This window comes from Crocodylus siamensis, chromosome 2, assembly GCF_052110815.1.
Source record: "Crocodylus siamensis isolate JL-2025a chromosome 2, ASM5211081v1, whole genome shotgun sequence".
Taxonomy (NCBI): Eukaryota; Metazoa; Chordata; order Crocodylia; family Crocodylidae; genus Crocodylus; species Crocodylus siamensis.
In genome coordinates this window covers 283,195,348-283,261,015 of record NC_143396.1, presented here as the reverse complement: position 1 = coordinate 283,261,015, position 65,668 = coordinate 283,195,348, and the positions used below count along the sequence as shown (strand labels likewise).

The 65,668-nt window shown below is 45.6% G+C and overlaps 2 protein-coding genes and 1 non-coding gene across 4 annotated transcripts in view; 2 read left to right on the top strand and 1 right to left on the bottom strand.

Moving 5' to 3' along the window:
• Positions 1–8,407: 8,407 nt before the first annotated feature.
• DLGAP5 (DLG associated protein 5) lies at positions 8,408–48,192 on the top strand. Of its 2 annotated transcripts, none has more exons than XM_090034233.1 (19): positions 8,408–8,540; positions 14,179–14,439; positions 17,402–17,610; positions 20,647–20,733; positions 22,345–22,444; positions 27,993–28,091; positions 30,044–30,114; positions 32,325–32,620; positions 33,427–33,566; positions 33,654–33,780; positions 34,398–34,483; positions 35,255–35,415; positions 36,706–36,798; positions 39,899–40,112; positions 41,462–41,681; positions 42,043–42,103; positions 43,076–43,310; positions 45,875–45,921; positions 47,725–48,192. In XM_090034233.1, the coding sequence occupies exons 2-19, from the start codon at positions 14,202–14,204 to the stop codon at positions 47,845–47,847; spliced, it is 2,607 nt and encodes an 868-aa protein (XP_089890359.1). In that variant the 5' UTR covers positions 8,408–8,540; positions 14,179–14,201; the 3' UTR covers positions 47,848–48,192. The 2 variants fall into 2 exon arrangements, with proteins under 2 accessions (XP_089890359.1, XP_089890358.1); XM_090034232.1 differs by having other exon boundaries at positions 39,896–40,112.
• On the top strand, positions 23,799–23,930 carry LOC149872310 (small Cajal body-specific RNA 14). The gene has a single exon (XR_016440904.1).
• A 9,763-nt stretch (positions 48,193–57,955) lies between the features above and the next one.
• LGALS3 (galectin 3) overlaps positions 57,956–65,668 on the bottom strand; it is a 15,557-nt gene continuing 7,844 nt past the window's right edge. The window contains exons 2-6 of the mRNA XM_090034231.1: positions 64,188–64,209; positions 61,836–62,270; positions 60,801–60,889; positions 59,636–59,804; positions 57,956–58,248 (exon numbers count right to left, since the gene is read on the bottom strand). Coding sequence (XP_089890357.1) covers positions 58,093–58,248; positions 59,636–59,804; positions 60,801–60,889; positions 61,836–62,270; positions 64,188–64,205 — 867 coding nt within the window. The 5' untranslated portion in view covers positions 64,206–64,209 and the 3' untranslated portion in view covers positions 57,956–58,092. The remainder of the gene's footprint in view (positions 58,249–59,635; positions 59,805–60,800; positions 60,890–61,835; positions 62,271–64,187; positions 64,210–65,668) is intronic.

The window sequence follows — 65,668 nt, the reverse complement described above, 5'->3', positions numbered from 1 at the left end:
ATCACTCAGCTAAATCTGAGCGGGCGCAAAGCTTTCTCTCATGCGTGGATGACCTCTACCTGACTCAAGAAGTCTGTGGGCCAACGAGAGGCAAAGCGCTGCTTGACCTGGTACTGTCTACGGGGGACGACCTAATCGGTGACCTAGTGATTGATGGGAAGTTGGGTGACAGCGACCACGAGCTGATCACCTTCACCATCCGCCATAAAGCTGGCAAGTCAGTCAGCAACACAGAAGTCCTTGACTTCAGAAAAGCCGACTTTGACAAGCTCAAGAGGCTAGTCGGTCAGGCCCTCAGGGACCATGACCCCAGGGAGATGGGAGTTCAAGAAGAGTGGTTGCTTCTCAAGGAAGCGATCCTCAGTGCACAAGCTAAATCTATTCCAACACGGAGGAAAGGCAGCAAGAAGACACAGCAGCCCTCCTGGCTCTCCAGAGACCTAGTGGACCTCCTGCTGCTAAAAAGGAAAGCCTACAAAGGATGGAGAACGGGATTCACCTCCAAGGAGGATTACTCCGCACTGGCCCGGTCCTGCAGGGACCAAGCCAGGAAAGCCAAGGCTGCAACTGAACTCCAACTAGTTTCAGGCATCAAGGACAACAAAAAGTCCTTTTTCAGATATGTGGGGAGCCAGAGGAAAAGCAAGGGCAATGTTGGACCCCTGCTAAACCAGATGGGGCAACTGACAACTGACGCCCAGGAAAAAGCCAACCTATTAAATAGGTACTTTGCGTCAGTCTTTCATCAGTCACACGGGATGCCCATGCCTGCTGTGGGACAGGGAAATCCGGGTGATGGGGATCCCCTACCCTCCATCAATGCTGACCTTGTGAAGGAACACCTTGAGAAGCTGGATACCTTCAAGTCAGCCGGCCCTGACAACCTGCACCCCAGGGTACTCAAGGAGCTGGCGAGTGTCATAGCCTGGCACGGGTCTTTGAAAACTCCTGGCGCTCTGGTGTAGTGCCCGAAGACTGGAAGAAAGCCAATGTGGTGCCGATCTTCAAGAAAGGGAGGAGAGTGGATCCGGCTAACTACAGGCCCATTAGCCTGACTTCTATCCTGGGGAAGATCTTAGAAAAGTTTATTAAGGAGGCCATCCTTGAGGGACTGGCCCAGGCTAGCATCCTAAGGGACAGCCAGCACGGGTTTGTTGTGGGTAGGTCTTGTTTGACCAATCTCATTTCCTTCTATGACCAGATGACCTATCAGCTGGACAAGGGAGAAGAGATTGATGTCATATATCTTGACTTCAAAAAAGCTTTTGATCTGGTATCCCATGATCACCTCTTGGCCAAACTGCCCAGTTGTGGCCTTGGGTCCACCATGATCCGCTGGCTGGGAAATTGGCTTCGTGGTTGGACCCAGAGGGTTGTGATTGATGGCAGTCACTCATCGTGGTGCCCTGTGACCAGTGGGGTCCCTCAAGGCTCTGTCCTGGGACCCATACTGTTCAACATCTTCATTAATGATGTGGACACTGGAGTCAGGAGCGGACTGGCCAAGTTCGCCGATGACACCAAACTTTGGGGCAAAGCATCCACGCCAGAGGACAGGCGGGTGATCCAGGGTGACCTGGACAAGCTCAGCAAATGGGCAGACGAGAACCTGATGGTGTTTAACACCGAAAAATGCAAGGTTCTCCACCTTGGGAGGAAAAACCTGTAGCACCCTTATAGGCTCGGCAGTGCTACATTGGTTAGCACTACAGAAGAAAAAGACTTGGGGGTCATCATTGACCACAAGATGAACATGAGCCTGCAATGCGATGCTGCGGCTAGTAAAGCGACCAAAATGCTGGCGTGCATCCATAGATGCTTCTCAAGCAAATCCCGGGATGTCGTTCTCCCCTTGTACTCCGCCTTGGTGAGGCCGCAGCTGGAGTAGTGTGTCCAGTTTTGGGCTCCACAATTCAAAAGGATGTGGAGAAGCTTGAGAGAGTCCAGAGGAGAGCCACGCGCATGATCAGAGGTCAGGAAAACAGATCTTACGATGACAGGCTGAGAGCCATGGGACTCTTTAGCCTGGAAAAGCGCAGGCTCAGGGGTGATGTGATGGCCACCTATGCGTTTATCAGGGGTGACCACCAGGATCTGGGGGAACGTCTGTTCACCAGAGCGCCCCAAGGGATGATGAGGTCGAATGGTCACAAACTCCTGCAAGACCGTTTGAGGCTGGACATCAGGAAGAATTTCTTTAATGTCCGAGCCCCCAAGGTCTGGAACAGTCTGCCAGCAGAGGTGGTTCAAGCACCTACATTGAACGCCTTCAAGAGCAAATTGGATGCTTATCTTGCTGGGATCCTATGACCCCAGCTGACTTCCTGCCCTTTGGGCAGGGGGCTGGACTTGATGATCTCCCGAGGTCCCTTCCAGCCCTAATGTCTATGAAATCTATGAATCTGTTCATATCAGTGAGGGTCCTAACAGTGATCTGGATGCTATGGGTATGTTTACACAACAGTTGAGAGTATTGTGGCTGTGGCAATACCAGTGACCATGCAGTGGTACCATCTGTACAATGGATGGTATAAAAGATGAAGGCAGTTGGGCAAAGCCAGAGAGGTTGGTGCAAACAAGAGGTGATGATGGGTAACAGAAGAGAGGATAGGAAGTAGGGTAACTGTGCAGTAGCCAGGGGACAGAGTTGAGACTGCCACTGGTGGATGGGAGATAAAATAGGGTTAGGGATACCGAAGTGAAACCAGGTAGAGTGTTGCTCAACAATCCAGAGCAAATTTGGTCATTTAATACCAACGCTATGGTAAATGAGCTAATGAATGGGTAATGAGTTCAATACATAGAAGTGATGTTGTAACTTGGGTTGATGGAGCTGATTGCCCGCTATTCTATGCTGATCACGCAGAGCTGGTGGTAGAGTTAGCCATGTTGATGGCTCCACTATCACATGTCAAGAGCTCAGCGTGGCTGGTTCCTCTGTGGGAACAGAGTCCAGTGGGAGGAAGGCACAGCAGCTGACCTCTCCATGAGAACAGGGTTCAGTCAGAAGGAAGCCACAATACAGGAAACCACAACACCAGAGTATGGACTCGTGCTAAGGTATGCTGAAGTCCCTGCTGAGTCTGAGATATCATCACTGCTGCTGTTACCCAAGTTATATAAATTAAAGCTAACATGGATGTGGAGAATCTTGAGAGGGTTCAGAGGAGGCCACTCATGTAGTCAGAGGCCTGCAGGCAAGGCCCTACGAGGAGAGATTGAGGGATCTGGATCTCTTCAGCCTTCACAAGAGAAGGCTGAGAGGTGATCTTGTGGATGACAGTCTGCTAGTAAATAGGGAAGTCATCAGTGAGCGGTGGATGATTGAGGAAGCTGATCTGAGATCCACATGTTCCACTGGAGACATGGCAAATTGTTCTGGGAGGAAGGGGTAGATCCTGGTCATGTCAGGTCACGGGTTTTCCTTTTGTCTCTCTCGTCTATCTGCCTCCACAATGAAGTGAGTTTGCTCAAAATAACTGATGCCTTGTTGTACATTGTAGCACCACTGGGGATGATTCAGTGTTTGAGTCTCCCAGGTACTGATGTTAATATCACATCTCTTCTGACTGGCCTTAAAAGTGTCCTTGAATTTCTTCTTTTGCCCATCTCCAGAGTGGTAATGATTGAGTTGGGAGTATAGGATCTGTTTGGGGAGCCAGTTGGCAGATATCCTTATGACATGTCCTGTCCAGCAGAGCTGGTGCTATATAAACATGGCTTCAGTGCTTGTAGTGTATGAGCCAGAACACTGGTGTTCATGCTGACTTTGGACATCTGATTTTGACTGGAGTGCTGCTTTTGGAAATCTCCAAAATGATGTCTGACAATTATGACATCAGAACCCAAGCCAAACTGCTCATCTTAAAGGTTGGTATCATCTCTACTCTGTTGCACAGGTGTGACACTTGGATGATGTATTGGAAACACTTGAAAGCTTCGGAACATTACCATCAGCAATGTCTTTGGAAAATCTTCTGTATTAATTGTAAGGACATAAAGTGGTCAGGTAAACAGTGATGTAAGGTGCAGAGGAAGTGTAAGTGGTCAATTGCCAAAACTTGTATCCATTTTCCAACTTTGGTGACACTGGTATGCACAGTGATGTCACTTCCGGTGTGGGAATCAAAGTTCTGCAGTGCGGTGGTGGTACAGTTCCCACCCTCAGCTCAGAATATTGCTGGTCGTGAGCATACATCCAAGGTCCTGACTTTGCAACACACTCTATACTCAGTGAATGTATGCATGGTGTTGAACGCTCTTGGCTTTCATTGCAGTGGGAAGGAAGAAGTACTCAGGACCTCTTGCATTTGGACTCCATGGCCATGTCTTTGTGCCACTGCTAGTTATCCCTGGGGAATGCCTGTTCCACACGCTCTCTGGCATGTGGCAGGTTACCCCAGGTGGGGTAGGGGAGTCTGGGGCAAGCACAGTTGCTGGCCCCAACAACCTTATCTGGGGGCTGGGGAAGCTGCAGCCACATTGGTCCTGCAGCTTGGAGCCTAGCCAGCAGCTGGAGCATAGCTCTGGCTGGCCAGGCTCTAGTTTTGGGCAGTGTGTGCTGTTCCCGCATGCAGTGCCCTGCTTTTTTTCTGCATGGGTTGTTTTTTTACCCCTGGATCTCCAGGGGTCAACACCCTCCCTGCCCCAATCCTTCAGGGTAGCAACACAGGAAATGCCTGTATGCGCCACTGCAGACAGGTCTGCAGCACCATGTACTGCACAGCCACTCTCATCTGGATCCAGCCTGTGGGTCAAATTCTCCACCAGCATGAACTGGCATAGCTCCATTTCTTTCACTGGATCTGTACCAGTTTGCACCTGATGGGAACTTGGCCTTGTGGTTGTCTATCAAAAGGCAGACAGGGCAAACTAACTTGTTCACTGTCATATGGTAAGTCACTGACTCTTCTTGGGTTAATCAGGATGTCCCTAGTTTCCAGGGCTTTGCTGTAACCACTAGTGGTTTATATGGCCATCTGTGCAGGTTGAAATGTTGTGGGATGCTACATTTTGAAATGAGGAAGACAAATCTAAAATGATTCAGCATAATCTTTTCTGTGGGAAATAGCTCTTTGCCTAAGTGCACCAACTCGTCTCTAATCCATTTATTGCGGTCCCCATTCACTGCACCCACATGCAGCTAAAAATGTCCTATTCCATTATAAAAACAAATAGTGTTTAGTATCCCCCAGAATTTCCTTCTGTTCCTGTGGCTTGAAAACTGGATTTATAAAACACCCTATTTGCTGTCCTATAAGAAACATTTTTACGCTGACTGCAATATATATCCAAATCCTTAGATGCAGGGGTCAAATGCTTAGATGTAGGGGTCAAATCCTCAGATGCAGGGGTAGCAGTGGAAATAGTCTTCCTGGACTTTCGGAAGACCTTTGACACTGACTCTCACCCCGTTCTCATTAAGAAACTGGGGGACTGTGGTGTCGGCACCCACACAGTCAAATGTGTCACCAACTGGCTGGAGGGCCGCACCCAGAGAGCGGTGGTGGATGGGTCATTCTTGACCTGGAGGGATGTGGGCAGTGGGGTCCCCCAGGGCTCGGTCCTCAGGCCCGCACTGTTCAACATCTTCATCAGTGACTTGGACGAGGGGGTAAAAAGCACCTGTTCAAATTCGCTGATGACACTAAGATGTGGGGGGATGTGGGCATGCTAGAAGGGAGGAACAGGCTGCAATCGGACCTAGACAGGTTACAGGGGTGGGCGGAGGAGAACAGGATGGGATTCAACACTGACAAGTGCAAAGTGATGCACCTGGGGAGGAAGAACCAGCACCATACCTACAGGCTGGGGAACTCCCTTCTTGTCAGTGCAGAGGCAGAAAAGGATCTTGGAGTCATCATTGATGGGGTACAGTCAGGAAGGCCAACCGCACCTTGTCATGCATCCACAGATGCATCTCGAGCAGGTCCAAGGAGGTGATCCTCCCTCTCTACACAGCACTGGTCAGGCCGCAGCTGCAGTACTGCGTCCAGTTCTGGGCGCCCCACGTCAGGAGGGATGTGGACAGCATGGAGAGGGTCCAGAGGAGGCCACTCATATGGTCAGGGGGCAGCAGGGCAGGCCCTATGAGGAGAGGCTACGGGACCTGAACCTGTTCAGCCTCCACAGGAGAAGGCTGAGGGGGGATCTCGTGGCCTGTTACAAACTAGTCAGGGGGGACCAGCAGGCACTGGGGGAGTCCCTGTTCCCCTGAGCACCGCCAGGAGTGACCAGGAATAACGATCACAAACTGGCAGAGGGGAGATTCAGATTAGACATCAGGAGGTGCGACTTCACGGTCAGGGCGGCTAGGGTCTGGAACCAACTTCCAAGTGAAGTGGTGCAGGCTCCTACCCTGGGGGTCTTTAAGAAGAGGCTAGACCATCACCTTGCTGGGGTCGTTTGACCCCAGTACTCTTTCCTGCCATGGCAGGGGGTCGGACTCGATGATCTGCTCAGGTCTCTTCCGACCCTAGAAACTATGAAACTATGGTGTGTCTCATATTATCCGTACGTTTTATGCTTTTCAGCTGCATCGTATTTTGCACTATTCCTTTTTTTCAATCCATTGTCTACACCTACATTTTTACAGTGCCACCAAGTGGCTGAGGTTTGCACTGATGCTTTTGGATTTTAATGTGTAGATCAGTGGTTTGCAACCTTTTTTGTACCGGGTCCCATTTGTAAACAACAATAGCCAGTCCCAAGCCAGTGCCCTTCACTCCCAATCTGCTGCCCCCAGGTCCCAGCCTCCCAGCATGTGGGGTACAGGGGAGGTGTATGTGGGGCACGAACTCAGGCAGGAACTCTGCCAGCCTGCAAGGGAAAAGCTGAATTTCCCCACATTTTTCTCCTTTAAAGGAGAATCCATGTTTAAAATTTGTTTGTGACCCTTTCGTATATTCTTGCGACCCACTTTTGGGTCATGACCCACAGGTTGGGAAACGCTGCTGTAGACTGTCTTTCTTTTCTTCAGATACTCTTTTCATGTATACAAACCATGTCAAGTACAAACCATGAACAATTAGTTTCTCCAGCATATAGCTGCAGAAATTAAGAAATGGGAGATGATATATAGGAGGGAAGTGAGAACAGGAATGCAGGACAGATGATAGGCTATGGGTAGGGTTTTTCCAATGAGGTTGGCGAAATTTAGGCTTCTACTGAGCACTTCCGAAAATCCTTTTATATAAAAATATGCCCTATTTACTTACAAGTTCAAGCACAGCTCTGTATTCTTGGCCTTATTCTATACAAAATGGCAAAAATCATAGTTTACAGATTATTTTCTCAGTTGTTGCTTGTGCTTATTTCTGTTAGCATCTATAAACCCTTGTCTTAGACTGAAACTTCACTGAACACACACACAAAAAATGAACATTTTCATTTCGGAAAGTTTATAGTTGATGTGCAACACAAGGGACAATTGATGAATACCCACCTTACCCAAGACAGCAACGAGATGCTGCGGGGCAGCTGCCAGGCAGTGGTTCAGCACACTATCGGCATAACTCTGATCCTGGTTTTGTGGACGTTGGAAGTAGGGGATGGTAAGGAAGGAAAATGCCTTTGTTTTGCAGAGATCTCCTAAGCGTGAGGCAGCACGCGGGCACTTGCTGAGGAACTGAACAAGCAGGCGATGGAAGTGGGTAACAGTGCGATTTGAAGGCTTATGGCAGCATCGAGCCGCTGTGGGACTCCTGTGCCCCTCTCTGCCCTTTCAACCCCTGCCTACCTAGGCAACAGCAGCCGCGGTGGCTGTAATTGCAAGAGTGGGAGGAAGCTGCCTTCAATTAGGCAGCACCATGCCGCTGCTCCGAGAGGCCCCATGATCTGGGAGGCACAGGGGGATTTTAAGATTTTGTGAGGCCGGTCCCCTTCCTCCCCTTGTTCCCTGGCACTTGGGAGCGGGATGCTGACCTCCGACTGAAACCGTAGATACTGCACTTCACGTACCAAGTGACGACGCTCCTTATACCCATTGTACAGGTGGCACAGAACGGGTCCTAACACTCTGTGAGGCCAGTCCCCTTCCTACCCTTGTTCTGGGGCACCCGGGAGGTGCCTCGACCCGCGACTGACACAATGGGTACAGATTACAAATGGCAAAACTCCTTACGCCCATTTCACAGACGGGAACCGAGTAACAAAGGAGTGGCCCAACCCAAGGGCGGACAGCCGCCCCCACGAGGGGTCAAAGAAAGACGCCCCCCCGGTCCCCCAGGGCGATCCGCGGGCGAGGACCACGGAACCCACGGCCGACCAATCACAGCGCTGCCCCCGCGGTCGTCATGCGCCCGCTGTTCCGTTACGGAGGCGGCGGGCGACCAATGAGAGCGCGGGGAGGCGCCTTGTCAGGAGTCGATAGGAAGGGCGGGGAGGGCTGGGCGCCCAATGAGCGGGCCCAACCCGCTCCCCGCGGGCCAATGAGCGGCCGCGGAGCCGGGTTGGCTCGGCCAATGCGCGGTTTCGGGGGAGATTTGAAAGCGAGGCGGAGCCGGCGGCTGTGGGGTTTTCGGGGGCTCTGGCCGCTGCGGGTGAGCGCGGGGCGGGCGCGCGGTGTGAAGGGGGAGCGGACGCGGAGGGGAAAGTAAGAGGGGGAGGGGGAGGAGTGGGGGAAGGGAGGGGGGGAGGAAAGGCGGGGAGGTGTAGAGGGGCAGTATATGGGACTGCCCCTGGCAGGGGGTCGGGGCTGTCCCAGAGGTGGCTCCGCTCTGCTCTGTTTCCTGCCCCTGAGGCCAGCCCGTCTGTGCCCCTCCCTCGGCTCCTTTGGAGGCCAAAGTGGCCAGGGCCTCCCCCCTGCCCCCCCGCAGCCTGACCCCTGAGGCTGAAGTGGCTCCTTGTTGCCAGTCTCTGGAAGTGGGTTTTTCCCCCTCATCCCGGCTCCTGTTTCAGGCCTGCATATTTGATGTGTGATGTGCTGTTACTTTCTCATTAGCAAACATAGTTTTTTGGATGAAATGCTGACTAGCGCCAGTCTACTTCATTGCGAGCAGCCCCCAGTTCCATGGAGACGAGCTCTGAAGAAGGAACTGGGAATAAGGCACGCAGGTTTAGGAGCCAGCTTGTGCCCCAGGTGGCAGCAGGAGGAGGGTGCGGGGGCCACGATGGCTTGGGCAGGACAGGGGAGGGAGGGATGTCCAAGGGCAGTAGCTTTCAGCCTGTGGTCTGCAGACCCCTTGACTGTGTCCAAGGCAAGGGTTGGCAATGTTTTTGGGCAGTGTCAACAACCCCTGCAGCCTCGATTTGTAAGATGTTGATGTGCCAGGGGAGGATGGTGGGGGAGCTGCGAGAGGCCTGATCCTTGTTGTGCGGGCGCAGCCCCAGCTTATTCCCCACTGTCCGCCCTGAAGCGAGTGTGCTAAGCAAAATGCCTTCATTTGCCAAGCTCTGGCACCTGTGCTGGGGGCTGCCTACCCCTAATCTACGGGGTCCACAAAAGATGACTATGATCAGTCAGAAGTATATGAATACACTTATGCTTCAAAGGGGTCTGCACCTCCATTTTTGGGGTCAGCAAATAAAAAAAGGTTGAAAACCACTGTCCCAGGTGATCAGAGTTTATTTTATCTTGTGCGCACTGTTAGTTACTTTGGTTTTTTTATTCTTTGATTGGACTAGCTGTGCAGTACAGTTAGGCCAGCTTTTGCATACAAGAGACCTGATGAAGGAAGCACATCTTGTGTTGGAAAGCTCCTACTATACAGTTGGTCCAATCAAAGCTATTTCCTTAAGACATCTTTGCCTCTTGTATCCTGAGTGTGGCTCACTACAACCTAACAAATGTTGTTGTTGATCTCCCTGCGCTCTGCAGGTTATAACTGTCCTCTCCTTTCTTGATGGTCTCTTCTGCTGGTTACCATCTTGCCCCTTCTCCTGACCTTTTGTTCACAGTCCTCCTCCATCTCTCTAAGCAGACTGTTTGTGTTAACACAGACTGTTCTGTCTCCTAGTTAGCTCAGCCCGTGTCATCCTCTTTCTTAGATCTGAGGGAGGCCAATTAATGCCCCCAAAGCTTTTCCAACAGCTCTTCCAACCATAATTGGTCCAATAAAAACTATCCCAAACAATCCTTGCCTCAAAATGAGAAGGGAACTTTACAGTCTGTGGAAGGAAAGGAGAGTCACTAAGGATGTATACCAAGGAATAGGAAGATCAAGAATACAAAGGTGAAAAAAAATCTATCTCTCTATGTATCTATCTAATCTGGCAAGGGATGTGACTGACAACAAAAAGGTATTCTCAAAATATTTTATATAGAAAGGAAATACTTGGGAAACTGGATCTACTGCTCAATAGTGAGCAGCTAATAAAGGATGTGAAGAAGGCAGAGCTGTTCAGTGACTACTGAGTCTATCTCAAAAAAATAAGCTGTGACCAGACTGCTAACAATTTAATATAAACAAAGAAGAGGAAAGGCTGCTGTTCATGAGAAAAGCAGAGGTATAAAAGCTCTCTTGACCAATTTGAAGGAATTTAAGCTAGTATGACCTGACAAAATTCATCTTGGGGTGCTGAAATGTCAGAGCTACTGATAATACTACCTGTGAAGTCATGCATGACAGGTGAAGTCCCAGGGAATGGGAGAAGAGCTAACTAAAAAGGAAGACCTGGAGAATTATAGACTGGTCAACCTGAGGTTAACATCTGGGAAGGTACTAGAGCAAACTATAGGACTGTCAGCAGGTAAGCACTTGGGAGAGGAAGGTGCAATCAGTAGCAGCCAGCATGGATTTGTGAACCTTGCCAAACCAACTTGAAACTCTGATTAGAGAAACCAGGTCAGTGGATCAAGGGAGTGCAGTGGGCATTAGTAAGACTTGATATGGTCTCACTTGGCATTCATTCTCATCTACAGTAGAAATGTGGACTAGATAAAATTACTGTTGTGTGAATATGTAATTGGTTGAATAACACAAGTAGAACGTAACTTTGTGGATCGAGGTCCAAGTGGCAGAAGATTTCAGGTGGGGAGCCACTGGATCCAGTGTTAACATTTTTACTAATGACTTACATGCAGGAATACAGAGCTTCTGCATGAAGTTTGCAGGCGAGAAGATACTGAGAAGGGCTGCAAACACACTGGGGGAGTAGAATTGTAGTGGAATTCAGAGGACTCTCCATAAATTGAAGAATTATGCACAGGGTGACGAGTTCAGCACAGACCAGTGTAAGGCCTTACCTAGGGAAGAACTAAATGCAAAAATATGGAATGAGAGCTAATTGGTTAGGCAGGAGCATTGCTGAGAAGGATCTGTGAGTTTTGGTGGATCACAGTCTCAACATAAGTTAGCAATGTGATGCAGTCGGGAGAAAGCAAATGCTGTTTTGGGCTGTATTGCCAGGAGTATTGTATACAAGACATGAAAGGTGATAGTTTCACCTGCGTGGCGCTGCTTAGGCCTCAGCTGGAGCACTGCTTACAGTTTTGCGCTCCACATTCTTCATAGAACTGAGAGGATCCAGAGGCGAGCAGTGGAGGTTGTAAAGGGGTTAGAGTAGAAACTGTACAAGGAAAGGTTGAGAAAATTAGGTAGGTTTAATTAGGTGAAATGGAGATGAAGGGAGGGACACAACGGCAGTTTTAAATTATTTAAAAGGCTGCTATAAAGAAGAGGGAGAACTACTATTCTTCCTTACTGCAGAAGGCAGGGCATGAAGTAATGGGTCTAAACTAAAACAAAGCAGGTTTGGATTTAAGCTTGAAAAAAGAAGAAAGAAAACACCTTCTCAACTCTAAGAAGAGTGGGACAGTGGAATTTGGGACTTTTCTTCCTTGGACATTTTCAAGAGGAGGTTGGGTGGGTCATCCTTGGTCCAGGATGGGTTAGGATGCATTTGTGTGGGAGCTTGTACTTGGATGACCCTTCAAACCCTGTGATTCTTTAATGCAAGGCTGTATAATCTTTCCCTGAAAGAAGTGACTGTTGTTATCATTGTACAAAAGATGTTTGTTGGAGGACTGCTTCCAACCCAGCTGATCCTTTAGAAGGTGGTTACGGTACTCTCCTGGGACATGGGAGATGAGTTTGAGCCCTTTAAGCTGGAGAGGACAGTGTACCTGCATGTCCCTTTTCTTGGCTCAGGGGTCTAACTGTAAGACTGTTCATAAAATGTGGGCACTATCACTGGCACTGTTGCCTTCTCTTGTGTTTTAAAAAAGTGAGACAGTTATCTGTATGCACAGGGATAATGTAGGGGCCTTAGTGAGGACTGGAGTTTTGGCTCCTAAATCCCTAACTACTGGGTGGCTAGAATTCCTTTTTCTTAGGTGACTAACTCATCCCTATTTACTGTATGGGGAGCTTAGGCAGTGAACTGGATTTATGAATTCTTAGTGTTGACTGTCTAAGAGTCGGGTATGATTATTCTCAGCATGTCTAAGTGACACTGTTTTGTACCATTGATCTATTCTATTTACATTAGTTACCTTTGCAAATAACCTAGGAATATTCTAAAGAAATGAAATAGGAAAACATCATCTGCTATTTTCAATCGTGCTATCATCCTGTTTTGATAGTTTTACTGGTGGTCTTTCCTACCAGACTTATGTTAGGTGCTAGTTCTTTCAGAATATTCTTCTTGTACAATTAAGCTGTGACTTTTGTTTCCACCTAAGTTTTTATCCCTGTCCATACTCCTCTTAGCCATCTGTGGGGGTTCAGCCCGGAGATTGGCCTACCGGTGGCCTGGCTGCCTCCAGGAGTAATCTGGGGGTCTACAGGGTGCGGGCACAGGTTACTGGAGTCAAGCGGGGAGATCCAAGATATGTAGTCTGAGGACTGGTGCTGAGTCCCAAGGAAGATCTTGAGGTCAGGTTCAAGGAAGCCAAGCCAAATCAGGATGCTGGGGAAACCAGAGAGATCAGGGCTATCACTGAAGTTCAGGGGAGATCCAAGATTAGGGTCAGAGAAAGCCAAAGATGAGTCAGGAGCCAGGAGAACCAGACAGCAGCAAACATGAGGCTTGGCAGAAGTGGGGTTGTAGGTACGCTTATAAGGGGTGAGTGGTGCTCTCAGCAGGCAGTTCAGTTGCAGGGACCTGGGGCAGTCGCATCAGCCAGGGATTAGGGGCAGGTGTGACTACCCAGGTGCTCAACCAGGCATGCCTGATCAGGGCCCTGACACCATCTCATTGGCAGTTCTCACTTCTCTTCCTGTTTGATCTCAGGTCTTCCCCTACAGGATTTTCACTGTGCTTGGAATATAGGTTTCAGGTAGTCAAAAGTGTTTGGGATTTACGTTTTTGCATCTTATTTGTTCAAGTTTATGAGCTCCTTGTTTCAGTTGACTTGACTAACTAGGTCCCCTATTTGCTCAGAGTTTGCTGTCTTGAAACTGTGAATCTTAGTTACAGAGCTATTTTTATTCTATCCTTCAGTTTAAACTGAATGAACTTTTCATTCAATTACCAATGGAGGACAACATTTTGCGAAGGACATAACTGAAGGTAAAGGCCAGATCAATACAGTTGAGAACAGAGTAGCAGTTCTGAGCTCCAGGTAGGGGGATGCCCTAAACAAGTTTGAGGTTGCTTCAATGGAGCATAAAGCGTAGAAGCTACATATATGGCTGTTAGGAACAGGTCTCAATCACCCAGTGGAGCACTGTTGACTCTGGAATACAAAATTCACAAAGTAGGGAGAGGATCATTTTCTAAGTAGCCTTGTATTTTTGATAGAAGAATACTACTGTAAATGTAATTAGTGCACTGCAAATACCTAGTAGTGTTTCGAGTTGGTACCATAGCGTTATGCTGGGGCACTGTAACATTGGACAGAAAAATTGCATGTCTCCAAAAGATTGCAATCCAAGTTCTGTGATACTATAGCTTTAAAGTAATTTCCTTGGAGTTTTAATTTACTTTAATAGTCGTGGAACAGGCTTGTTTGCCTTGAGCACCACCTACAGAAGATAGCCAGTCCAGTGGCAAAAGCCTGCTTTACTGGCATAATGCCACACAAGACCTAGGGATCACTGGCTGAAAGCTATCCTTAGTGTCTGCTGCATACAGATACTCTGAAGAGCCTTTATTGAGACTGTCATGTGTAATGATTTGTCTGATAACTTTCAGAAATGAGGAAGAATGCTGAAGCTTTTACTGTTATGTCAGAGCTTTTTGAAATAAAAATAATAAAAACAGCACTTGCCTATTTTTTGTTCCCTAATTCTGTAGAAATTTTATCTTGGCTGGAGAAGATGGCTGCTACAACCCAGTTTGCCAATCGATACAGAAAGGATCTGAGCACAGAAAATCTTAGAACAAAATCTGCACGCAGGAAGTCACTGATTCAAAAGGAAAACAGACACAAGCTCTTTGAAAAGAGCCGGCAGTTTGGATTGGCAGATGTCAATGTCCAATCATCAAAGGCAAGGGGGCTTCCTCAGCTGGATGAGACACAAGAAGTGTCGTGTCAGGAAAACCAGGTTAAACAAAGTGAGTAAAAGCTTGTAGCATACCTTACTGTTAAAATGATTTTCAGTTGCTTTAATAAGCAGGCCTGAATGCACTGCAGTCAAAGGAATTTAACAAGTTCAGCATTATGAATTGGAAAATGCCAAAGATTTAAGTCCCCTGGCTACTAGTTCTAGTAAACTGTCATGAACCAAATTAATAGCAAGAAGACTAGTGTATATTTATCTACGCCTTCCCATTACAATGAGGATGCTTCAGTTCTTTACTCTGCTTTGGATTTAATGTACTTATGGCTTAGCTTTTTATTAAGTTCCATTGTTAAGCAGCTTATAAAATGTGATGTGTTTAAATAAATAAATATTAATTGTTTCTCACCTGTAACACTTGCTACTGCTATTTATAACTTATAAATTGAGTGCATATGTGTTCTCTTGTACTATATAGTAATCATTTGACTATAAAAGTGGAACTGTAATATACAATTTGACCATAATTTCTCCAATGCTCTCTCCCTGATGATATTTTCCTGCTGGAAAGAAGGATAGCTCTTTATTCAAGACTAGGCAATGCTGCCTTATCTACTAAAGGGGGAATGCTGATTGTACATAGCATCTTTTTTTTATTTCCATTCTCTCTCAAAAAAAACAAAACAAACCAAAACCCAGAACCTACAGGTACCAAGGGTTGTCTCTAGCTCTGCAATTCTGCTATGCCTTTGTGGCTTAAGGAACACATTTATTCTTGATTCCAAAGCAATGAGCAATACTTAACATGCTGAATGCATAACCTTTACCACCTAATGTAATAGTCAGTTTTGTGAAAAGTAGATAGTCTTTTAATAGAAGATTTAATTTTTTAATGATGCTTTTAAAATTCAGGTAGGGTTGAAGTTATATTGTAGCCGTTATAGTTTAGGGAATTTGTGAGAAGCAAGGTTTATTTAGTAATATTTTTTTATTGGACCAGCAATATAGTTGGGAGATAAGTTACAAAAGCTTTTGTAACCTCAGTGTCTTCCTCAGGCCACTTTTGGCACAGTTCATACCCCAAAGCTTCTCTGACATTTTTCCTTTATAGTTGGTCTGACAGATATTATTAAACAAACCTTGCTTCTCTGTCGACATTTAAATGACTTTCTGCTTTCAACTTCTTAACCTTTTTTGGAGGAAAGAGGAATTTTGAACATAGAGACAATATTGAGCATGATAGTGTTGTCAAATATATCACCATTGTAATTAATTTAATAGATTTCATAGACATTAGGGCTGGAAGAGACCTTGGAAGATCATCGAGTCCAGCTCCCATGCCCAAAGGGCAGGAAGTCAGCTGGGGTCATAAGATCCCAGCAAGATAAGCATCCAATTTGCTCTTGAAGGTGTTCAGTGTAGGTGCTTGAACCACCTCTGATGGCAGGCTGTTCCAGACCTTCGGGGCTCAGACAGTAAAGAAGTTCTTCCTTATGTCCAGCCTGAAATGGTCTTGCAGTTGACCTCGTCATCCCTTGGGGCGTTCTGGTGAACAAACGTTCCCCCAGATCCTGGTGGTCACCCCTGATAAACGCATAGGTGGCCATCAGATCACCCCTGAGCCTGCACTTTTCCAGGCTAAAGAGCCCCATGGCTATCAGCCTGTCATCGTAAGGTCTCTTTTCCTGACCTCTGATCATGCGCGTGGCTCTTCTCTGGACTCTCTCAAGCTTCTCCACATCCTTTTTGTGGAGCCCAAAACTGGACGCAGTACTCCAGCTGTGGCCTCACCAAAGGGGGGTATAATTTAATTATTGTAATATTAAGTGATGCTTCTAACTGTAATAGGGACAAACTTTTCAGATAGATATTTTTTTTCCAAATGTGCATCTTATAAATCGTTACGATTTAGATTAATAGTTAAAATAAAATTATTAATCTGATTATTTGTCCCCTTCAATTGAAAAGCATTTCAGATTTTGGCTCCTTTTATTTTCCTTCAGTTTGTAATTTGAGCTCTGAAGAGTGTAGATATTGTTCCTGTTCCCTGAACATACCTGGGCATGATGGTAAACTGCATCTTATTGGAGGGCCTAGTGGCAACATGGTGGGGCTACTTGTGGTCGGGTATAGTTCCTATAAAATGCCACAGTGGTGCAACCTCCAGAGTAAGGTGAGTATAGGGCGCCTTGAAACTGTAGGCTCCACTGCCTTGTTGGGTACTCTTTGGTTGGAGAAAGGCTAAGGGACATCCCCCTGACAGAAATGTGCCCTTGCTTAGGCAGTTGCCAGCGGTTCTTATTTTTTCCTCTGGGAGAAGCTACAGCCATCGAAGCACTGAACGTCTGGACTTGATCTGGCCTTTGGATTCTGTCTCAGTGGTAGATGGGGATGGTAGATCTTGGGTAGGCTCCTCTCCATACTCTTGCCTAGGTGTACATGTCAAAGGTCTTGGTATGATGGTTGCAGAACACCATACAAGTGGATTCATTAGGCACCTGACTAGATCTATAATGTGTACACTGCGATCCAGAGGATTAATGGTTGCCTAACACTACTGAACCGTACCCAAGTTTCAATTTCTATTAATGCTTGGCCCTTGTTTAGGTTATTATGCCTGCCTAAATATAATTACACTGATTTAACTAAAGTGATTTGTTTTATACTGGTTTAACCAAAGCAGTGATCTGTTTTTTACCAGGTAAATTGATATAACAAGCCAAAACTAATATAAGATTTCACATGCAGTTGCTCTAGGCCAATTAAACTTGTGGAGCTTCATACAGGAAAGCATTTAGCTGAAATCCTTAATGCAAGCATAACGTCTAGGTAAATAAGTCTGCTCCTCAGTATCATCCTCTTGTCTCTTCACAGGAGAATTCTAAATATTTGTCAGTGGTTTCTATAATAAATCAGGGAACACTGGTAATCTAGTCACCTCATTTTGCAGTAATTAAATTGAAGTGGAACAATGTCTTTTCATACCTGGTTAAATATATGCTTTTATTTTGTCATAGAACAAGCTACAAATGTAGCTATCAAAAGTGTAAATGAGCGCAAGGAAATGCTCCAACGCTATAAAGAAGAAAAAGAACTTCGAAAACTAAAGGAGCAGAGAGAGAAAGCTAAAAAGGGTGCATTTAAAGTTGGACTTTACAAACCTGCTGCACCTGGTTTTCTTCCATCTATATCACAGAATGCAGTGACAGTCAAGCCAAAGGAGAAGGTAATAAAATAGTGATATTGGTGCCTGTCTTGGGCTGGGTCTGTTAAATAATGCTTTATGCATTTATCTTTAATGAAGATTAATATCAACTTTTATCTAGAAAGGTTGAGCTCCATCCATCATTGATATAATACCAGTGAGTTTGGGCTGCTTTTAAAAGGGAAGAAACTTGGACATTGATGCTTGAACTTTTAAACCTGCATGCTGGAAAAGGGGTGAGGGGCTGATCTATGGGCCAGAGTCATCCCCATGCCAGCATTGGGTCTTGTGCAGCTTCTGCTCACACGCTGCTTCTGCCCCACATGCCTGATATAGCAGATGAGAAGATCCTACTGTCTGGCCTGCAGGCCTCCCTACAGGTCCAGAAATTTGACAGCTGGGGAGTGGTACCATGGCTACCCCCCTGCCAAATCTTCAGACTTGAGAGCTTTGTAAATTGGGTGATACAGTGTTGGATCTGGGCCAGTGTTGAGCACCCCTGAACTAGGATATCAAGGTAAAACACTTAACTTGTAAAACAGACATTTTATTTGACCCTGGACTGAATGTACCAGGGACTGAGCCTAGATCAGTGGTAGGCACAATATGGCTTGCGGGGCCATATCTGGTCTGCTAATTGATTCTATTTGGCCCATGCTGGAGCTGGAGCTGCTGCCCACCCATGGATAGATTCAATTAGCAGGCTGGTGGGTGGCAGCTCCCACTCTGGCCTCTGCTGGCACAGCAGGGAATGCTGGGTGGAAGCAGCGCTGCCCAGCTGCTCGCCTAGCACCACACGGCAGCCTGGGAGATGGATGCTGGCAGGCAGGTGGGGCTGCTTCTGCCCAGTATCATTGTGTTCCGCCTCCCCCCACCTCCGGTGCCAACATAGGAACTTGGCCTTGCCTGCCCAGCACCGCGGGGGGGGACAAAACAGACATACGCTGACATGGGACTGATCCCTCCAGCTGCACAGTGGGGGGTCCAAAAGCTGGGGGGATTCTCCCCCGACGGTGGGTCTCAGCCCGTTGGTTCCTGCCTGCTGGTGTCAGCCAGGCTGGAAGCATGGGGGGCAGGGGGCAGGGAGGAAGAGAGACCAGGGGGGCTATTATTTTGCATGGAGGGCCGCTTACCCAGTTTTGGTGAGCTGTCGAGGGCCACATGGGTAGCCCTGCCCCTTGACAGGTGTCCTGTCCCCCTGGTCACCATCTTGGGACCAATGTCTCAGGGCCAGCACCGGTGGGGCCCAGAGTGGGGCACAGGCTGGCAGGGGTCTATGGAGCCAGGCTGGGCTCCACCAGCAGGGAGAGGAGGGAGCTGGCCTGGCTCCGTAGAGCCCCTGCCAGCCAGGACCCTGTACTCCTGCTGCTCTGCTCTGGGCCCCGCCAGTGCTGGCCCTGGGACACTGGTGTGGGCCCTGTGCACCTGTTCACTCCCAGTGCCGCCCAGCCTGTGTTACAGGCTGGGGGAAGTGTAAAGCCCCGACTCCCTGCTCCCCGGCAGGGAAGGAGCTGGTGCTGAGTGCAGGGAAAAGTGGCCCCTCCACCGCCCCGTGCTTGGCACTCCCTGCTGCAGCCACTTGCAGCCTTTGCGAGGCTGTCCGGAGCAGGCACAGGCAGCCCCAGGTAGGCTGCGAGTGGCTGCAGCGCGGGACGCTGGCCATGGAGTGGGGGACGGGCTGCTTTTCCCCGCATTCAGTACCCTCTTGTAACCTGCCCCTGCTGCCAGCCTGGGCCCTGCACCAGCTCTGGGCTCACCCACTGGGGTTGTGCATGGTGGAAGCAGCTGCAGCCCCCCCGCTTGCTGCACAGGGCAGTGTTTTGCCACTGCTGCCTCTGTGCTGCCCAGCATGCAAGCTCTGGGCAGGCAGCAGCAGCAAACGCTGCGGGGGAGCTGCAGCTGCCATGGCGCAGCCCCGAGGGGTGAGCCTGGAGCTGGTGCAGAGCCCAGACTGGCTGCGGTGGTGGATTACAAGCTGGTGCTGAGTGCTGGGGGTGCCTGTGCCTGCTCAGGACAGCCCCGTGTGTGCTGTGAGTGGCTGCAGCAGAGAGTGCCGGCCATGGAGTGGGGGCTGCTTTTCCTGGGGCTCCTTCTCTGCCTGGGGCCCTCCCTTGCCCTCCCCCCTTACCTGAGTTTCCAATGACATGCAGCCACATGGTCCCAGCCTAGAAGCCCCTCCTGGGGCTTCTGGCTGGGGGGTGGGGCTGGGTGGGCCCTGCTGTTGTGGGAGAATGGCAGGCTTCCCCTGGGTCCTACTGCCCCTCCTTTTTGTCATTTTTGACAGGAACCAAAGATGGATAGATATTAATTTTCTAAATTTTTTAGGGGACCCGAGGGCCGGATAGAATGGTAAGACACTATAGCCCCAGGCGGGCTCCTGCTGCTGCTGCTCTGGCCCAGCTGCATAGGAGCTCATGTGAGAGTGTGCATGTGCACAGCCCTCAACATCTCACAAAAACTCAGTAAACAGCCCTCCAGCCCAAATAATTGCCCACCCCTGCCCTAGATCAAAACAGCAGTGGTGTAGCTATTTAAATGTATTGGCCTTTCCTATTTAAATGTATTGGGCTGCATTTCTATTCCTTTGCCAATGGGTTGCTGGTGGACATGCAGTCTGACAGACTTCTCCCTAAAATAACTAAAAATAACTGTATGGATATACAACCAGATGTCCCAGGAAAAAGTGTTAGTACATTTTGTCTGGAATACTTCAAAAGGACTTGAAGTAGGATAATGTATATGTATGTCTGTATGAACCCAGATAAAAGCCTGTCCTGGGACAAATGTGATGTCTGTTCACAGGCTTAGGGTTTGTCTACACATGGAGCTACTAATGAGTGGAATGGCTCCATTTTCAGACACTTGCTGTGGAATAATATTACCTAGTTCCTCTTCAGCTCAATACACCTGGAAGCCAGGAGTAAAGTGCAATTACTTTAATCCAATTCACTTTCAAGTGCAGATAAATGTCAACCTTTTTTCACAGTACTTTCTTCTGACATTGTTATAATAGGAGGGAAAAGGAATATGTTAACATTTCTTTGGGGATGTTTTTAGTTGGCTCCTGCTTCCTCCACACGCATTACAAGATCAAAGGCAAAGAGCCAAGCAGAACAAACATCAACAAGATCTCAGCCTTTCACGGTGTGTATTCTGTATTTTTGTCTTTTACTTTTGTCCTTTGTGTAGCTTCATGTTAAATACTAGACCCAAGTTAAATATTCTATCTATTATAAACTAGCTATACTGATGAGAAGTAGATAAACTAGCCCAGGACACTTGCTTGTGCTTTTAGGAGTTGCATTGCACTTCATGTTTCTGGCTGATAAATTGCACTGCAAAAATGGTTTACTAGTATTGTCTTTCCATATACCCATTTGTGATTGCAAGCAAAAGGACAGGTAGTTCAGGAGAGAACCCAAAGTCTGTTTTTTGCTATGGCAGAAGTCTGAAAATGTCTAGCCTAATATATCCTAGTAAAAATACATGGTGCATTGTCTTAAATTCCTTGTCCTTAAACACCCCGTCAAGACTGAAATATGTCAACCGTAATTGCTAGTTTAATTGAATATTGTACCATTTTGGCGTTACTTGCGTAAAAAGCAGTTAATTTGATGCAGCCTTTGAGAGAGGTAATAGTATAGCTCAAATACATTTGATTTGGGTGAGACAGAGTTATCTGAAGACTCACTAATCATGATTTTTACTGTGCTATCCTTTTCATGTGGTATTTACCTGAATCCAAGATGACGTAGAATTTAAAATGACCCCCTAATAATTAGATTCTATACATGGAGTATTATAAATTTGTTATAATTTTCCATGCATAGAATCTAATTATCGAACGGTTTTCTTAAAATTTGTCCCCATAAAGCAGTACTGGAGAGCAATGGGTCAGACTGCCTCCCCTGCATGCCCCCTTGGCCCCACATGAATGTGCCTGCTCCCCACATCACTTTTCCTCTCCTCGCTGGTGCTTTGTCCCCCCCTTGCTACTTGTCCCTCTACCTCCAAACCACCCTTTACCCCTCATGCCTATGCCTGTCCCTCCTGCTACTGACCCTTCTGGTGCCCTTCTGCCTCCCCTAACCATGTGCTCTCTGTTGCCTATCTCTGCCCACTTCCTCACCCTGTGCTTGTGCCTGTTCCCCTTGCTGCTTGCCTCCCCTTGCCTGTTTCTCTCCCCACCCAATTCCCTACCTCTGTTTAGTCTCCCTTGTGCTTCCCCCACTGTGTGGCCACTGCTCTGTTGCACGAGCTACCTCCTGGCCCGGGGTAGGTTGTGGCTTAATTCTGGCTGAACCAACCCTGGACTGTTATTCAAAAGTCTCTAAGACTAGGCTTCCTCCCCCAACCTTTTCCATGTTGATTGGGGGAAAGAACTTCATCTTGGGTGTGAGTAAATACAGTAAATGTTTTCTGAAAACTGTCTTCTAAAATATGTGTATAAAGTTTGAATGGAAAATTTTTACCCATTTTCCAAGCAAGCTTTAAAAATCCAGTTTCCTAAACTGATTTCACTAGTAGGTTACTAGAAATATAATGTACATTTAATAGAAGCATCAAAAGTGAGATTTCAGTTAACATAATCTCCCTTCTTCAACGCCTTCATATCACTCAGTTCTGATCACCTGCCTCAAGACATCAGAGCTTTGCAGACAGAACAAATTAACCTGCTCAGGACATAAGGAAAGTAACTAGATTAACTCATTCTTAGGATGCTGAAGATTCACAAAACTCAAACTGTCTTTGTAGATCTGTGCTGACCGTGCTACCAATGGGCATAGCATTCACTCTGCCCAAACTGGACGTAGACAGGCGTCTGCAGACAAAGTGACTGAAAAAGGGAAAAAAGGTATGAATGTAGAATGGTTCCAAGCGAGAGGAACTGTTCTGTTTAAAGTCCACGGTGCTGGGAAATGGATTGCTTAATTTGCTCCTAACCATAAAACTGAAATTTCAGTCTACTTTCCATTCTCTTGCTTTCCCCTTGAGCAAAGAAAATGAAGTGTACAATTTCACAGTGTGATTCACAAGCAAGTGGAATGCTTCATAACACATTGTGGCAGATGTTCAAATCGTTCTATTAGAATTATTTAAGTAAATATTTTTGTTGAAGCTATGTAAAAAGTTTGTTCTCTAATAATAATGATGGACACTAGCTTCCCACTAATTAGCTATTCCCAAAATCCTTGATATTTTAATATTTGAGTTTACTTGTATAAGCAAATTCCCCAGTATACTTTTGGTACCTATGCTGTCCCCAGGTTTCAAGGTCAGCTTTTAACTGCAAACAGTAGAGTAGTTCCTGTCAGACTCCAACAGTTTTCTGAACTTGTGCAAAACACTCCAGCATCCCATACACTTCCTCGATCATTTCTTTTTTTGATCATTTGTTAAGGTAGAAACTTCTCTTATCTAGTCAGCAAGGGACTACCTTTTCCTTTGATATTCTGTCAGTAGTTTGCTGCCTGCATTGATGTCTCCAGAACTTAATTTTTGTTCTGTGTCATGGCTCCATTGCTTAGTGCTCTATCACGTGTGCCACATTTTGCCTTCATGGCTTTTTAATTAAACTGGAAGATCTGGAAGTGACTGATTCTGTGTACCATGCGTCTTCCATCCTCCTCATGTCTCCAGATATTTAGGGAAATTTTCTAATAAATCCAAGTCTATTCAGTGCAAAGAAGGTTGTTTTTGTTTTTTTTTATCGCAGGTGCTCAAATTTAGATCATGAGCAGATATGTTTTACCAAATTACACAAACAAAGAAATTGTTCCTGGAATATATGGATGTAGAAACACAGACTTATAGTAAGACTACAGAGGCTGTAGAGGGTTGCAAGGTTCTCGCAGTCAGTTTAATCCTTTTCTGAAAGGTTATTAGGGCAGCATATGAGTGATTTGGTTCTACTCCCTGCTGGATCTGCTGCTCTGTTTTCAGCTCCTTGCTCCATCTACTGCTGTGCTGCCTGCTCCCTCCCCAATCTGCCACGCACCACATAGAGAGGCAGCCCGTGCCACTTGTGCCACATGTATCACAGGTTGGCAATCCCTGATTTAGTTCAGACTGCTGTCCCTGAAGCGACTCAACACACTGAAGAACAGTTCTTAAAAGAATGTGCTAAGCTGCCTTGAGTGAAACAATTTGCTTTGTATTAGTAGGGCATCAGTTAAAATCCTGTACAAGGCATTAGTACAGTTAGATGTGTGGCTGTGTTTCTGCCTTGTTGCTTTGTAAGTGGTATAATGTAACCGTATCCAGGCACATAGATTAAAACAGGATCCTGCCAACAGCGTCTGTCCAGTTATCAGACTTACTGTGCAATGGTTCCATAAATGTTTTTAAAATCGTGCTGCAATTATTTTTAAGCAAATAAGTGTCTTAGTCTGGAGCTGTGGCTCATAGAGACAACTGTAATATAGGTTCCTAAAATAGCTATGAGAGATGATTCATACAGGATGCTCAAACTAATTTAAAAATCTAAGTAAACTTCAAGGCAGATCTGATGAAATTCACCAATATTAAGTACTTAAATCAGCAAGCAGTAAATCTTTAAGTGATTGATTTTACTTGTCTCTCTTAGCATGTTGGTTTATTTTAATAGGCAATCATTGCTTGGTATAACAATTAAAGCATACTGATTTATTTATAACTAAATATGGCATATGCTAAATCTGGTACTATTGCTTACTAGGAAGATACAATAGCTGTCTACCTTAAGCATAAACAACTCCATATATTTATTCAGATTCTTTCTTTCTATATTTTGGTGATTTTTTTTCTTGCCTAATAAGCTGCTGATTCATGTTGGCCACACTAGTTTGTCTGGGAACCGAGCAATTCCATTTTAAAATAGTGTTTTTAAATTAAGCTTGTTGGATGGAAAATATTTTAATATATTGGATACCCAAGGGGAAAAGAATGAGACCAGAAGCTTTCCTGCTGAGCTTTGCTATACAACAATGATAAACTTACTGTCACTTGTTGGGGATAATAAATACCAACATTTACTCAGTTGTGAAGAAAAGTGATATAGCTACAAATTTAATATAGCATATGATGCTGTGCCATATTTAAAACTTGCCCTTGGAAGATAAAATGTTTCCCTTTGGTTCTGTTTATACAAAAGCAGTGTTTTCTTAAGCTGAAAAGGAATAAATTCAGCATTTGAAAATAGTCCCAATAGTTGATAGTTAATTTGGGCTTCTGACTAGCTTTCTGTGAATTCAGACTGAATTATGGACTCTTAATTAGACATGCTTATTTTAATTTAAAAATTCACTCTGAATTCATTCACCCTGGCACCTTCTAGACTGAAATGTCTAGTCTGAAAATGGTTTGATTGTTTTGGGGGGAGAAAGGTGGCCTTTTAGTTAAGACTTCATTTTGGGAGTGAACAGGGGAGAACAAATAGGTTAGGTTAGTTTGCAAAGGCACCCCAGTAGGTAGCCAAGAGGAAAAGGAGCTGCATCTGGCTCCTGGCAACTGCAAAGTGAGTGAATTTGGCCTGGTCGTTTGGTGGTGGTTATGACAGTGTGCTTGGAGTGTGTATTTGCGCCTGGGAGAAGTTGCTGCCTTTGGTTCCACTTGTGCCCTAATGAGGGAGTAGAGCTAGCCCAGCCCTAGGTCAGCGTAAAAGGGAGTTCCTAAGTGAATAGCAGAGAGCAAGCAGGGCAGTTTGCCAGGCAGCTTGCTGAGGGGCAAGAGTAAAAGGAGCTGGATCTGGTATTTTCTGAAATGCTTCTAGTACCATGCCTTGATTACTGGAGGCAGACAAAGCTGCAGAGTTTTAACATGCAGTTGAGGAGATGGTGTAGAGGCAGGGCTGGGGGTGGGGAGTTAGGTTTATTGGGAACTGAGGATCCACTGGGGATAGGAGGAGCCTTTCAGGAAGGATGGGCTCCACCTAAACCAGAGTGGTAATGAACAGTTGATAGAGGAGACTGAAAACTGGGGGAAAGCTGGCAGGTCTGGAAGAGTACACTAAGGAGGTGAAATCGCTTGCAATTCAGAGCCTCTCCGAGAGGACAGGAAACAGTACAGGAGGGCTCAGGTTAATTAAGCACAGAGAGAAGCAACAAAAGTATAGATTCCTGAGTTAACAGGACACACAAAAGTAGGCAACTAGACAATAATAAAAAATGCTTGCATGCTTAAGCTGGGTGGGGGGAGGTGGGGGCGAGACTAGAATGCCTGGCATTAAATGACAGTACTGACATAATAGGTATCTCCAAAATGTGGCAGAATGAGAAAAATTAATGGGACACTAACACCAGCATACAAACTATACAAGGTTGATGGAATAGTTGTTGGTGATGGAGGAGTGGCAATCTATGTCAAAGAGTGCATTAAGTTAGCAGGGGAGAGATCTGAACTGATTATTTTTTAGTTTTTAAATGTACCCAAGAACTCAGTGGGTAGGAATTCCAAGTCTAAATAGGAAGGGCATACTTCTGGAGATGTACCAGCTGTGAACATGATTCACTAGCCTATGAGAGATCTCTGAGGGTGTCAATAAGACTGAATCAGGATGAATCCGATTGATGTATTGTTATTTATGACCTTTCAGATGCCTAGAGCTAGGGGATATGAAATTAATCTTAGGTGGTAGGTTTAAAATGAACAAAAGGAAGTTCTTTTTCTGGCAGCCTGTAATTAACTTGTAAAATTCATGGTCACAAGATGTTGTAGAGGCTGATAGCTTAATCCAGTTCAGAAGGGGATTGGACCAATTCTTGGAGGAAAGGACTATCAGTAGGTGTTGAACGTGGTGGATAGGGGTACAGCCTCTGAATGCGATCTTCCTAAACTTTTGAATGCTGAAAGCTGCAATGAGATAGGAGCAGGGCATACAAAATTTGGAACATGTCATGTTCATGGTCTTCCGCAGCATCCACTTTCTGCCACTGAAAGAGAGAGGATGCTGGGCTAGGTGGACCTACTGAATGGCATTTCTTTTGAGTTGGGTGTCTGTTCCAATTCCTAGGTCCACCATGCATTTTTCTGATAACTTACTGTTTCTCAGTGCCTAAAAATAAATAAACCTATTTAGGCTACACACATGCAAAACTGCCCTTCAGAGCTTACTTTTTAGTCTAGTAATTGCCTTGATCTCATTTGAGGCTTTAGCACATCCATAGTACAAAGGATATTTCTCAAGCTTTAGACAAGTCTAAGCACCTCAGAGTAAAGATACCAGGTCTGAACTTGTGCTTCCAGTAGGGGTGCACCAATAATAATTTTCTTAGCTGATACCAATAGCTGATTATTAACCAGTCATATCAGCTGATGCTGATCTGATAGCCATTTTACAGGAATGCAGCCCAGCAGCTTGGAGAACAGCCTTCTGCCCATAATTCAGTGGGGGAAGGAGGGGGTGGGGGGGCAGATGGAAGCCCCCACAGTGAGGGAGGGAGTGGGGCAGGGATAGGCACTGCCCAGCCAGGGTAGCGAATATGACCCTGGGGCCAGGAGTGGGATGGAGCTGCGGGTGGCTCACCCAAGAGGAGCGAGGGGTGGGGAGAGGGGGGCAGCTCCCTGTTACTGTGCACACCCGGGGGAGGCACTGGGGGCATGTGCACCCCCAGACTTGTGCATGAGGCGAGGGCGGGCTGCCCTCTGTGGGCTTAGGGCCAGGGACTGCGCCAGCCTCTTCCCAGTGGGGGGTGGGGGGCTTGGCTCAGGACAGGCAGGGGCAGCTCTAGGAGGTGGGGCTATGGGGCATTTTGGGGTGGCCATAGCCCCATAAACCCTCCCAGCACTGCCAGGGCACTCCATTCTGCTCCCTTTCCCACCCTGAGCAGGGGTGATATTTAGGGGGGGTGCTGAGGGGCTATGGCCACCCAAAAATTCCCTGTCTCGCTCCCAGCCCTGGGGTCACAGTCACCACCCTGGCTGGGCAGCTCCTGCCCCTGCCCCACTCCCTCCCTCATCGAGCCATCATGGGGGCCTCCATCTGCCGTCCCCCATGCCCCTTTCCCCCTACAGACGTACTGGCAGGAAGCTGCTATCCAACCTGCTGGGCTGTGTTCTTGGCTGCATACATGCTGTGGCTGCACGTATGCATGTAGCATTTATCAGTGACATTACCGACCAAAAAAAAGCTGATTGCCGATAATGTTAATTTTCCTGTTATCAGTGCCGATCTGATTATGTGACCAATATATCAGTGCACCTCTGTCTTTCAGCAGTCTGGGAGCATGAGCTATTCCGACAAAGAGACAACCCTGCTACAGACCCTGGCAAGCTAATACAGCACTTTCTAGTGCCAGTACACAGGCTGCTTGCTTCTGCAAAAGCCAGATTTGCCAAAAATTTGACAGTTGCTTCAAGTGAATGTTGCTTTGCTATGAGTTTTGTTGAAATAGCCGTGGAGGTATAATTGTCTATGTATTTTGCAGTGTTGCAACCTGCAGGCCCCCCCACAGTCTCAAATGTAAGACTCACCAGAGCAGCAGCTTCTGTGACTAAACAGCTGATAAAACCAGCTACCACCAAGGGTAAGTGAAATATTAAATATTTACAGTGTTTTGCTTGCAGAAAAACTAATGCTGGTTGTACAGTTGAGATTCGGAGCGATGTGTGTTCCAAGGCAACATGTAAATCTTAACATGAAATTGGTGAAAATAAAGAATCCAAATGCTGAAATTAGCAGTCCCTGTGGAAGAACATCATATAACTGCAGTCTCAATATCAGCATTCACGTCCCATGCAGAAGTCAACGTTGAACAAATGTAGGATGCGCTACTATCAATATCTATATGCTAATTGTGCTCCGGCAACTTGGACTTTTCTAATTTGTCTTAATTTTTTATAGCTTGTTTATGAGTGCTATACAGTAATTTATAAATAATCTGTATGCAGGAACAGATAATCTCCAAAGGAAATATGTTTTTTGGGTCACAGATTGGCTGCTTCATCCATTTTTGTAGAGTACCCGGAATAGTGGGACCATAATTTTTATGGCTCTACTGAAACAATTTTTAATGAATTCTTGAGGGGAAGAAACTATAACATACTATATCAAATATATTGTGTATTGCCCCTTTGGAATATATCTTGGAAGTAACCTACAAAAGCTTGTCACTCGGATAATTACAGCCCTGCTAGTGGTTTACTTCATTCTTTCGGTGCTACTACATGTGAAAGTAGAGCAAAATCTGAATGTAAACTATTTGATATCTTTTCGGCCTATTTTTAATATTTAGTGTAGCCTAGACTTTAAATTGGGAGAAGCTGGATCTGTATAAATTTAGGTTGGAGTACTAGTTCTACCAGAAGCTATAAAACACGGTTGTTGCATTACATAATTTTTAAATGCCAATATCTGCAATAGGGAAGAATCTGATTGTTATTCTTAAGAGTACTGTACTTGTGCTAAATCCTAGAAGTTTTTTTGTATGAACTGCAGGATTTCTTAAAATATTGTTTGTTCTGTAATCCTTCTAATATGCAGCGCTTTATTTTTGACTGCTATATGAACTAACCATATGATAAGCATTTTTTTTTTTTTATTTTTTTTTTCCCCCCTGTTTTTTTGCACCGGTCCTGGAAGCACTGCAATACCAGGTCAATGCATGGACCATATGTGTCCGGCTGTTCCTGGGCCAGCTGCAGCAGGGCTCAGGGTGCAAAGCCCAGTGGGCAGCAGCAGCTGCCTCCACCGGACACAGATGGTGGGGCATGTGCCCCGCCCTCCCTCTCCCACCAACACGGGGCAGCATGGGTGGCTGCAGCCACCCAAAAATTCGCTGTAGGCCTCCTCCCTGACTGCAGCCCAGCCCAGTCCCCCTGCAAGGAAGACCCCGGTACAGCCTTCCCTTCCCACTCCCCGCTTCCCTGGGTATAGGGGGCGTGTTCCTGGGATTTGTGCATGGGGGAGGGTGGGCTAGGGCTGGGAGGCTGCCCTGGGCTGTTCCTGGCAGGGCCGGGCTGTGCTTGGGGTGGGTGGTGGCAGCACTGAGAGGGCTACAGCAAATTTTCAGGTGGCTGCAGCCCCACCCCGTAGCTGCAAACCCAGCACTGCTGCCTGGCCCAAGCACAGTCCGGCCCAACATCCTTGCTGGGAAGAGTCCAGCCTGCCCCGCATGTTCCCCATGCCCTCCTGGGATGCATGCCCCTCCCCACGCCCCCCAGACGAGCCCCTCACAGCTCCATCCCACTGTGCAGGGCCTGCCCCTGTCCCATCCCACTCACTGCCATGGCAGGGCAGGGGAGTGGGGCTAGGGCTGGGGCCCTGGGGGGGGGGGGCGTGCCCCCAAATAATTTTTTCTCCCTCTGTCTTAATCTACACACCCCTCTTTTCCCTCCCCACATACTTAACTGCTCTGTGTGTGTGTGTCAGGGGTGGGGTGCACGGTAGATCTTGGGTTGCTTTTAAATTAAAAGCGAACTCCTACTTTAAAAGGTTGGAGACCGCTGTCTTAAATGGTCGGAATTTGTTCTACCTTAGGTGTCCAACCACAAAAAAAGGAAACAAGTAAAGAAAAAGAGCAAAAAGAGATCAAAGCTGACAAAAATAAGGTATGTAATGTAGTTATGAAAAATGAACAGTACTAACATTCAACAATATCTACAGCAAGCTAATGCCAGGTGAAAGTACTTGTTCTACAATAGATCTGTTTTGATGTGAGGTCTGGTTTGGGTAACTGGAAACTGAGTGCTGTTTAACTTAAGGGTGTCAAACTCTTCTGGCCCTGTGGGCCAGATTAATGACACGGACCTGCTGTTTCCCCGTTTGTCATGCCAGTCTGGGTTGAGTGGTGCTTCTTCCCGCCCCATAGTCAGTCTATGACTGGTGCCCTTTCCTAGGACCTTGTGATTTTTATCCTGAAACGGGTACTGTGTGCAGTGTGTTCCAGACTCGCTGGGGCTGGTGCTGCAAGCGGCGTGAACCCCAAAGTGGGCACCATGTGCATCATGGGTCCTAGACCTGCTGGAGCGGTTGCAGTGTGCGGTGCACATATCTGGCCTTATGCATGGGGCTGGTCCAGTGGCATTTTGGACAGCACCAGTGGCCAGATAACGGCTTTGCAGGTTGGATCTTTGACACCTTTGGTTTTCCTTAAGTTTTCAGATTTAATTATTTTACACTGTGACTATTAAGGACTCTGATTTCAAACTAAACCTTAAATACTAGATGCAGGCAATATTCAGTATTGACATTTGTAATGCCCTGGGCCTCATTTCTTGAATAGGAAGTTCTGCATTGCGTTTACAATATACTGGTTCAAAACTAGCACTTTTGAATTTAGCATAATCCATTCCTCACTGAAGACTCGCATAAGTGTTGCATCACTTTATATGCATCAGTGTCTGAACAGATGTTTTGTGCTTAGAAAATAGAACAATATTTTCATAGTTGCAAAATTTAATTTTAAGATTGAGAACCACCAAAAATATCAGGTGACTTTCTGGGCCAGTATTTAATCTACTGACGTCTGGGGACTAAAACTAGCACCAACCATGGTACTACACAGACTCATTATCTCACTGCTATAACTTAAGATTGAGGTCTTCGTTGGGGTAATAACTTGTCTGTGTTTTGATGATAGCAGTGTGTTGCATGACATCAAGCTAACCTCTTTTATCTTACCGCTATCTAGGTGTAACTGGCCTGTTAAGGAAGGAATGCAAGTCTTGGGCTCAAAGCAAGAACATTCAATAATAGTGAACCTTGAGGCTTGAATCTAAACTTAAACCTAGTTTTAATTTGTGGATAGAAATTCTATCACTATCTTAATTTCCTGGTTCCATGGATGTTTCAAACTACAAGTTCTATCCCTTGGGTAGAATGTATTCTTAAGACTAATGCCTACAATATAGTACTTTAAAGCTAAAGTAAAATGGAATGAAGTTTAAGGGTGTGGGCACAGATCACACTTGAACTGTTCCAGGTAGGTCACTGATTGGGAACAGTTCACAATTTTCCTGGTTTGGAGGTGTCTGCATATATACTGCAAAGGGTTCAAAGTATACCCATCTACTTTTAGGCATTGCAGAGCTATCAGATTTCCAGCAAGGGCTGGCAGTGAGTACCAACCCCTGCTCAAAGTTTCCCTAGGATTTTCCCAGTGGGTGAGGAAAGACCCTGATGGGCAGGAGAGAGTAAGGAATTGCTTGGAAGGAGAAAGGTGATTTGGACATGCCCAGAGTTTTCTACCCCCTGCTTCTCTGCAGCTTCCAGCACTCAAACCATGGGTGGGGGACAGGGGGGGGACATTATATGAGATAAAAGGGATTTAACAACACATTAAATAGTCTAAATGCATGCTTATGTCACCTGAACTCCTGCCACTCTTTGCAAATGGGCCAGGCAACTTTTGCTGCTTCAAACTCTTTTGTTCTTCATGCCCAGATCCCCGACTGCAGCTTTCCCTTTGTTAGCATGACTAATTATTAGTGTCATTTTGATCTTTTGGCTTCCAGCTGTAGCAAAACAATTTGTGTAACTTTGCACCCTTTGAATCTTTGTAGTTTATGCATCCTGGATGTCATATTTTCCTATCTCATAGTTTAGTCAGTCTCTTAAGTCTTGTCATATTCACCAGGAGGCTGATTTTGAGTTGTTGTTGTTGCCTTCCTGCAATTTTCTAACACCTCTGCTATTATACTACTTTAGCATATGCAAACAGTAAATGTTGCAGGAACCAGGTGACATACTGTAATGTACAGATCAGCTCCTTGTGCTTCACATCTTATTTAAATGTTTGCTTTGTCTTGTGCTATTACAGACCCTACCTTCTAAACATGAAGGGGAAGAAAATACTCTGCACCCAATAGCTGAAGACTTGGTTACTGACTCCAAAAATTCAACATCACTAGAACTTCTTGAGGAAAAGACCATACAGGAAAATAACTTACCAGTGACAAATGGTCCTGCTCCAGCGAGGCAGCGAATGCGCTCTTTTGCTCCTCAGAACTTCGTATTTCAGCCATTAGATGGCTTAACAGCTTACAAAGTTACACCCATGACTCCTTCCAGGGCAAACGCATTTTTGACACCTAGTTTCACATGGAGCTCTCTAGTGTAAGAATCTTCTCTTGTCATTCAGCTTCCTGTTGATGACTTCCTAAATGATTAAGAACTGTCATTGCGATTTTATGTGGAAAGCACTCTGATATTTAGTCTAAGGAAATGTATGAACTGAATGGACATCTAGCATGTAATAAGAGCACTCTCCAGAATCCTATAAAAATCACTATCCCCCAAGTCCACATTTGACAAAGGAATGGTAAAGGAAGTCCCAGACTATAATCCCATGCCTTAGAAGTACAGGATTCCAAGATAATGTGGTGTCTTAATATATACTATGAAATACACACTTTCTTTTGGGTTTGGAAAAGCCCCTCCTCTCAGAAAGCAGTTGATCTAGATTTCATGGAACATGAAGAGCATATGATTATGGGTTGGAAGGGACCTTGAGGGTAATCTGATCCAACCCCATGCCTCAGTGCAGGAATGCTTTTCCTGAATCATCCCTCAGCAATGCTTATCCAGCCTCCTCTGGAAAACCTCCAGTGAAGGAGGTTCCAGGGCTCCTCTGGGCAGTCTGTTCCACTGCCTCGCTCTTCTAACAATAGGAAGTTTTTCCTGACATCCAATAAATAGACACTGCTGCACATTAAAGCCATTGCTTCATGTCCTGCCCTCTACAGCAAGGGAGCATATACGTTCTCCCTCTTTGACAGATTTTCAAATTTTTGAAAACTTGTTATTTCCCCACTTAACCTTTTTCTCCAAGATGTCTTGCCCCTTTAATTGTGTTAACTGTTGGTTATCTTTGCCAATTTTAAAACCTGCTAAAAAAAATTGCTACTCTTACTGTTCCCTAGTATGGGGTCAGAAAAAAATTGCAGAGAAGCCGTGGCACAAAAGTCTGATTCAGAAAGTAACACTTCAGCTGCTGAGAGAGGCACTGATAAAAGCTCTGAACAACAGCAGATTCCTACAAAATCTCCAAAAGCAAAGAAAGGTGTAGTATTGTGATTCACTTAATTTACTCCTCCTTTTGCCAAATACTAAAATAGTATAATTAAAATGTCCCTCACTTATTTTTCAGGCTCTCTCTCAAATGAGGAAGGTGTTCAGAAATCAAATGAAACTATTCCAGTGTTTTCAGATGTCTCAGCAATGGAAACAAAACAGGATAAAACAGAAGATCGAGAGCATGATGTGCCCTATTTTAGGTTTTTGTTAATCCTTGTTCATTCTCCTGCAGCTTTTCCTAGGAGTACTTAAAATGGACAAATAGCTTAAATATGTATTGGATTGTAGCTGTATGTCACATTTTTCTCAGAATGAACTAAGCAAATCCTCCATTCTTATTCTGTTTGTTCCTTTGCAGTAGACAGTGCTTTCACTTGCTTTTGCTTTTGCTCGCTTTTGCTTTCTTTCATAAAGGCTAATGCTTTAAATCAAGAGGAGCAAGCTTGAGAGTAAGAGCAACTATCTCCAAGTGTTTGCTCAAGTCATAATTTCCCAAACTGTGTGTTATGCCTTGTTGAGGAATAAGTGACAATTCGCTGAGGGGAGGGGGTGGAATGAGAGTGACTGACTTGACAACCCACCAAGCATGGTTGACTTTACAACCCGCTAGGGTAAACTCCAAAGTTTTGGAAACACTGGCTTAGACTAGACCAGCAAGCTTAAAAAAAAAAAAATCCAATTAGTCCTGTTCCAAAAGGCACTTTTTTGTCAAAATAAAAGATTAAAAGATAGCACCAAAGGCTACCATTGTGATAGTGGCAGACTATTTTTAAACTTTTATTCCCACCAATTCTTTACCTTCCCTTTATTTTTTTAGAAATGTTCTTCAGTCTGAGACTGAGAGGCTGATGTCAGAGTGTCTCCAGTGGGATGGAAAATGTGATCTGGACATCCCAGAGGATGGTAAGAGCAAACAGGTGGTCAGTCCCAGGGTGGGTTTCTTGTGCATTCCAAGCATCTTGGAGGAAGGGGGAGAGCACTGTTCTTGTATTGTTTTGGCCATTTAGTGTTGTCTGTAAAATTTAGATTGGTTACTGGGCAAAGCCGTATGGTTTATATGAATATTTTAATGTGAGACTGTTCACATTAGAAGTAAAAGTTAAGTGGGGAGTGCTTAGCATGGTGGCATTAGGTATTCACTAAAGAAATGAATGGAATTCTTCAAATTCAGCAAGAAACACAAGTAATACGAAAAATGTTACATCATATTGTAAACTAGTATATACATAATTGTTCTTTTGGGGAGGGGGAATGACTGTATATATAAGGTTCCCTTCTAAAGTTATATGAAGAAGTGTATTTGAGGAATGGTCTGCAATGTATGAGGACTATAAGTATTGTTTGGGATGCTGCCAATCTGAAGTCTGATTACATAGCAGGTAAATTCCAGCACACAGATTCACAGCAGTTTAGGACTGGAAGGGATCTTGTAAGATCATTGGGTCCAGCCCCCCTGCTCTGCGCAAGAAAGACTGCTGGGGTCAAATAACCCCAGCCACGTGTTAGTCCAGTCTCCTCTGAAGATCCCCAGGGTAGCACTTTATACTTGATCAGTTAAAGCCACTTTGCTTATCAATTGAGGGATACTTTTGAGGCTTTGCTTATCAATTGAGGGATACTTTTGAGGCTTTGTTTTGGGGTTTTTTTTAATAACTGACTTCTTGTTGCCATTAGCAAAAGATCTGATTCGCACAACAGTTGGTCAGACAAGACTGCTCATAACAGAAAGGTTTAAACAGTTTGAAGGACTGGTAGATAATTGTGAATTCAAACGTGGTGAAAAGGAAACAACGTGCACAGATCTGGATGGATTTTGGGATATGGTTAGTTTTCAGGTATGTACTCAATGTTAAGCAAAATACAGAAACACTGCACAACTAATATAATTTTTTTCAATGTGTTGCGTTCTTTGTGTGGAACTTGCTCTTGGGTTTTAGACCCCGGTATTTTGTATTTACTGCCTCAGTGGTCTGGTTACCAGTTCTTAGCCAGTGTGCTAAGAAAGCTATGCGGTAAAGTCCAAACTTCAGTCTGGTACCAGGCTGGAAGCACTATAAGAGACTAGAACAGAGAACAGTGTTTACAACTCATTGGAATCCGGTGGGGAAAATGAGGGTCATAACAGTTCAGATGCATTTCCTAAAAGGGAATTTATTTTTGTCCTTTGCATTCTCTCAAGAAAGGGGGTGGATCTGCATTCTGTAAACTTGCAGGCATCTTGGGGGGAAAAAAAAAACCTTTGGTTAATGAAGGTAGTTCTGCACCTGGAAGATTGGTGTAAACTAACACTGTGTTGCCGGAGAGGTTGCAGAAAACTTTTTGCCTAGGAGGAAGAATGGGGAAGCTGCAGAGACAAATTTGAAATAATTCTTTCCTCCTTGTTCAGTTCCTGGTGTATACTGAGTGGCAGAAGAAAATTTGTGGAATAAGACGGATAATATTTCTAGGGTCAGTCTACCATGAACAGATCCATCTGGACCTCCACTATTTAAGGGATTAACAAAACATATGTAACAGCTCTCTGACTTGTTGTTGAATAAGACTACTGTCTTGCTAGCTTGTGATTGTAGTTTTCTCATGCCCTAAGAAAGGACCAAACAGACTATGAAGGTGTCTGGAAAAGGAGGCAGATATAGCAAACAAGTCTATACTGAAGTGTTTCTGCACAGGGAGTTTTGGTGTTGCCACTTTTGGGTCTATTATATAATGTTTTCCATAATCCTTAGGAAGAAAACATCTTTGATAGAACAATTTCTAACATTCAATGTTAGTTCAACATGAAGAGTAGGCTGTAAGCTGACTCCTTTAATTATAGGAGCTAAGTTCTTCTGGATGTGATTGTACACTTACCACATGAGACTTAAATTAGATGTTACAAGTTCCCTTCTGAATAATGCAATCATCTTTTAATCTAATGTTTGAGCGTTAGTGTAACACTTACATGAAATGTATTACCTGGGAGGCTTTGGTACATTTTTCTTCCACTCTGTTGTAGTTCAGTCTGCTTCTATATTTAATGCAAAGCTACCAACATACGCAAGCTGTTCTAAAAATAGTTTGAATAAAGCAATCTATCCATTGTAATGGTGTCATAAATTAGCCCTGTTCCCTTTTTCGTTCAACAGGTAGATGATGTGAATAAAAAATTTGATAACTTACGGAAGCTTCAAGAGAACGGGTGGCAGCCAGTTAACATCCCAAGCAAAGAAGTCATCAAGGTATTTCTAAAAATTTGGTTTAAGATACTAATTGACAACAACATGAACTGTCTAAGGCCATTAGCAGGCATTGCATTTGTATCAGGAGAAAAGGATTTCTCTTGACAGAAAAAGAGAGCATACCACTGTTCAAAGGCTTTCTTGTGGAAGAAAAATGGGTCTTCTTCAAGGAAGTTCTACATCTTCCAACCAGGTAGATGTCTCCCTTCTTGCCTAAGTTGAATGGCTATATGCTTCCTCAATGTTAAGGATACCCAGTGTCCCATACTTCTCGGCTTTCCCTTCCTTTTTCCAAGGGAGTGTTTGTTGGAATTGGGGGGGTGGGGAGGGGGGCATTCTAAGGTGGGAAAAGAAGCCTCACTTCAGCCTGGAGGAGTACAGCTGCAGGAGGCAGGTGTGCTCAGGTTTGGAGTTTTTCCAGAGACCTAGAGGATTTCAGATTTGGGAGAAGCTATCCTTGTCCTGGTTCCCAGCTCTTGGGGTTTAAATGCCACCCTTTCTTGCCACTCTCCAACCTTGTTCATGGCTCTACTGCCTTTTAAATGCTGCATGTGCCACCCAACTGGGTGGCACCCACAGCAATTTAAAAGCTAGGACCTAGGGTCCAGTGATAGGGAGTAGAGGTTACAGTAAGGAAAAGCAGGTCTCCATGCAGGCTGGAGTAGCCAGCTGGAGTGTGTGGAGGCAATCAGTGTGCCAGTAGCCAAATGTGGCGAGGATCAAACAGCTGGGAATTTGTGCACCCATAGTGAAGTGCAGGCCAGATCTGTTCCACAAGCTGTGGGTTATAGATTCATAGATGTTAGTGTCGGAAGGGACCTCAGCAGATCAAGTCTGACCGCATGTCTAGGCAGGAAGGAGCGCTGAGGTCAGATAATCCCAGCCAGATGCCTGCCCAGCCTTCTCTTAAGCTGTGGGTTGCCTTGGTAAAAGTAACTAACCTTAGAGAAGTGCTACAGCTGGAGTTAAACATTCAGTTGGGAATAAATCAATCCAACACCATCAAAAACACCTTGAGAAGCTGGATACCTTCAAGTCAGCCAGCCCTGACAATCTGCACCATAGGGTACTCAAGGAGCTGGCAAGCATCATAGCCCAGCCTCTGGCACAGATCTTTGAAAACTCCTGGTGCTCTGGTGTAGTGCTTGAAGGCTGGAAGAAGGCCAATGTGTGGTGCCCATCTTCAAGAAAGGGAGGAAAGTGGATCTGGCTAACTATAGGCCCATCAGCCTGACTTCTATCCTGGGGAAGATCTTAAAAAGTTTATTAAAGAAGCCATCCTTAATGGACTGGCTGATGCCAACATCCTGAGGGACAGCCAGCACGGGTTTGTTGCGGGTAGGTCTTGCTTGACCAATCTCATTTCCTTTTATGACCAGGTGACCCATCACCTGGACAAGGGAGAAGAGATTGATGTCATATATCTTGATTTCGAAAAAGTCTTCGATCTGGTATCCCATGATCACCTCTTGGCGAAAATGGCCAATTGTGGCCTTGGGTCCACCACAATCCACTGGCTGGAAAATTGGCTCTGTGGTCAGACCCAGAGGGTAGTAATTGATGGAAGTCACTCATCATGGTGCCCTGTGACCAGTGGGGTCCCCCAAGGCTCTGTCCTTGGACCCATATTGTTCAACATCTTCATTAATGATGTGGACATTGGAGTCAGGAGCGGACTGGCCAAGTTCACTGATGATACCAAACTTTGGGGCAAAGCATCCACACCAGAAGACAGGTGGGTGATCCAGGCTGACTTGGACAGGCTCAGCAAATGGGTGGACGAGAACCTGATGGTGTTTAACACTGGAAAATGCAAGGTTCTCCACCTTGGGAAGAAAAACCTGTAGCAATCTTGTAGGCTCGGCAGTGCTATCCTGGGTAGCACTACGCAACAAAGAGAGACTTGGGGGTCGTCATTGACCACAAGATGAACATGAGCCTGCAATGCGATGCTGCGGCTAGTAAAGCAACCAAAACATTGGCTTGCATCCATAGATGCTTCTCAAGCAAATCCTGGGATGTCATTCTCCCGTTGTGCTTGGCCTTGGTGAGGCCGCAGCTGGAGTAGTGCGTCCAGTTTTGGGCTCCACAATTCAAAAAGGATGTGGAGAAGCTTGAGAGAGTCCAGAGGAGAGCCACGCGCATGATCAGACCTCAGGAAAACAGATCTTACGATGACACGCTGGGAGACCTGGGGCTCTTTAGCCTGGAAAAGCGCAGGCTCAGGGGTGATCTGATGGCCACCTATGCGTTTATCAGGGGTGACCACCAGGATCTGGGGGAACGTTTATTCACCAGAGCGCCCCAAGGGATGACGAGGTTGAACGGTCATAAACTCCTGCAAGACCATTTCAGGCTGGACATAAGGAAGAAATTCTTTACTGTCCAAGCCCCCAAGGTCTGGAACAGTCTGCCATCGGAGGTGGTTCAAGCACCTACATTGAACACCTTCAAGAGTAAATTGGCTGCTTATCTTGCTGGGATCCTATGATCCCAGCTGACTTCCTGCCCTTTGGGCAGGGGGCTAGACTCAATGATCTTCCGAGGTCCCTTCCAGCCCTATTGTCTATGAAATCTAAAAACCATAACTGAGCATCTACTGCTTCCAATCCAGCTTGCGAAGCCACTGTCAGTGCTTCCCCTGCCATGCAGCTGCTCTTGCTTCTCCCTTCCACCCATGTGAGACTGCACCCCCCTTTTCCCCTCCAGCTCTGCAAGCAAGATAAAATAGCTCCAAAGTCTGAAGCCAGTCCGGGAGCTGTAGGTTGCTGACCCCTGCCCTAGTTGATAGGAATGTCTGTATCCCACTACTCGCAAAACCCTGAACAAAAGGAAAAGGTTTGATAGTGAGATGTTAATTGTGCTGAGAGTAGTTTTGAACTGCAGGCTTTAAGTTCAGCACTTCTTGAAGAGAAATGTTTGTGTTTCTGCCATCCCCAAAATAGATGAATGCTAGTACAAGAGGTCATAGAGCTGAGCGTGTGGGACCTCTTCAGTGAACAGATTCCCTGTTTATTACTTCTGTAGTAGGAAAGCAGCTTTAGTTTAGCTGTAGTTAGGATAAGCGTTGATCTATATTCTCTCTCCTAACTTTCAGAAGAAAGTTGTCCGAGGTGGAATATCCAAGCCCAAAGGGGGGGCTGCTGAAAAAACGGCCAGAAATCGTTTTGCTGCTTTCAGAGCAGTAATGAAGGATAAAATGAACCAGGAAGGAGACACTGAGCCTACAGTCCAAAAGATGCCAAAGGAAGTAGAAAAAGTGGTGTTTGAGGCTGGATTTTTCAGAATTGAAAGTCCTGTGAAATCTTTTCCAGGTCAGTACATTTTATTCTTATTTCTGTGACTGGGGGCTACTAAAGGAACTCATGCTGGGGCAACAGAGGGGAATTTGCTTTGAATTGGACCAGATTTGTCTAACTGCAGCTCTTCTGGATGGTGGTGTTTCACCTTAAAGATCATTACAGAAGGGAACCTAAGGAAAATATATTTTGCACAGATATGTCAATTTTAATTAATTTCTATAAACTGAGGTGTCTGCTGTACAAGTTCAAGGTAATGTGAAAATGTTTTGTCAAGGCTTATCAGTATCTAGTTCACTATGAAGCTTTTAAGCTATATACTTTTGTTAGTTATGTGAGCAGGACAAAGCTTCCGGATCTTGACAAGGAGATTTATGCCTTTTAGAAGAATCATAGAGAAGTTGGGTTGGAAGGGACCTCCAGAGGTCATCCCTATGTAAACCATCCTATACAGATCCATTATCTAACCACTTAGTAAACCTACCATCAATTCTGACACTACACAAAACAACACCTTAACTTGCCATGGGTAAAGCAGGGGGACCATGGCAGCCAACATCCTGCTTCTGTAAAAAGTTGTTAATATACAGTCAAGAGGTTCTAGGTAGTGCTCAAGGGATCCCAGGTAGAAGCACCATGTTGGTCATGTAGTTAAGAGCATACTGTATATTATTATATACTGTATTGCAGCTTGATTGACAGACCAGTATTTTCAGTACCTGGATCCTGAGCCATTAAAGAGAGCCACTTAACCTTTTTTGTGCCACCTTTCTAGATGTTGTTAGTTGCTCAGTTGCTGTTTTTCTTTGATTCTATTCCATATGATGAACACTAGTAATGTTTTTTGAATGCACCTCTAATTCCTTGAGGCCTTTAAGTGAGAAGGATTCAGCACTGGGATCTTCTGGCAAAACTAAATCAGAGTTGAATCAGAATGATTTATAAACTTGATGGTGCCATTTAAAATCTAATTCTTAAAGATCTTTATTAATACTAGAAATTAAAGCTAAAATAAATACTAACTATATGCTGTGTATATCTTCATTAGTTTGGTCAGTAAAACAGGAGTGTAAACTGGTCAAGTCTGTTTCCTTCAAGTTTTTATAGTAGCATATTTTTTAATGGAAAGGATGTAAAAACTGAAGATTTGTGCTAGAATAAATTGAATTGTCATGGCTTTTAAAAATTTTTTGGACTCTTAAGCTGTATTAGTGGCATCTACAACCTAGTTACTACTACTTATCCTACTGGCAAATGGTGAAAGTAGTAAATTAGGAAATGTTTCTAATTATAATTTTGGTAACGCATGTATCCTTGTTCATAGAAACATTTCCCATCCAATGAAACATTAAAAACTTTTTTAGGTTTGCTTTGCAAGACACCTGGCAGAACTTCCCAGCGGGTTTCTAAAACTATGACAACTCCAAAATCGCACAGTCGAACTTCACTTCAAAACGCCCACGGAATTCCCTGCAACTCTGAGAACGCTGTTACAGCAGCCAGTGGTTTCTGTGCCCCACAAAATTGTAATACAATCCAGTCTCTGTCAGAAAAAAACCTGTTGGGCAGCAATCCTGAGCAAAGGTAAATACGCAAATGCAGCTTCATTTTAACTAACAGAAGTAACACATTAACTTTTTAACATAAAGATATGGACATGATTACTATTAACACTTAATAAATTTTACTTTTTTAAAATGCTGCAGGGGTAAGTTGTTAGCTTGTTTTCCTTCCTTCACCACCCTCTGGTCATTAGTAGGCCTTTGCTTCTAAACATAACTTCACTGTGTGATTTATATATGTACTCTTTGGGCAAAAAAATATTGATATAGCTAACCAATGACAAAAATACCAATATAATGGTGTAACAAACCATATAATAAAAACCAGTTTAAGTGAAAATCTGAAGTTTTGAAACGACTGAATGTTTGAGTTTCTCTTTCAGTGATTTTCCAGCTGCAGAAGAACAATGCCAACTGATACATGTCAAAGCAAAGAGAGAGAATGTAAGTTATACAATGAAACATACATAAGTATGTGTTATAAATGCAAGTATGTAGTGAAACCTGTAAATATTCACTCTTGATTCGAATGATCTTACAAATTTTACACATTCTGCTTGCTGAGCATAAGATGTGAATTATGTAATATGCTAATTGTTACAGCAGAGGAACAACAAATGTACAGCAGTTTATTTTGGCAGTTTTAAATACCTGAAAAGAGCAGTTGCAAATTGTGCATAATGTAGATTTATGGTAATACTGCAGCCTACATCAGTAAAAACTAAAATTTTCAAGTATAGGGTGCTGTAATCAGAAGTTACCATAATTAACTATATCCTTGTGTTTTAATTACATGGGTATTCACAGAAACCAGATTCTGCCTGTAATGAATCAGAGTAAAGGATTTAAAATGGCCAGATTTCTCTTGTGTAAATCTACAAGATTACTAAATTATTCTGGAAGACACTAATTCACTGATTCTCAACCATAATTCTGGGGCACTCTGACGTGCCATCAGATCCTTTGAGAGGTGCTGTAGTATGCAAGCAAATTATAAGATAAGACAGGTTGAGGCTTGTCCCTGCCTGGATGATCCTCCACCCCTACTGCCGAGCCTCTCTGTTAGTTGGTAAGCACTGTAATGTATAAATTAGCTTTTGAAATTGGGTGCGACTCAATTCACAAAAATGATGGATGGATGCCTCAAGTCCAGTGAGGGGGTGCCTTGGCTCCAAAAAGGTTGAGAACCACTGCTCTAGCTGCTCCCTCTTGCAGTTCTTTAATGGTGGAGTGGTAGTTTCTAGTGTAACTTGGCTTATGGCTGCCTTGGTCCTGACTCCATATTTTGTGTTTTCCACGTTCAGAGTTTTTTCACTGAAAACAAGGTAGAAAATAAATTAATTTCTGACTTGAACAAATCCCTACTTAAAAACTCTTACAATCCCATGTTTTCTCTCTTCCCTTTTGACTCTCTAGGAAACAAATGTAGCTGCCATGGAGGTGTGTTTACTCTCAGATGACAGAAGCAGCTCAGTTCCTTTTACTCAAATGTTGGAAAACCCTGAGAATAAACCCTCAGATATGACAAGGGAGATGGAGCTTTCTACTACAGATATAACAGGGCAAGATATTGTCATGAGCAGCCCAGAGAAGACTGCTCAGTCAGAAACCAATCTTGCTGAAGAACTGCATGTACTGGAGCAGAAATCAGGTGGGCTGCTTTATAGCTGTGGTTTGCATCATAGAGAAGTAGGGCTGGGAGAGACCTTCATAGGTCCCCCTGTTTGAAGCTGGATCATCCCTATTCAAATCATCCTGCACAAATCCATTGTGTAACCCAGGGGTGCTGAACCCCCAGCCTGTGGACCAGATGTGATCCAAGTCATCTGGCCTTCGGGGTTCCCTACAGGTCCAGAAATGTGATGGTGGGAGAATGGTCTCCCACTACCAAATTTCTGGACCCATGGGGAGCCCTGGGCTCAATGCACTGGACTGGGCACCCAGCATGCAGGACTGGGTGGGAGAGCTGCCAAGTCCTAGGGCACAATCCTGGCATGTTGGGGTTAGGGGGCAGTGCCAGGCCCCTAGGGTCCAATCTTAGTAGAAGAGGTTGGGACCAATCCTAGCAGCAGGGGGTGGTTCCAGGCACCCAGGAACCAATCCTGGCTGGAGAGGGCAGTGCTGAGTCCCAGGGCCTGATTCTGGCATATGGGGTTTGATTTGGCCTGTGGACAGGCCCTGCCCCACTCATCTGACCTACAGGGTCAAAGGTTGGGCACTGCCGGTATAGCCTATTAGCAAAACTACAGTCAGCCCCGACATAACTGCAAGGCATAGCTCCCCATCTTGCCATAGGTAAAGCAGAGGGACCATGGCAACCAACATCCTGCTGCTGCAAAAGCTGTTATACGTTTGAGAGATCCCAGGTAGAGGGCCATGTCCCACCACACTATAGAAAAAGGCAGCTGCCGCCCCGCCCCCCCCCCCCGCCAGTCCATACAAGTCTGACCATTGGGTAAAATTCCTTCCTGACCCCAAATGTGGTGATTGGTCTGATTGACCATAAGAGAGAGACCCTTTAGCCAGGAACCTCTGGGTTTAGGTTCCAGCAGGGGTGTTGACACACCCCAGTTACAATCCCCAGCTGTGGCTGCAGCGGACACCCAATGCCTCTGAGGAAGGCTTTGAAAAAATGAAAAACCCACAACCCTGACGCATGTAGGAGCAGCTGGGGAAAAAATTGCCTCCTCGTCTCATGCAGCAACCAGCAAAGCCCAGAAGCATGGGAAATATCCATGGTAGAACAGGCATGGCTATACCTAGATCACCCCTGACCAATGCCTACCCAGCCTCTCTTGAATACCACTAATAATGGAGTTTCTGCAGCTTCCCTAGGCAGACTATTCCACTGCCTCACTGTTCTAACAGCAAAGAGGTTTTTCCTGATATTCAGTGTAACTCTGCTTTGCATCTTCAAGCCATTGGTCCACATTCTGCTCTGCAAAAAGATAAAAGATGTTTTCTCTCTCTTTTTTTATAGCAGCCCTTCATATATTTGAAGACTGCTATCATATCCCTTCTTAAGCACCTTTTCTGCAAGCTAAACATGCCTGTTTCTTTAGCCTCTCTGTGTATGACTTGCCTTACAAGCTCATTTATTGTTTTTGTCACCTATGGACCTTCTTTAACTTCTCAAAGTCCTTTCTAAAATGTGGAGCCCAAAGCTGCACGCAGTACTCCAAGTGAGGCCTAACCACTCCTGAGTAGAGAAGCACTATCACCTCCAGTGTCTTGCACTTAATGCTTCTATTAATGTATCCCGAAACTGTGAATTCACCTTTTGTGGAGCTGCCGCCCTGCAGATTCATGTTAAGTCCTATGATCTACCAGGACTCCCAGGTCCTTCTCTGTGGCGTTACCATCCAGTCAGGTGTCACCCATTCTGTATTTGTATTTTTGATTATTCTTCCCAATGTGTAGCACCTTACAATTGTCAGCATTGAACTTTGTTAGCTCCAGCCTAGCTTTTCAGTCTCTCAGTAGCCTTCTGAATTCCACTCCAATTCTCCAGCACATTTTGCAGTCCCTTCCCAGTTTCACATCATCTGCAAACTTGCTTGAGAAGCTGTTTCTGCCAGCCTCCAAGCCATTAACAACACATTGTAAGGTGGCATTGTTAAGGTTTTATTTTGCTTTTAATCAGATAACAAAATTAAATATATTGGCATTGGAACCTACTGCATTTTCTTTCATAAAACTTGTTCCCAGATAGATGTACATCTTTTGTTTTTGAAAGGCAGATTTGTTCCTGAAAAATGCTGGTAAGATAGAAGTAAGTAACTGAATAATAACAGTTACTTCATTCGTTTCCTCCCTCCCACCCTGCAGAGGCATACCCTGCAGAAACTGCTATTCCTGTATTTCCTTGTTTATAAAGCACCGATTTCTAACTGCTGATTTTTTTGGGAAAAGTGTACATGTTGCATACAAGAACACGTGGCCTGGTATTGTATTGGTGTAGGGCTCCTGGTCTTTCATAATTGAGTATTATCTGGGTCTATGTGGTATTCTCTGACATCTGTGGTACACTGAACAAATTGGTGGCAAAGTAGCTGTGCAAGATCTTGTTTTGTATCTGCCCTCTGATAGGGTATAAATTTGCTATAAAACCTGAAACAAAGAAACTTAGAGGGTTAGGCAGAACTTCCAGAACTATCAAGCAACTGTAACAACTATCAAGCAAAAGTGTAATGTTGAAACAATCTTATTTTTCAGACTCTTTGCATGGAGACTCCACCTCTGAAACTCCTTTTGATGTTGCAGTAGGTCACTTTTAATTTTACTTGAGAGTCTATTTAAAGGATGATGCTTTTCAACCATGGCAGGGGCCTGGACTTGATGATCTTACAGGTCCCTTCTGGTCCTATTATTCTATGATTCTATAACCTGCCTTCTAAATTGCTTCTGTAAAATTATCTGAACTGCTGCAGTGAATTAATTACAGAAGAAGACAGTATCTGATAATTTCTGACTTGGTAATTTTAATGAATGCAGCCCTTCTTCTCTCATCAACTTGTGATATCTCTACAACTGTTTGTTCCTTACTGTATAATCTAGGTGCGGGTTGAGCCAAATGGAAGAGTTGAAATCAGAAGAAAACAAATTCTTAATGTCTATCAAACTGCTTGATCCTTTACTTGTTTCAACTGCCAGCTGTCTAGAAAATCAAACCCTTAGATCTTTTGCTTGTAAAAGTATCCCTCCCCTCTCTCCCCCTTTCCTTCTTGCATACACTTAGCACAAGATCTGTTTTTAACAACCTTCTCTTCTGACTTCTTTCCATCTTACTAGACTGCCTCACCTTTACTATCTTTTAGTCCTGGTCTTGTCAAAAGAGGCCCAGGGAAAGTAGGTGCTCCAGTCTTTTAGAAATGCAGTGGGATTTGGGTGTCTAACTCCTTTTCACAGGAGCCGAAATGTGGATTTCAGCCATAATGGATCCTTCCATGTCCAAAACCGAGCTGGTATCTATTGGCTCATTTCTCATCACAGGAGGAAATTAAAATGCAAGGCAGGGGAGGGAGGAGGGCAGGGGTTATGTGCTAGCACTAAAAAGTTTTTTAATTGGCTAGTGCTGTAGAGCAGTGGTTATCAGACTGTAGTCTGCAGAACCCAGGAGTTCTACAAAAGGTTGGGGCAATGGCAGACTGGACCCGGGAGTAAGGATAGGGGTTTTTGTGGCCAGAGAAGTGATATGAAAAGATTCTGTGACTTCAGGAAGTTTGTTAAACCACTGCTTTGAGAAACATGTCACAGTCCCTTATTGCCACATTGGTGTTAAGATCTTCAACTGTTTCATTAATCTCTGCCAAGAATGTCAGATGTGGTCTGTGGGCCAGATCCCTGTTAGAGCCCTAGGATCTGGCCTGCGGGGTCTTGGACTGTCCCTGTGCATTGGTATGGTGCATGGGCTGGGCCCAGTGCTACACGTGGCACAGCGGGTTAGTCCAGTGAATGTGCTGCCTGCACCGGACTGGCCTTGCATGCTGGCTTTGGCACACAAGAGTAGCCTGAGGCCCATCCAGACTAGCCCCAGGGCCAGCATACGGGGTGGGTCCAGTGGGGCATCCCATGCAGTATGTACCACATGCACCAAGCGCAGAGTGAGGCTGGCATACATTATGTGCAGGACTGGACTGGCTGTTCATGCTGCCTGCAGCACCCTGCTGGATGGCTCCATCACGGCCTTATCTGGCCTGACGCCTACCTGTCCTGCAGCTTTCTGCTGTAGGCTTTCTGCATCCTTAAGAAGATTAAGATTCTTCTAGAAAACCCATACTTTGCCTTTAAACATGTACATCTTAGCTGTGGGGTCTCATTCGATAGCGGGCTGAGCGGTCCACTTTCTTTACTAGTCTTGTGAGCCCTCAATCAAAGCATTGCCCACTGCCTCTTGTCCCTAGGTTTACACATGGCCTGTTAATTGTTCTGACACCTATGCATAAGCTGTCTATTGACAATGACTTTTAGTATGACAAAATCAGTAGGGAAATAAATCTGCTCTTTCTACGGTGCTGGGAAGTGGTTAACTGCTGCCTGAATGTTTGTTTTAATTTTCGTTACAGCCAAATCTCGACTGCAGTCTTCCTTTCACCCCACTCAGAAATGAAGCACAGAAGTTTACAGAAGCTTCAGTATGCAATGACCTAATTGTATTTTCTCCCCTTTCTGCCTCTGGGGAAAAGTGAAGACTGATTTGGAATTCAGTGTGTACATTGAATATTTAAAAACATTTGGAATTACCAGTGTATTTGCCTTGAGCTGCATACTCAGAGTAAATGTCTAACCTGAGATTGTACAATACAGCTTGTTATTAAATGTTTTTCATAACACTTTTTATAAAGCAGATTCTGCAATTTAGCTGCTGTATGGTAGTGGCCAGTGTGTTTGAAACAATATATCTGTATCCATTTGTGGCATGCATCCTGTGACTCCTACTTGGGGATAAAATATTTAAGGCGTAAGCTTTTTCACAGTTCCTGTCCTTTTCAGAATCTACATTTATATTTTTATTAAACTTGGCTTTTCCTGTCTGTCCTTCCTTATATTGTCTTAATTCAATGCATAAAATATGAGGTGTACAATCTATGCTATAGGTACACAGCTGACTGCAGCTATATCTCCTCTTTGGTCTGAGCTCCCCTCCCCATCTCTCCAGGTGTCAATCTTATATTTATCACTCTGGAGTCAAGTATTGCAGTTGTCCTATTCTCACTGGGCACTAAAATAGAGTGTACTGTCCATCAACCATTTTCTCCCACCAGATGTGTCTGGCTATGGCACCTGTGCTCCTGACAATGGGACACTAAACAGCTGTGCTTAGTAACCCAAGCAGCTTTTGTGAAAACACAGCATTATTTCTTTTGAGAGTAGGGACAAAGTATTCTGGAGAAAAGTTTTTAAAACCAGGTTATATGTGTCAAGATTTATTAGGTGATGATATATAAGCAGGTTCCACTTTTTTAGAAACCAAAGATGGTGTCTGTGTGTCACCCTGATTCCTCCAAGCAGTGCTTTTAAACTTGTCACTGTTCCTTTTATCTGAGTTGCTGGCCCTTCTCTGGTGCTGCTGGTACTCCTAAAAACTTCATGTATTTGTAAAATACATTATTCTAAGCTAGCCTCACAGATTTCACAGACATTAGGGCTGGAAGGGACCTCGGAAGATCATTGAGTCCAACCCCCTGCCCCAGGAGCATGAAGTCAGCTGGGGTCATAGGATCCCAGCAAGATAAATATCCAATTTTCTCTTGAAGGCGTTCAAAGTAGGTGCTTAAACCACACCTGATGGCAGACTATTCCAGACCTTGGGGGCTCAGACAGTAAAGAAATTCTTCCTTATGTCCAGCCTGAAACGGTTTTCCAGGAGTTTATAACTGTTTGAACTAGTCATCCCTTGGGGCGCTCTGGTGAACAAACGTTCCCCCAGATCCTGGTGGTCACCCCTGATAAACGCATAGGTGGCCATCAGATCACCCCTGAGCCTGCGCTTTTCCTGGCTGAAGAGTCTCACAGCTCTCAGCCTGTTGTCGTAAGATCTGTTTTCCTGAGGTCTGATCATGCGCGTGGCTCTTCTCTGGACTCTCTCAAGCTTCTCCACATCCTTTTTGAATTGTGGAGCCCAAAACTGGACGCAGTACTCCAGCTGCAGCCTCACCAAGGCTGAGTACAACAGGAGAATGATGTCCCGGGATTTGCTTGAGAAGCATCTATGGATGCACGCCAGCATTTTGCCTGCTTTACTAGCCGCAGCATCGCATTGCAGGCTCATGTTCATCTTGTGGTCAATGATGACCCCCAAGTCTCTTTCTTCTGTCGTGCTAGCCAGCGTAGCACTGTCGAACCTATAAGAATGCTGCAGGTTTTTCCTCCCAAGGTAGAGAACCTTGCATTTTTCAGTGTTAAACACCATCAGGTTCTTGTCCGCTCATTTCCTGAGCTTGTCAAGGTCAGCCTGGATCACCCTCCTGTCCTCAGGTGTGGATGCTTTGCCCCAAAGTTTGGTGTCATTGGCGAACTTGGCCAGTCTGCTTCTGACTCGTATGTCCACAACATTAATGAAGATGTTGAACAGTATGGGTCCGAGGACAGAGCATTGGGGGACCCCACTGGTCACAAGACACCACGATGAGTGACTTCCATCAACCACCACCCTCTGAGTCTGACCATGGAGCCAATTCCTCAGCCAGCAGATTGTGGTGGACTCCTTCCTTCTTGAATTTTTAACTCCCTCCTAAACAACCAATTTAACATTCAGTATGAAACAATTAGAGCAGTTCCAGATGTAGAGCTACAAAAATTACTTTAACGTTGTGCAATGCTCAGTTTTAAACAATACTCTAACTTGCACCTTTTCCTAGCTTTGCTTCAGACCAGTTCTTTCAGATGTACAGTATCTCTTTACAGTTATGATGCTTACTCCTGCATCTTGTATCTGACCGGGTTCCTGTTTCAGAATTAACAAGTAAATTCTGTACTGATGACACTAGATTAGCATCCTCCACTTTTGCTTCAATACATTAACCTGTCTTACCATAGTAGTATTGGATACTTTTTAAAATACTAAGCTTGTTGCCCTGTGGGGTCAGGCCAACTCTCAGGATATCAATATTGTGCTGTTAGACAGGAGGGTATAACACAATTGCATGTATACAAACACACAAATCAATTAGATGCATACACACGCACACTACCAGCTCAGGCACATGCACATTCAAACCAGCCTAGGCACTTGCATATCTATTACCAATTCAAGCACATACGCTATATACCCTAGAAGTTAGACACAGATCACTAATTTGTATATCATGCACACAATGCCATATATATACATACACACACACACACTCTCACACTAGCAACTCGGATACACACACGTGCAAAATAACTAGTTTAGGTTAATGTACACCTATCACCAGTTTAAGCCCATACATGCTACACACACCAAATGTAGACAGAATCAGTTACCAGTTACCAATACCTGCATATCCAATACGTATGCAGATTACTAATTCATATACCACGCGCACACACACACACACAATGATATCTATATATATATGTGTGTGTATGTATTCACTACCCACATACACACAAGTGAGTTCCTAAGTTGGGTATTGTGATACGTATGTATGAGCTTGGTGTACTTGGGATACCTGGGGAAAGGTTAAGGTAAGAAAGCAGCAGTGTAGGGAGTGAAAGTTGCTGGAAATGAGAGTCACCAGGACCAGAATTAGAACCGGTAGACTAGAGGGGCCTGGGCTGAAGAACTGAGGATCAGGGGTAACTTTAGGTTAAGTGCTCTTAACTGATTAAAAGACAATGCCTAAAGCCTGCAGAACAGGGATGAGGCTGGGACTGGAGCCAGAGCTATGGGGGAGCTGAAAAGGTAGGGGGTAGAGGGAAAATGGGACTAAGGGAAAGTATGGGTGTTAAAGAGGGGCTCTGGGTGTGGGGAGCCAGAGGATGACTCCAGGGCAGTTAGAGAAGATGCAGGGAGCAGCATGAGGTGCTGGGAGCTGGAGAAAGGCTCCAGCTGCTGGAGAAAACTGCAGGACAGCCATGTGGAGCTGGGATGACTACAGAAAGTGTGGGGGAGAGAGACGGACAGCAGAAAATCACAGGAAAAGTGGCAGGAGAGACTGAAAGGCGGCAGGGCAGTGGGAAAGCAGAGAAAGGTAGAAAGTCGCAGGGAAAAGGCAGTAGATGGCACGGGAGGCTGAAAGGCAGCAGGGACAGCACGAAAGCAAGGAGAGGCTGAGAGATGGCAGAAAAGGAGAGGTGGAATTGGGAGGAGATTGGGAAACTAGCAGAGTGGGGGCTGGAGCTGAGAGAGAGAACGAGGCTGGAATTTAAGATAGGGAAGGGACTGGGATTCAGTAAAAAATGACCCAACTCGGGGTTGCAAATGACAGTGGTTTTATTGAACTGGGGAGATGGTGACACAATGTCTTAGTATACACACACACACACACACACACGTTAGAGAGGCTTGGTGCAGGGGCTGAAGTCCAGGAGGAGAGAGACAGAGAGTCCAAATTGTAGGAGGAGGTCTGCAGATAATATCTACCTATCCCAGGCTGGAAGGGGGTCCTTGTCCAGTAGGTGTTGGAAGGGGGGTTGCCGGCAGGGCCTCTGGGTGGATAGGTGGTGTGGCCTGGTGCTGGTCCAGATAGAGAGGGCATCCCCCCTGCGTCTGTCTTGTGTGACCCTAGTGACAGGAGGCATGCCCAGGCAAGGGTCAGCTCCTGGTGTACTGAGCATGTGTGCGCCATGCAGGGATGTGCAGTTTTGGGTGTCTGTAATGGGAGTTACTGGTTCTGCAGGGTCTTTTGTCTTTCAAATGCTGGGTTCTTGTCTCTGTTTCTAGGCAAGGTCCGTGGTTCCTGGATGAATCAATGTGAGGTGATGGCTCGGTTGTTACAGGCCATTCAATAGAGGCCTGCTACCATTGTATTTCAATCATTCCCAATCACTCATTCATCCAAGAACCAATTTACATGGGAGGGATATGTGACTCATACAGTTGCAACATGGGATGCCCAGGCAGAGGACACAAGATGGAGGCTTGACATATAAAATGGAAACTTGACATGACTTTGGTTCACTTACAAGCACAGGCTTAAACCACACAATATCCATATGAAACAGTAAAAGTCAATATGAAAATGATAATAATATAATATACAACAGTAAGAATCAATACAAACCTAATAATACAATATAAAACAGTGGCTATCCAAAACCAAAAATTTGCTACCAAAATAAAAATGTTTAAAGCTTATCCTAAGTCTGAGCTCACTTATACTTATCTATAGGGAATAGAGAGGGAGAGACAAAGTCAGAAATGGGAAGGGGAGGGAATGCATTAAAAAAGAAGAAGAAAAACTGGGGGTTTTGCTACAAGCTCAGCCTTTAGGGAACCTCGTATTTTGTAAAAACTGATTGGAGAAAGAGGAATACAATGTTCTTTAAACTCCTGTGCAGTCAGGAGCTTAGAAAGCATTGTAAATTAAATGTTAGTAGATGTGCATGTAATTCTGCTGAAGGGGGAGTGTCTTTCTAATAGAAAGTTAGTGACATACCTTTTGGTCTCATCTCCATTGATAGCAACTCAGACAGCTATTGGTTGCAGTGCAGTGTGACAATTAATTTAATTAGCCTTAAAAGTACTAAAGAAATGTGACAGCCTGAGTTTGTAACAAAGTACTGTACTCTTGAGATTTTCTTTTAAAAGTAGTGGCAAGCACAGGACTCTTTTTGCTTCACAAACATTAAAACATCTGAAAAGGCAAAGAATATCTGGTTGTAACATACTTTATCTCTTTTGGGGTTTAAATTAAAACCAAACAGGCAAATAAACCTCTCCTTCTGCATCCAGGTATAAGAAAAAATGATTTGGCTAAACTTGCCCACTCTAACAAAAAGGGAAAGAAGATAGCTCAGTGCCTAGGGCACTAGACTGGGACTTGACTCATGTTCGAGTCCTTGCTCTGTTATAGGCTTCCTCTATGCCCTTGGACATCTGGGTTAGGTCAGCCAAGTTCCTGACAGGACAGATATCTAATTTACCTTGAAATTAGTGGACTTGAGTCCAACCCTTATTTGTCACCAGACTTCTGCAGGGCACCTATAAAACTGCATTTATCCTGCTGCTGTCAATCTTCCTTGGCCTGTTTCACCTGTGGAGCCTGGTCAGTGAAGTGTACTTGTAGCCTGTCTACCCAAAAAAGTAGCTGGGGGTAAGACAGATGTTGTTGGGGAGGGAGAGAGGAAGCAAGAAGTTGACCCTAGGCCAAGGGTGAGGAACATGGGAGATTCAGGTTGTAGGTCTTTGCTCTCATGATTAGTTATTTCAAAAAGGGTCTGCTCCAGAGACTGGAATACCTGGTGGTCTGAGGGCACTCTGCAATGATGGAGGCCTGCATTCAAAGTCTTGCTCCAAATTAGGCAGGGTGGGAAATTGAAGATTTGTTTCCCAGCTTACTGGCTACTGAGGAGTGGAGGAGAAATGTCTTCTGATGGTTGCTTCATTAGGAAGTCCTGATCTGTCTGAAGTACTTAATGCCAGGAGAAGGTTTGTAACTGGCGGGGCAGGGGGTGTGTGCAACAGAGCTTGCCTGGGTGATGCAGTGGAGGTGCAGGTACATTCTGCCTGCACACTCACTATCTCACCCATAGCTGCCCCTGACATGCCACATGAGGCCGAGCCATGCCCACTCCTGCCTGGGGCAGCCCACACCTGCCAACAACAGCTGTGGCCCTGCACAGCTTCCTGGTGGGGCTGCAGCTGCAGCTGCCCAGGCACTGCTTGGCTCTCCAGCGGCTTCTCCTCCTGCCCCTGCTGCGCTGCTCCCAGTGGGGGGGAGCTGCAGCTGGGCAGCTTCTACCCCAGCCCATGGGGCTCCAGTTCCAACGCCAGCCGCAGGGCAGAGCAGGGCCACACAGGGAAGCTGTTCGCTGCTGCCCTGGTGCAGCATCCCCTGTGCGCATGGCGGCAGCAGGGGCGACAGTGTGGGGTTGTGCCCCTTGCTGCTGCCACACGAGCAGGGGATGCGTCACCAGGGCAGTGCAGAGCTCGCGGCAGCAACGAGATCTCTGCGCAGCCCTGCTGTTCCCTGCAGTGTGGGGTCCCACCTGCTGGGCTGCAGAGACCCTGGGGGAGAGCATTAGGACAAGAGCCTGAGGCCACTGTGGGCAGCCTGTGCCCACCCCTGCCCTGCGCACAGATCTGGGAGGGCACAGGCCCCTGCCATGGTTGAAAAGCATCACCCCTGTCTCCCAGTGGGAGTGCGCACAGCAGTGGAGCCACCCCTCTCCTTCCCTCCTGGATGAGCTGCCTTCCACATCCCACTCCCCACTGGGACCCTGCGGCCATATGTTCTAGCCCAAAGCCCCATGCATCACCCAGCTGGGCAGCAGCCTCAGCCCCAGTCCTGCCAAACTGGCCTCAATTCATGACCCCCTCCCCAATTTACCTGGGTGAGCTGTTCTCCCGGCTGCCTGGCAGCCATGTGCATATACATGCACATGGCACCCTCTGCCTGACCTGCTGTCCTCCCACTCCCTCCAACCCCCTTCTGGCTGAAACTCTGCCAGCTTGCACAGCGCTCGCTGCAGCACTGCGAAATCAGTAGATTTCTCTGTTACAATGAGAAATCCACATTTTTCCCAGGTAAAGGGGAAAATGTATGTTTTTCTCCATTTCCCATGGGAAACAGATCCCTGTTAATTAAAATCATCAGAAGTTTTCATGGCTGTGCTTTCAGCAATGGAATTGTCCAAAGTTGCATTGACTTTGGTTTCATTTGTCTATTAAGCTTTTGCTGTGCATTTCATTTATTGACGTGTTCAAGAGACGGGCAGCAGCGAAAGCAAAGTCCATCTCTCATGGAGCTGTTTTCCAGGCCAGAGGTCTACTGCATAGTAAAGTCAGTGTCAGCACTATGCAAAAGAGAGACAGTTGGTTTCCCTGACACCTATGGAAGAATAATCAAAAGCGCAGATATTGAAAGGGAGATAGATAGCTGACTGTGAGACAGTGCTGCTGAGAAGGATCTTACGATTTTGGTGGCATGTAGACTATATGAGCTGGCAGTGTGATGGTGCATCAACAGGTATGCGGAGTGGAAGAGCACAGAAGATGATAGTACCACTTTGTGGTGCTAGTTGGGCCTCAGCTGGTTAGGCAGATGTTGGAAGACTGCTGCAAGGAAGAGGGAGAATACCTTTTCTCCCTTGCTGCAGAGTTGGATGTGAGCAGTGTCTTGAAAGTGTAACACATTAAGTCTAGATGGGATATTAGGAAAAATGTCTTCACTGTTCACGCAGTGAGGTGGTGGAACAACCCATCTAAAGAAGTTGTGAAACTTCCTTCACTGGAGCTTTTCAAGAAGAGGCTGGATAAGTATGTCAGGGATGATATAAGCATGATGATGCCTGGAGTGTGTTGTGAAAAGCAGCAGTTGGAAGCGCAGGAGACCCCATGTGCATTGTTCAGAGCTCATGAGAGAAGCTGTTTTATTCAGCCTAGAGCAGGTGAATAAAACAGCTCCATAACTGGATTTGGGTATGAAAGATGACTAAAGGAGCTGGGATAAGTTTATGCTGGAGATGGGTGAGGAGTTCTGGCTCTCTGGTCTAGGTGTGTGGAGTTATGCCCAGGTTGCAGAAGGCTTTTTATCCTGTGCTTCTAGCTTTTACTCAGCCATGTGGAGCTGGGAAGGATTTCTTTTTTCCTTCTGTGCTTATGGCTTTCATTTTTGGTTTTTTAACCTTTTATTTCCCTTCAGAAATATTGTGTTGACTGCAGCCAAGGCTGGAGACTTGAATTGGGGTGTGTTGATGCCCTTGCTGGGAACTGAAGCCCAGAGTTACTTGGCCTTGAGGTCTTGCTTCTCTGCTCCGTCTGGCCACATCTGAGGCCAAGAAGGATTTTTGCCATATGACTTGCATGAACTGTAGACGTTGCTGCCTGTGTTGCCAGCCTCAGCCACTTTCAAGGGGCTTAGGCCAAGCTGCAGCCGTGTTGACTAAAGCCTGTTTCTGACTAACCGCAGTGTGAACCTTTGCACATGTGACAACTAACCTGATCAGCAAGTAAAGGAAACCATCAAATAATTGAAGCACAAGGCCTCAAAGGAGATAAGGGAAGACCATACATTAAATAATTCATATAAAGCTATGATATAGTATATCTTAAAATACTAATAGTAGTGATTGATGAAACCAAATGTATTAGATGTTATTTTGCTATGATAGATAATTTTTTGTTAAAAAGCTTAGATAAGTAAGCATTGTAAAAAACAAAAACAGCCTTGTCCGAGAAGACCATAAAGTAAGGTAAAGAAGAAACTGGAACAGCATTGCACAATGGGGAAGGAAAGGAGATAAGAAACCCTCCCTCTTTTCCAAGGTTATGAATCCCAACCAATTGACACAAGTGCAAGCCCACAAGTGATCTGGTTCAGTCCAGTGCCAAAAGTTTCAGTGAAACACAGAAATGCAAATAAATCCAATTGGAGATCATTTATTAAAATATTAAAACCAGCCATCTCTAAGTATTGGGCATTGGTTGGAGGGAAATATGGAGAACTCGGGAAATTCAAGAAGACCTGCTACCACTCTGTGTGCCTCCCACCTCCCAAGTCTCCCAGCTGGCAAAGGTGGGACTCTATGTTGTGCCGTTGTGGATACATGGTTGTTTTCATGTTTTAAGGTGCAAGCAAATAAGGTTGGGCTGTAGACCTGTTTCTGCCTCTTTAGAAGTAACCTTGTTGGGTAGGCTACTGATAAATGTGGGTAACACCTGTCCCTCTGGAGGTGGGGGGCATAAGCCCTCTTCAATGGATCTCTTGACCATACTTTAACAACTACGTCCTGTCCTAGGAATGGCAGAGCATTGTCCTCATCCCCCTGCTTTACCTGTGGTAGCTGACACAGGGACCCTCTCTATCCTGGCAAAGGCTCTCTGAAAAAAAATCAATTACATTTAAGACAAGTCCACTTCTTTTCTTAAATATTTCAGTGTGATGAGATGATCCTCGTAATAGAGGGGAGAGAAACCAGCTTCTTGAAATCTGTATAGAAACTCCAGAAGTGTTTCCCTGGACTGACATTTATGTGATTTTATTCCCACCATGACAGTTGCTTAAATCTGCTTTTTAAGGCACTTTTTTTAAATATAGCTCCTCGTTTTCTTTCTCCTGGGATGGATTCTGCCCGTTTTGAAAGAGCTTCAGCACCATTTCTGTTCTTTGCTGCTTGCGTTGAGCAGATCTATGCTTATCAGAGCCTGCTGCCAAGCTAAAGAATATGTTCTTTTAAAAGCACCCGGTGCTATGGCGCCTGCATTTGTATAAATGGTGAAATGCGCATCAGTGCTGAGAAAATAGCCGTGGCATGCTTTTGAACTAAAGCACATCAAGTGTGTTTTAGTTCAAAAGTGCACGCCACCATTTGCTCCGCGCTGACGTGCATTTTGCCATTTATACAAATGTATGCAATGCAGTGCCAGGCACCTCAGCTTGCGTGCAGAGCAGACTCAATTAATTGAGTCTGCTCTAACACACTGGTTCTCTGGCGCTTTGGAGCAGACAAATGCATGTGTATAAATGCCCTTGTTTGTCTTGTTCTTATTTTTCTGTACTTCTGTCAAAAGAAAGAACCTCTTGTTAATCTCTTTTGGCTTTCATTAAACATCTCTTCTCCCCTCTAATATGCCAGCTAAACTCTGATTGCTAGGAAAGATCTGGGCCCATTTTCTAATACTTTGAATAAGAAATGTAGAAGCCAATATTATCTTTAGCAAAAGCATCATTTATTATCACACAGTGGACAGAACCTTAAAAAAAACCCCCACGAAGGTAAGTGCCATTCAGGAAGTATTAAGAGTTGCGTTTCACGGTGAGGTGATCTTACAAAACATCTCGTATTCATATCACAACATGTGTGACGCTGCCGAGAGTGACGTCCCCGGCAATGCAAAGCCTGGTGATTTCATTCAGGTTCCTCACCCGGTAGCTGTACTGCATCAAGTGAGCATCATTGACGGCCACCTTGAAATGATCCGTCTCGCAAAGAATTTGGATCTGAAATTTGATTAAGAAGCTAAGAGGTTAGTTTAAGGCTAAAACTTTTATATCAAGGACTGAGTCTCAGATTATGGGGCCTATTAGCTTTCGCCTACTGTTTGGAATGAGAAACGGGTTCTTATTGGTAGAAAGCAGTTGCTATCTGCGTATGTTAAAATGAGTACTGCCATAGTAGGCGTCTTGTACAAATGTTGCCAGCCTTTCTGGCAGCACTGCCATGAGGGTTCAGGAGCCCTTTCCTGCCAATACTGTGTCCTTAGGCATCTTGAGACAGGCCAGTGCTCTGCAAACAGCAGCACCTCCACCTTTTGTGGCCAAAGTCAAGCTGTGACCAAACACAAAACTATCCTATAGAAAATATTTCTTTACAAGCAGTTTTCTGTTAGCTGGTTTTCCTTCCCATCTACTGGGATACTGCTGATATGAAACTTTAGTTTTATCAAGGTTCAAAGTCCTTGTAGATGCCCCATTGAGCACCAGCAGAGAGAATCGGTGTTGGTGGGGGCAGGGTAAAGAACCCGTTGAGAAAGTTATGGAAACAGCACACTGCACGAAGCTGCCAGTTCTTCCAAGATCTTGTCTGTGTGCCTCCGGACAAGTCACAGCAGCAGTTTTCTTTATAACCAGATTCACTGACTTCTTTTTTTTTTTTTAAAGTATCAAAGCCTTTGTAGCATTTTTTTTCCATTACTGACAATCCTGACCGTCTGCATCTTTCCTCTGGATAACAAAATGATCAAGGGCCAAACAAGCTTCCTAATGCTGCCCTGCTAACATATCTATATCTGAAGGTAAAACATAACCATAGACTGACAAGGTAGCTTACTGTTTGTACCCAGTTATTATTTAGAAAGCAGAGCAAAGGGCTAAATTACTATATTTTCTTGCATGTAATGCTTGTGGCTTTACTATTCAAGCAGCTGAAGGAGACAATTGACTTATTTAAGGCACTGTTCACTTCAGCCTTCCCTTTTTAATCGTCTTATCATTGCACTAATCAAGCTCACCTTTCTTCAGGCAATTTTGCTTTCTGATAGCCATTCCTGGTCTCTCACCTATTATTTTTTTAACTCTGAGGATTGTAGCTCTTTTCAAAATCATCCATCCATCCACACAGCCCAGCCTTCAGCATTAGCTACGGCTTCAGCTTTAGTTAAATGGCAACAGGGAGGGTATGTCAGCTGAAGATTACTCTGTCCCTGCTCTATGAAGTCATAACTCTGGAAAAGTTTTTTTCATTCTGCCTTTTGAAAACAAGGTGCCTATTTGTTCTCTGTATGGGAGAAAAGATGGTACTATATTTAACTAGTGAGAGCTAGAAAATGCACACGTAAACATGTTTTACATCAAGGATGACTTGACTGAGATAAAGTTTACTTTTTACCTTAAAAGGTCTGCCAGCTTCAAATGGAAACATGGGTGCTGTTCTATCCTCCTTTCCCCAGTTATTCTGAAGCTTTGTGTTACAGACTATCACTTTTTTGTTGTCTTCATTGAAGCGGGGATTGAAGTGGAAGGCAACATCCTGCCCTTTCATGAAATCTATGTTAAATCTGCAAGAGACAAGAATGGAACAGCTGCTCTATGCCATGGGACTGACTCTAGGCTCCTTCACAAAAAGCCACAGGAAGCGGAGGAGCCAATTAAAGCAAAACCAGCCTTTCTGGATATGCTTATGCTATTACATGCTGCCTGAAACTAGAAGAGAAAGCCCAGTCTTGGAAGTTTGCTTTTGAATGTTGCTGCCAATTTCCAATCTAATACTCTTGGAAACTTGCTGCCTGGACGGCCTTAACACTGATGCTGAGACCGAGCAGATCAAGCATCCCAGTGAACGCAGAACATGGTCTAAACGGTTTCAGCGAGTCTAGCTGAGGACTCCCACCTCGCCACCGTGTCTGTCTTGCTGAGGAACCCCAGGGCCTTCCTCACTCCTGTTTGCATTTACAATGAGTTACTTTGAAAAGCTGCTGCTTCAAAGATGCGTCTGGTCATTTATCAAGAACTGGATGTTGTGGTCCTGCTGACAGATCCCTCCAAAGTGCCCCAAGTGCCCCCAGATCTTTGGCAACTTGGGCCATCTTAATACACAGCACAGTGGAGGCCTGTTTGTTCTCTGAAGCAGAGACTAAGAGGAGGTTGGTGTGGAAAATTCAATTAGTTACATAAACACTGACTCAGAGTTGCACGTGGGAGGCCCAGGTCACTTCCTTCTTCCTCAGCTGCAAGCTGGGTAGTAACTTGCTAGGACAGGCTAGTGGCAGAAGCAAGTGCCACTTGTATTAGCTCAGCTGCAGTTCTTGGTAGGTGAAGGGGACAGAGGCAAGGTTTCTCCTCAATGTTTGTGACAGCTGAAAGCACCTGACAAATGGCATCTACTTCTGCACATATGAGCCTCATGCTTAGCCAGCCCATGCAAGGATAAAGAGAGTTATTTTGCTTTATGTTCCTGCCTGGGCATCTGGTGCAAGCTGCAGCCTGCTCCTGGTTAACCCTCCCCAGTTTGCTTAGTCCCTGCTGCAAGGCACCTGCTTCAGCTTTCCTTTTACCTGTCTGGCCTCGGGTTCATCATGCCTGTGATCGTGAAGAGCAAACGAGGCATCAGTCCTGTCTGCAAGGGGAGTTCGAAGGGGACTTTCTGTGAAAGCACAAGTGTGATTTTGTTAGTAAGAAACAGCCACAAAGTTGGCACTTGAGAGCACTGGCTTCCTCCGTGGGCATTTGCATATGCATGAGGTGATGGTGATCCTAGCAATGCACCTGGAGATTGCCAGTCATTAGGCTCTTATTCCCACAGGTAAGGTATCCCTGAGCCTCTGTGTACACAGCTGAAATTACTGTGATGCTGCCTGAAGGTGCATCTGTTACCCATGCTTTAGATCAGGGCAGGCCAACTTCGCTGGGACTGGAGCTGGCACCCCCTGAGCTACAGGCCACACTGCACCTGCACATCCAGGGCCAGGTTAACACCCACCCTGCAACTTAGGGCCCTACACATGTGCCTAGTTTGCCTATGTGTTAATCTGGCCCTATACACACCCCACTTCTCCAAGGGTGTGCAACCCCCTACACTACAGGTGTGTGTGCAGCCGCCCCCACCCCCCGCCAATGTCCTCTGCCAATGTCCCCCCAGCCAGTCTCCTTTGACTCTGTCTCTAGGGATAGAGGTCAGGTAGCACAAGTCAGAGAGAGGAAGAGGATCCCTGAGGTCCTGGCAGGTGGCAGAGTGCTCAGGGGAGTACTGCCTGGACTGGGTGGGCCACATGTTAACCCCTTGGCAGCTGCATGCAGCCTGCAGGCTGTTAGGTTCTTGCAGCTGAGTCCATCTCTAACAGCTCCATCCTCCGCAGTGAGGTTCTTCAGAGCCTTTCACGCTCCCCTGTGGTGGTGCTCCAAGGGGGTGGCAGCCTGAGCACTCGCAACTCTCTGGGAGGGCACCCTGCACCTCCTGCACTTGCAGGATTTAACCCCTGTCCTTCTCGTTCCAGGCCCCACTGTAGTTTCAGCGAGTTGGGTGCCTCGACTCCAGCTATTACGTTGGCAATGGCCTAAAGACAAAAGGAAGTCCCTCACATAGCTCTCACCAATGCGGTGTCTCCTGGCTGTGTGGGAGGTCCTGACCCAGGTCCACTTTGGGGTGCAGTAGGAGGTGCTGCTGGTCCGCTCGGTGGTTGTCCAGGGGCAGGAAATGTGCCAGGTCCCATAGGTGCTCCAGGATATGCCCCTGGAGCACCAGGAAATGCTGCTGGGCCTGCTGGTGGGCCAGGATAGGCCCCTGGTGCGCCAGGATAGGCCCCTGGTGCACCAGGATAGGCCCCTGGTGCGCCAGGATAGGCCCCTGGTGCGCCAGGATAGGCCCCTGGTGCGCCAGGATAAGGCCCCGGGAAAGCCCCAGGATACCCTGGGAATGCTCCGGGACCTGAAGGTTGGTTTCCCCAGGGACCAGGAGGCCAGGCTGGGTTTGGAGGTGCATTCGGGTTTGGGTTTGGATTCCCAGATCCAGCCAAGGCATCGGATAACTGGCAGGGAGAAGAAAAGAAAGAAGGCATTAGTTCTGCCATTGCTCCAGCAGCCTCAGCAATCTATGTAAGTCTTCCCTGGACTTTCCCGGGACCAGTATCAGGATAGCAGCCAGCCTGTGCTCTGCCTTCTTTCTATTAAGGTCTGATCTAAAGTCCGCTATAGCAAGCAGGAAGCTTTTTACTACATGTGGGGAGCGTTTTTGTTGGGAACAACAGTGGAGGAGAAAGACCTCATTACACAAGTCAAGAGATGACTGAGCCACTCATGCTAGGCAGCCCCAAGAAAAGCAAAGGGAATTCTAGGCTGCATCAGGCAAAGTGTTTCTAGCAGAGGCAGGGAAATCCCAGTGGCACTAGCAACACCTCATAGAAACACAGGCCAAAAAAAAAGAAGGCATCCTGGGTCACTGGATCTAGTCCCCTGCAGCTGCAGAAAGCTATTTATCCAAGGAGTCTAGAAATCATCCACTCCGACACCCACTTGCCACAACCACAAAGTATCAGGGGGGACAGGAAAAAAAGCACATCCCATGCTGCAGAGGCAAGTACGCCCCTTCCCTCTGCCCACAATCTTTGCCAATCCAACTAGAGGGAAAAATTCTCTCTCGCCCTTAGATTTGGAGATCAGTTTGACCCCGAGTGGAAGGGCAAGGCTGTCCACCAGGAACTTGAGTATCGGCTGCTGGAGCACAGTGCACTGTCCTGCTCGTGCATGTTCACCAAAAGGGAATTCAAATGGAAGCAGTGCAGCAAAGGGCTGCTGGAATCGTAGGGAATCGGGCTGCAAGGGAGCTAGCTCACAGGGTCATCTAGTCCAGCCCCTGCTCAGGGCAGCATCATCCCTGGCTAAACCATCCTGGCCATATGTCTGTCCAACTAACTCATGAAAATTTCCAGGGACAGTGATTTCAGAGCTTCCCTAGGTAGCCTGTTCCAGGATGATCAGGGGAGTTGAGAACCTGTCTTACAAGAGGATACCAGAAGCACTTGGCATTTTTGCCTAGCCTGAGGCAGGAGGTAAACACCTGAGCGGGAGAAGAGCTATTTAAGCTGAAGGATAGCGCTGTCACAAGGACAACTGGGTGTAAACTGGACTTGAATAAATGCATGCTGGAAACTGGGAGATGGTTTCTAAATGGGAGAGTGAGATTCTGGAACAGCCGCCCAGCAGGAGTAGCGAGGGCAAAAAGAAAATCAGAAAAAAAACCCAAACCAATTAACAGCATTAAGAGGAAGGCAGATTCATTTATGAAAGGGACTGTGATGTGGTTGTCATGAGGGAAGAAGGCTAAACTAAATGATCCTAGCTCTCCCTGCCCCAGATTGGTGAAATGGACTCCAGTGAGCTTTAAAACAGGCCTGTTTTTCCTTTTGCGTTCCCCCCACCCCCCAATTTCTGTAGGCAGTGAACAGGGGTATAGGTTGTAACTAAGGACATAAACAGGTAAGTTCTTTGGGTAAATAATTCAAATAGTTGGCCTAATAAAAGATACCAGATTTACCCAAAGCACCTTGTCTACTCATGGGCAGTGAGCACCCATTTGTGCCCAACCTGAGATTTTCAGAAAGCAATGTTAAGTAATAAATATCCAGACAAAAAGCTGAGCAATCTTAATGTGGTGCATGCTGATTTTCAAGAAGCATTCTCCATACAAAGATCTCTAATTTAATACAATGAAGAGAGGTCCCATCGAGCTCCCCTTGCAGATTGGACTGGTGCCTCACTTGGTCCATGGTGAAGCCAAAGGCACACGGGAGAAAGGAAAGCTGAAGCAGCTTCCTTGCTGCAGGAGCTAAATGAACTGGGGAGGGTTAACCAGGAGCGAGCTGGGGCTTGCACTCCACACCCAGGCTGGAGCACAAAGCAATGCAACGTTGGCTGAAACAGACTTAAAGAAAAAAGTGAGGACTTACATTAAAACCGTCTGCCATTTTCCTGAAATAAAGACAAAAGAGCAAAGTTAAATGGTTACATTTAACACATTCTGCCTGCAATGGGAAATCTGCATTTTGCATTTTTATAGCCATGCTCAAAAGGTGGTCAAAATAATAGATTCCCATTTGTCTTGCTTGCCAGCTCAAATTAATGGATTTTCTCACATAAAAACACATGCTTTCCCCTCAAAAACATGCAGAGGAAAATTGGGGTGCTTGCTCTATGTGAGGAAAAGGGCTCCTCACAGGTCTGGAAATTGGGTAGGGGTGTGTTGAGCAGTGGAAACATGAATTGCCAGGGAGTTGGGTGCCATGGCAATTAACACTGCCGCTGTTCCCGCCCCTGCCTCACTCCCGCCCCCAGCCACCCGATTTCCAGAACTGTAGGGAGTCCTCCCTCCCCAACCAGATCAGGCTGGCACATGGGGTTGGTCTGCAGCTGGGGCACTGCGTCTGACCTGGCACATCACCCCAAACCCATTATTGACTTATGTGCTGGCTCTGGAGCCACTCGCTGGGTTGGGCCCCTACGTGTGGCCCCAAAGTCGGCAGGGCAGGTCGGGTCCCAGCCCCTAGCTCTGGTGTGCAACTCCCAGTCTGAGACCGCCGACCTTCAGTAGTCAACTTGTATTCCAAGCTAAATCTTTTTTCCGCCTTGGGGTTTTCCAAAAGCAGGGTGCAAGTTATATTTGGTGGCATTTATGTGAGAAAATATGGTATCACTGCTGCCAGTAGCATAGACAAGTGTTGTCTGTTAGCTACACCAGAGAGGTACGGCAGCTAAGAAAGCCTGCTACCCAGTGTTCAGTGGGGAAAGTACAATCCATTTGCAGAAAAGAACATAGCTGCCCATCATATGTGGTGCTACGTGCTGTTGCATACACCAAAATTTTAAATGAATACCTCCTTATATAGTCAAATATTACATTTTCGCTTGTTCTGCTCAAATGGGTGAGTATTTAGAGCAGTGAGAGACAGCTGTAGTTAAGTCTTGGAATCACAAAAACATAGAAAATGAGGGTGCGAAGGGACCTCAGGAGGTCACATCTAGTCCAAACCCCAGCTCAAAGCAGGACCAGCCCCAACTACATCATCCCACCCAAGGCTTTGTCTACCTGGGTCTTAAAATCCCCCAAGGATGGAGCTTCCACCACCTCTCTGGGTAGCCTGTTCCAGTGCTTTACCATCCTCCTAATATCCAACATAAACTTCCCTTGCTGCAACTTGAGCCCATTGCTCCTTGTTGTCATCGCCCCCACCGAGAACAGTCCAGCTCCATCCTCTTTCGAACCCCACTTCAGGGAGTTGAAGGCTGCTATTAAATCCCGCCTCAGTCTTCTCTTCTGCAGGCTAAATAATCTCAGTTCTCTCAGCCTGTCCTTATAAATCATGTGCCTTTGAACACAGGCGAGGCGCAGGTCATGGAGTGGAGCGACAATTGGAGCGTGCAGGGGGGCAGG

Coding starts and splice junctions, on each gene's coding strand:
- DLGAP5 (XM_090034232.1), top strand. CDS start 14,202: ATGGCTGCTACAACCCAGTTTGCCAATCGATACAGAAAGGATCTGAGC. Junction 32,621..33,426: donor TTCACATGGAGCTCTCTAGT/GTAAGAATCTTC, acceptor ACTGTTCCCTAG/TATGGGGTCAGAAAAAAATT. Junction 35,416..36,705: donor GGGATATGGTTAGTTTTCAG/GTATGTACTCAA, acceptor TTCGTTCAACAG/GTAGATGATGTGAATAAAAA.